This window comes from Curcuma longa, chromosome 21, assembly GCF_044706935.1.
Source record: "Curcuma longa cultivar G26 ecotype Majalengka, Jawa Barat chromosome 21, ITB_CL_G26_1.1, whole genome shotgun sequence".
Taxonomy (NCBI): Eukaryota; Viridiplantae; Streptophyta; class Magnoliopsida; order Zingiberales; family Zingiberaceae; genus Curcuma; species Curcuma longa.
The window spans coordinates 234019-306107 of NC_133881.1; the positions used below are offsets into that span (position 1 = coordinate 234019).

Below are 72089 nucleotides of genomic sequence, written 5' to 3' on the forward strand. Positions count from 1 at the left end.
TCCATGGTACCTAAATATTAACCTTACCAAAAATATTAATCCTAATTATTAACCCTAAACTATCAATATTAATCTTAAATATTAACCATAATAAAAATATTAACCATAAAAATTTAACCAATATTAACCCTAAAAACAAAGACTGAGGACCGTCGGCTTTATTAGAACAGAAGAAATAAATTTTATTGATTATGTTGCATCCCTAAACGATGCAATATATAGAGGTTTACATAAACCAGGTCAATTGACCAATTCTAAATTAATGGACAAAATCTAAAAATAATAATTAAAATTACTTAAAATTACTTAGCTTCTATTACCCCCCGACAAACTTAACGGGAGATCTTTGACGTTGAGTTTGCATCTTAGCTTGCCGAAACGTTGTCCGGATAATGGCTTGGTAAAAATATCGGCAATTTGATCTTCTGCTGAGATGTATGAAACAGATAATTGTTGGCTAGCCACACGCTCTCGAACAAAATGAAAATCAATCTCAACGTGTTTCGTACGAGCGTGAAAAACCGGATTTGCTGTAAGATATGTTGCTCCAATATTATCACACCAAATTTTTGGTGTAGTTTTTGAGGCAAGATGAAGTTCTGAAAGAAGTGATTGAATCCAAATAAGTTCTGAAGTTGCATTAGCTATAGCTTTATATTCAGCTTCAGTGCTTGAACAGGATACAGTGGGTTGCTTTTTCGAATTCCAAGAGATAAGATTCCGGCCAAGAAATATTGCATAGCCACTGGTAGAGCGTCTATCTTCGGGAGAACTTGCCCAATCCGCATCACTATAGGCATGTAAATCTCGTGATGAGTGCGATATAAAAGAAAACCATGTAGAATAGTGCCTTTAAGATAGCGAAGTATTCTTTTCACATTTTCCCAATTTTGATCGGTGGGAGCATGCATAAACTGACAAGCACGATTGACTGCAAATGTGATATCAGGACGTGTAATAGTCACATACTGTAAAGCACCAACGATACTTCGATAGATATGGGGATCAGACATCGCTGAGGTTGAAGATGATGTGACACCTGTATTTGTAGCCATCGGCGTAGAGACCGGTCGTGCTCCATCCATTTTAGCCCTTTGAAGAAGCCCAGTGATATATTTGGTCTGAGAGAGAACATAACCTTCTTCATGCGGAATAAGTTCAATGCCAAGAAAATAATGAGCATTTCCTAAATCTCGAATAGGAAATTCTTGGTTAAGAAGACTTAATAGATTGTTGATGCCCTTCTGATCATTGCCAGTTAATAAGATGTCATCCACATAAATAAGAAAGAATATCATGGATTCATCATTGTGTCTATAGAAAAGAGAGGAGTCAGTTTTTGAACCAGAAAATCCTTGACTCTGCAACCATTTGGATAATCGATGAAACCATGCACGAGGAGCTTGTCGAAGACCATATATGGATTTCTTGAGGTGACATACATGAGACGGAAATTGTGGATGAATAAACCCAGGTGGTTGTTCCATAAACACCGTCTCCTCAAGATTACCATGAAGAAATGCATTAGAAACATCCAATTGTCGGATAGACCAATTAGAACTAATGGCAATTGATAATAATAATCTGACAGATGTAATTTTGACTACTGGGCTAAAAGTGTCATTGAAGTCAATACCTTGTTGTTGACTAAAACCCTTTGCAACAAGCCGAGCCTTATATCTTTCAAGAGAACCATCAGCGCGATGTTTAAGACGGAAGATCCATTTAGAGCCCACAATATTCATAGAGGGAGTGCGTGGAACTAAGCTCCATGTTCCATTGCGAAGAAGTGCATCAAATTCCGTTGCCATTGCATTACGCCAATTCGGATCTTTGTTTGCTTGTGTAAAACAAGTTGGTTCAATGGTTTTCGAGGAAACCACTAGAGCTTGAGGAAGTGGATGCCGAGTAGCCATTGAGCATCGTGCATATATGTCACTCAAGGAACGCATGCGACAAGGAGTATCACCACTTGTTGATGTTGAAGGTGAGTTTGATGAAGGGGTTGTGTTATTTGATGATTCTGAATGAGGAACCATGTTTCCTGTAGTGGGAGATGCCTCCAAAATTGGACATGGAATAGGTTCTAAGGCCTTGTCACCCCTGAAATTATTAGTCCGTCCAGCTCGTACTGGAGAAGACACATGAGGCGATTCAGATGACCCAGATGAATTTTCAACAGAAGCTGGAGCAGGCCCTAGAATGCCATCACCACCTGTATTTGTAGCAGGACTGGTCGGAGCAGCAGTCTGTGAGAACTCAGAAGAAATATTAGGTGGTGGTATTAAGAAAGTTCCATTATTCCCTGAAGATGGAGGTGCAGTTGAGGCTGTAAAAGGAAATAGAGACTCATCAAAAATAACATGTCGAGATATATATATACGCCCTGTCGGAATATGCAGACAACGGTAGCCATGGTGCAAATTACTATAACCAAGAAAAACACATTGTTGAGAACGTGGATTCAGTTTATGTTTAGAATAGGGTCGGAGCCATGGATAACATGCGCAACCAAAGATACGTAAGAAGGTGTAGTTAGGAGTTTGATTGTAGAGTTTTTCCATGGGACTTTTATGCTGAAGCAACGGAGTAGGTAGACGATTAATAAGATAGACTGCAGTTTGAACTGCATCATCCCAAAATTTAAGTGGAACTGATGCATGATTGAGAAGAGCTAATGCAGTTTCTATTATATGACGATGTTTCCGTTCAGCAGAGCCATTTTGTTCGGGAGTGTGAGGACATGAAACTCGATGAAGAATGCCAGAAGAATTTAGATGACGATGAAGGGCTTGATATTCTCCACCCCAATCAGAATGGAGAGAAAGAATCTTACGATTAAAGAAACGCTCCACATGTTTTTGAAACTGACAAAAGATATCAAGCAGGTCAGATTTTCGTTTCATGAGAAAAACCCAAGTAAATCTACTAAAATCATCAATAAAGATTACATAATAGATAAAACCTTGGTTTGACAAAACAGGAGCAGGACCCCAAACATCAGAGTGAATTAATTCTAAAGGAAATTTAGACACATGACAAGAAGAACCAAAAGGTAATTTATGACTCTTTGCTTTCAGACAAGCATCACAAGAATGAGATGAAGAGGATAAATTGGTTGGTAGATCAAACTGACTGATGATGTTCTGAACCAGACGTAAAGATGGATGTCCCAGACGTGCATGCCAAGAGTCTTTATTTGTGCGTTCTCCAATAAGCGCTTTGGTGGAGGTAGGTTGTAAGTGATAAAGACCATCTTTAATTTCTCCTCTGAGCAGGATGGTTTGAGTGATGGGATCCTTCACAAGACAAAAATGAGGATGAAATTCAAAGAACACATTATTATCTAGAGCGAATTGACGAACTGATAGTAGATTTTTAGTAATAGATGGAACATGAAGAGTATTGCGCATGTAAAAGAGACGACCAGATGAGTGAAAAAATGTGTTTCCAAGGTGAGCAATTTGCAAACCTGAACCGTTGCCTATTTGTACCGTGTCAGGACCATGATAGGAGGTGGCCTCTGTAAGAATGTCATAATTTGATGTGACGTGATGAGTCGCGCCAGAGTCTGGATGCCACCCTGATCCTGAGGAATCCGCTGTAGGTGTATAAGAATTACTTGTAAGAGAGAATGCCCCAGGATAAGATGGAGTTGATGATGACGCTCGAGTTGAGGATGCAAAACCACCACTAAAATTTGAATCAAATCTCTTATAACATTGATGAGCAAGGTGACCATTCTTGAGACAGATTTGACAACGGCCTCGACCTCGACCTCGTCCTTGACCTCGTCCTTGATCTTGACCTCGGCCTCGACCTCTATTTCGTCGTCCTGGACTTTCTTGATGATGATGAGTGTTGTCAGATTTATAAGCCGATTGTGCCGAAAGAGCAAAAGAATCCGAAACCCTGTGAGATTGCAATTGAAGAAGTATCTCATGTGAAGATAGTAATCCATGTAGGGTATTAAGAGACACTTGATCAATGCGAGTAGTTATGCTGGGAATAAAGCTGTCATATTGAGGCCCCAATCCTGTAAGAACCTGAACCACCAAATCTGAATCTGAAACAGGATGACCAATCGCAGCTAAATTATTGGCAATTGTCTTTATAGATTGCATGTATTCATTGATAGACTTTTCTCCTCGATGAATTGATTGTAATTGCATGCGCAGTTGAAGAACACGTGCTTGAGAATCTGAGGCAAAAGTTCGAGCAAGAACCTCCCATATTTGCTGAGAGGTAACAAGTCCTACAATCATAGGAAGTATAGATACATCAATTGTCGAAATTAACCATGTCATAATAATTTGATCCTTCTTGCTCCAAATGGCATAATTTGCATCGGCTTCTTGTGGCTTGGGAGAAGAACCATCAACGATGCCAAGTAAGTCATGAACTCGTAATAGAGAAAGAAACTGCATCTTCCAAAGCATATAATTATCATTGGTAAGTTTGATGGGTAAATACGCCATGGCATTTAGAGGCAAAGCAGAAGATTGCATTGAAAAATTTATATCGGCGGTCGATGATGGCGAAGAATTATCTGACATTTTGTAGATGAAGAAAATATGCACTGAATTTGCAGGTAGTGGGCAGAGGAAGAAGAGGGGAGGCGGCTTCCGGTGTCGCAGGCGGCAGAGGGGCGAAGCGCCACCGCAAGATGCTCCGCGACAATATCCAGGGTATCACCAAGCCGGCGATCCGTCGATTGGCAGAGGGGCGGCGTCGGTGTTGGGAAAAAGAGGAGGAGAAGGTGAGGTAGGGGCGGCGAAAGAGGGATTGAGGGTTTAGGAGGAAAGGTGGCGGCGGAAACGCTTTGATACCATATTAGAACAGAAGAAATAAATTTTATTGATTATGTTGCATCCCTAAACGATGCAATATATAGAGGTTTACATAAACCAGGTCAATTGACCAATTCTAAATTAACAGACAAAATCTAAAAACAATATTAAAATTACTTAAAATTACTTAGCTTCTATTAGGCTTACCTTGAGGAGACTGTGCCGGAGAAGAACAACGTCGGAGCTAAAATCACCGAAGGAGAATTTGCCGGTGGATGCCGAAGCAGAAACTGGCGGAGGAGAAAACGCCGGAGAGTCCGCGGTGAGCAGAAATCGCTGGAAGAGGAGAGTGCCGCGTGAGGGACTGCCGGAGGGAGGAGAGAGCCGCGCGAGAGAGTTCTGGAGGGAGGAGACTGGCGCGACGGCAACTTTCGCCGGAGCCGGAGGAGAGAAAGCCGCTGGGAAGGAAGAAACGCGAACGCCGATCGCGAGAAAAGAAACTGAACCGGTGCCCTAAAATGGAAATTAGCAACGGAATATTATTCCGTCGCTAGCCCGTCACTAATTCACGATGGAAAAATAATTCCGTCGTTATATAACGACGGATATAGAGACGGGAATAATATTCCGTCGCTAATTAGCGACGGAAGATAATATTCCATCGCTAATTAGCGATGGAACATAATTTCCGTCGCTATATTATTCGTTAGCGATGGAAAAGAATATTTCTATCGCTATAATTAGAGATGGAAAAATTTTCGTCGCTAATTCCGTCGTTAATCCCAGAGATTTTTGTAGTGTGAGTTGTTTGAAACTTAAAAAAAAAAATTCACATTAGATGTTATTTTGCCACCTTCTCTTCTCTCCTCTGAGTGAGTCGATCTAAGTTTGATTTGGTAATTGACCTATTGGAATTTCTAAAAATAATTTTTGAATTTGAATTTTTAATTGACATGACTCTCTAATATTGTATTCCGACTTTTTTTCTTGGTCAACTTAGTGGATTCAATTATGTTAATATTGATTGATGTTTAATATCAATCAATGACTCTCTAAGTTTTAGGTCACCTAGACTTCAAGATAATTTAATATTTATTTATTTTTTATTTGTTGAGAATTCATTATTTAAGGAGTTTAGATGACCACTAGACACATCATCCATTCTAAAATCTTATTCTTTTTAGTGAATCCCTTTAAAACCTTGTGATTATATTACTTTGTATACGCGCCCTAATCTCAAACTCGTCTATGGTAACACAATATTCTCTTTTAATGTTAACTAAGGTTCGAATTTCTAATGGGACGAAATCTTAGAGGTCGACTTCTAACTGTATACTATGCTAAGACCCGTGCGAGCTAGAGGGGGTGAATAACTTCAATCGCTTCTCATCTTGATCTCGTGGTCGTTGTTTGATTGCGTATGGGACTTCTTGAATCAACTTTGACACCACGTACACAACACCGGAGGTTTATTTGGTATCTGCCTCCTTGAGGTGACTAATCCAATGATCCACTTCTACGATCTCTCTCCATTAAGAAATCCTCCTTTTCAGATAACTTTTGGAGGCGGAGAAGTCTCTTACAATCTTGTTCTTACAAGAACACAATAAGAAAAGAAAACACAAATACAAATGAAATCGAAAATAACTTTACAATGAAAGCTTTACTTTGGATGCTTTCTTGTTACTTGAATATCCTCTTGTTGATCCAAAAATGCACCAACACTTCACTCTGGAATCTATAAGAACCGCTACTTCAAATAACTACGAAACTCCTTTTTTTAGGGTTGTCATCGGGTTGATTTCCACCTACCAATCGATTGGCTTTACTCACCAATCGATTGCCACATCGGTCCGAGCGTTTAAACCTGCAAAATAACTATTTTGCTTGACCAATCGATTACATCAATTAATTAGTAGCTCCCAATTGAATTGGCTAATCGATTCCGAACCCTTCTGTTCGATGGCCAAGGTCGAGCAATCGATTGCTTAACACCAATCGATTGATTAATCCCATCAATCGATTCCAGACCCCTTTTGTTCACTGGCCAGGGTCAAGCAATCAATTACATCAATTGATTGTTTGATATCAATCGATTGGTCACTAGCAAACCCAAAATTAATAGGTTTAGGTTGCTAATCCTAATTTCAGCCTTTTCAAGATTGAATTCATGTCTTATCTAGTATCTGATTGACCTCAACCTATTAGGACTTTTTTTGCTTAACATCCAATCATTCGTGACTTGCTTGAGACTTTTCGTTGTCACATCCAGTCAACCTTGACCTACCAGACTTGCTTTGCCCAACATTCAGTCATCCGTGACTTGTTGAGACTTTCCTCATTACTAAGTGTCCGATCCTCCACAACCCATTTGGATTGTTCTTTTACCAACTTTCCGTTGGCTAATTTTTCGATAACTAAGTGTCCGATTCTCCATGACCCACTTAGATTTTTCATCTTGTGGCTATTAATTGGGGTTGTAATTGGCTTTAGGGTTTTGTTTAATTAGCCTCTTAAATGGGCTTCATTAATCCCTCCTTAAACCTTAACAAATAGGGTTAATTTGCTCGTATTTTACAAGTGTGACCATAAATAAGAAATAGTAATTGTAATTAGTTTAATTTGAATTTCTAATTCATCTTGAATGTATAAATTTAAAACATGATATACATAACGAATATGAAAAATAAACAACCAATAGCAAGTTCATATATAAATTAAGTTTATTAATACTTACAGATTAGAACTAGCATTATCAAATGATATTGAAAATATTTTAGAAGTTAATTCATATTCTTTTAAAATTAAATATAATAATTAAAAGATATTGTGAGTGGTATGTATTTCATCAAAAACTCAACATACTAATAAACATTTTTAAATTGCCTTAAAATTATCAATTCAATGATAAGTTACACTCATACATGAATAAGTTTACTAATGATTACTCCAAATATCAAAATATATAAAAAAACTTTATTATTTAATTTATTAAATTTTCAATTAAAATGTTTTTCCTATCTTATTAATTTTTAATTGGACAAGTGTAATTTAGGGAACATGTTTAATAGATGATAGTGATTAGTAAAAATCTTCAAAAGTGAATTTAGAGTCAAAACTAAAGGGTATTCTATAGACTAGCTACTAATTCTCTTAATTTAATATCAAAATATTTAAATAAATTTGAATCAGTACCTACACTTATCGATAAAAATCTAGATAGTTATATTTGAGAACGTTCGACTCCAAATTCCATCGAGTGTTTCATTTTTTATGTATCGCTTCAATGATCTATAATCGCCGCTTAATTAAAATTTATAGAAAATTTTGCAATACTTACATTTCGCATGTATTTCTTTGAACTATAGTGATTTTTTAAAAATATTTAATGAAAATAGATGATTTTAAAGGGGGAGTATCCCAAACCTTAGAAATTTTGATACTTCCTTTACCTAATGTTAGAAGTTGCTCTGGTTCATCATCGATAAATTGAGTGTCATCAAGATTCACATTCAGAATAACTATTTCATTATTCTTCCGAGATCCGAAATGAACTTCCTTTGAAGATAATGTAAAAACAAAACAATGAAATGAACGACCCATATATAGAATTTGGGATAAAAAATAACAGTCTCATTACTAAATCGTAGCAATTGATAAAAAATTAATCAAATAATTTTATCCATTCAAGAAAACAAAAAAAAATTAAAAAACTTCAAATGGTCAAAATCGTCAATTAACTATCGGTTCCAACAATCGAATAAAAAAATAAAAATCATTTATTCAAGCCGTTGATTCATGATTAATTTGGGATCGAAACCGTAACCAATCAATACCCAAACCTGTTTAACTAGGTGAACGGATAACTAACTTATTGATTAAATGTTCCAATAGCCTCTATCAATTATCCAAGAAAAGTTTTAATTTAAATGCGCCAATTAATAAGCCGTGATAAATTTATCCATTTAATTATAACCATAAATTAAAATTAAAATTGATTTTGGCACTTACACGAGCAAGTGGATTAAATTTGGTCTTCCAAATGACAATTTTGCAGGTCATGCTCCATTTTTTATTTGCTGTAAATTCACGCAAATTACATGCAATAGCAGTCTAACACTAGACCCCACTAACGTGCCAGCATCCACACAGCAAAATATCATATAATACATATATTATATTATATTTAGGATATATAATAAATCAAAAGGCAAAATTTTTTTTAAGATTAAGGAATAATATTAATTAAACACGTTACCATTTTAATACATATTTAAGAAAATGTGTTAATTAAATAGGATTTTATGAAACATATATTGACTTTTTTGCACAAATACTAAGCTTAACCAAAACAAAAGATATGCTAATGAATTTCAAAATGTTCTATAGCGATCAGATCAAATATATGATTAACTTAAGTTCTGGCTAGAATGATCAATCATAGCCGAACTCAATATAATATGTATATGATATTGCTAACCACATGGAACAGATGAATTGGATAATTTACAGGTAAAAAACAAAGCATAATTGTTTCATCCTGTAGATCTATAAGGTTGTTCTCCCTAATTATCACCTGGTTTCCTTTTTGAGCAGTCACTTCTTGGTTGGAAGCAGGAGTAGACAATAAATCACAGTCAAAAATGAAAATCCTGCAAAATAAAAGATCATAATCCTTAGTAAACTTGTTACAAGTTTTCAGTACAACAAAGCATGCCCTAGTACATGGGCAGCTGAAAAAGATTCTGCTAAAGAGAACTCATACCAGGATCTCTAACACTAAAGTCTGAGAATCTTCATGGCCCATATGATACTGGCACCAAAACTTCAGATAAAAAATGGTCTGAATGGTCACCAATTTGACAATAGCAACAAGCAAAAGGCTTCCTTGAAACGTACTTCGATAAAATCAGGGCAGCCTAGGGGTGTATTGACTATTGCCACACTGCATCCTCGTGGAATAAAAGTCATTTTCTGTCATATAGATTCTAGTATTTCACGAAAGCAGGCAAGATGGTATAAAGCTCTGCCAAGCACTGGAAAATCCAGTTTAGGAGTTGTTCTTTAGGAAGATCCAAAAGTAGTTCCGCCTGAATGCCAGTGACAAAGAACCAAAAATGCTAAGGCAAAGAAAACTAGAACCAGCAACCAACAAAACATGCCAAAAATGTAAATATGATTACCATGCAATCAATTCTCAAACAGTACTGGCATCTGACCTTAAATTCGCTAATAAAATGTGTAGATACAACAAACATCTCAAGAAGAAAAAAAAACAGCAATCCAATAATTCTGATCAGTGTGATGAAAAAGAGATGAGTTCAAGTCTACAGTTACATAGGACATACAAAATAAGATGGAACCCAATGGACTGGTGTGACACTACTTTGGGTTCAATGGAGTCAATTTGATGCAGGATCTTTTCAAACAGCAACATTAAGTAATGCTTAAATATTTAACTTAGGACCAATGATAGATTGGTCCTAGACTTAGGATCTGGCTACAAGAATGGAAGATATGAGGAAAAGGAGGAAAACAATTGTAAGCAAAGATCTTTAAGAGCTAAGGAAACTCAATAACCAAGAAATTACAAGCATGACCCAAATGCTATTAACTAAAGACTCTGTTACAAGCATAACTCCAACATAAGGATTTTGTCCCGACTACATATGTATAACAAAAATATTATTGTAGCATTCACAATTGGCCATCTCCTTTTCTGTTATAATATTTTCAAAATCTTCTTGCATCATCCCTCCTCAGCTTGAAAGAAATCAACTCTAATGGGTTTCAGAGATAGACAAAGATATCTCCATTTTGTAATCCCTTTGAAAGAAAGAAAGAAAGAATGAAAGAGGGAAAGAAAGTTTAGATTTATAAAAATTAATTGTTTCAAAAATTGATGGCACCGGTAGCTTATGTGCCAATGGAAGCTAAAGAGTTAAAATCATGAGTACAAAAAAGAGCTCAGGAGATCAGTGTAAACTGTTAATTTTTAATTGCTTCATTTGGTCCTTTTATAGTATTCAATTTCACTTAGCTTCACTTATTGTTCGATTGTTCTATTGCAGAACAGTTAGATCCACCACTACCAGTAAGATGGTTTTCCCGATTTTAATAACTTCCATTCTAACAACGGCAACCTCAGTCGACTTGCTTGTACCATCAGTTGATTGTTTTTCTTGTAGCCCTAAGTTATCTAAGCATTGTTGTTCAACTTTGTTAGATCATCTTTTCTACTATCATTAGTCAATTGGAATTTACCATCAATTGATTGACTTTAGATCAGACTCGACGATGGTTCGGAATTCCTGAAAGGTCAACCCTTAACCTTAACCATCCAAAACGGTTACGATTCACGATTCGGAAACACCGATTGTGGTTCGGTTCACGGTTCGCAACGATGCAAGACGGTTCATGGTTCGCGACGGAAACAAAATCCCAAAGAAAAATGATGGAAAAGAAATCCCCCATTCCCGATCGATCTATCCTCGTCGATCAGATGGCAAAAGACCAAACAATGACGAAGCCCGCCGGTGGCGATCCTCTCGCTATTAAAGGCAACGAAGCCTCCGCTTTGTCGTCTCCTTCTCCGGCCACTAGATTCTCCTCCCTTTCCCATCACATCTGGCCTCCATCGCACCAGACGCAAGATGCCGTGATCCATCACTTGATCAACATCCTCTTCACCCCTTCCATCCTCTTTAAACGGTATGGAGCCCTCCCTCAGGAGGAAGTCTCCTCCACAACTCACCTCATTGAGGAGGAAGCCTTCTCCGTTGCCGCCATTGCGGACGGTGGACTTGTTGCGCAAGGTCGTTGCCTGCGGCAAGCAACCGCGCGGGACCATCGCCCGCTGCAAGAGGCCATGCAATACTTTAAAAATAAAAAATAAAACACACACCATAAAATCAACATTTTGAACTGCCAGTTCAATGGTTTTTTTGGGCCTAAACTGGAACCGGGTCAGTTCCGGTTCAGGCCAATGTAACCGGGTCAATGGATAACCGCTCGTTACCCGGTTACGGGTCTAGGCAGAGTTTGGGCCAAGTCCGGTTTGTACCCGGCCCAAGGTCGGGTCTACTCTAAATCAATCGGTACTCCAATCGACTCAGCCACCAATAGAAATAGTCGACAACTTTGTCAACTCAACCACCAATCAATTGAATTCGATGATCTTAATGGTCGAGTCTTTGTCTAAGTTGAAATTACCCTCTTTCCAAGTACAAGTCTTAAAAGTTATCTTGCAGTCAATCAACTTGAGTCAATAACTTAGTTGACTCAACCACCAATCAATTGAAAATTGCCATCAGTCCATTAGATTGTCATCTACAACCATCTCCATGGTCAAATCTTCGCGTAAGTTAAAGAAAACTCTCTCCTAATTACAAGTCTCTCAACTCACTTAAGAGTTACCTCAGCTCATTTTTTCCATGAGATCATCTCCCGCCAAGTTTCTTGTCCCTCAGATGCACCTAACCCTCAGCTCGCTTCATATGTCATCATTTATACTTCACCTATCTTTGCCTCCTCTAGCTCAACTACACCCTGATGCTCCTCATCTTGTGGTCCCATAACATTCTTCTTTGATTTCTTTCTACTCTTAAGCCATCGAGTCATCATCAACCTTAACCATGCCAAGTCTCCATGTGTACTTCAATTAAATCCCTGCATGACTTCATACACATATTAGATACAAATATAATCCTATCTAAATTTTGCCCAAACATCAAAACCATAATCGATCATGCTCATAAAGGAAACAACTACACTAACAAAGGATATATGGGTAATCCTTTACCCAAGCACCATTCCTTCCGCACTTCTTTCATAGGAAACTAGACTCGAATAAAGAATGGGCGTATATTTGTTGAAATTTGAGCAATTTATTCCGTATAGAAGTGGGTGGGAGAACTTTGAAGGAGTCCAAGGTTGATTCACATTTATATTAATCTATCTTGGTTAACTCATGGAAATTGAACTTGCATCGGAGATGTATCAATTACAAGGCACAAGTAGGATATAGACATGCAGTAGGCCTAGAGCTACAGATCATTATAAGATGTGTTGGATTCATAGTAGCAGGAAGGCTGAGTGCAATAAACTTCAATATGGATTTAAATGAGTTTTCATGGGTTTGTTAACTTATATCTGATATTGATATATGTAGTTACATATATTATGCAGTATACTTTATACAATATAGTTATTGTAATATCTATTCTTCAATTAACCCAAATGGTATGTTTGATGAATTAATAATTAGAATTGGGTCTAAATTACATTACATTTTGGGTTTAAATGACTTAAATTAACATGATCAACTATGAAGATGACAATGAGGCAAATACTTGCTCCTCTTAAAGACATTCACTTTTAAATCTATAGGAATCAAGTTCTTTTTGGTGCTGGAGAATGTGGCAAACAAATATATTTGTCTAAAAAAATTTAGGGGTGTGAAACATAATGTTATTTTATTTTTAATGTCACAACTTTTTGTACACTTGCATCAAATCATGTCCCAACTATTCAATACACTATATATATTTTGTCATACTTTTTATGAGACGGGATTATTGTGAAAATCTATCAAAGATATCTTCATCGAAATGCTATAAATCTGAGTAATGCAAACAAATCAATCTCGTGTTGCAGCGTAACATTTCTATTAAATCTTGACATAATTCAACACATTTCAGAGCATGTGAGATTGACTCAAATATGTTTTACTTCTACACTAGTCTTCCACCTTACCTTGTTTCCCTCTAAATATATGCCTATAACCATTAGAATGTTAATTGAATTAGAGTAAAGAGAAAAAAATATACCAAGCATCTCTACTAATAATTACACCTTACTAATACCAAAATGAATTCCATACATTAGATGACAACATTGATTCATATAACTTCCTCAACCATAATTTTATAAGATCTATATTAAATGGCGTTCTTAGGGCATTTGGCATTGAAGCTATTTTCTTTTACGTCCATAGATATTAGAATTGAACTTCTGCTAACATAATTGGAATTGAAATACACAGTATAGACACAATAGAAGTGACGTTCTTAGGGCATTTGGCATTGAAACTATTTTCTTTTACGTCTATAGATATTAGAATTGAACTGCTGCTAACATAATTGGAATTGAAATACGCACAGTAGAGACACAATAGAGGATTCTAATATCACTCATCCTCTTTGTTACAATTAATACTCTGGTTGGTGCTTTCTGTCTCCTTATAGTGTTCCATCTTAAGATGGAATCAAATGATGAGTCATAAGAAGGGATTCTTCTTGTCTCTATCAATACAATTGAAATTGTGTGCATTGACGACACCATGACATCTACTAATGCCTACACAATGTCGGTATCGATCAATAATTGGAATTATATGTTATGACTCCATTAGCCAATACCAATTGACACTTGAAACCGTGGTTGGTTCTTAATATGTATTGTGCTAGTATTTAGATATGATCAAAATTCTTCAGAACTTTCTCAAAAATCTCATATCTTAAGATCATATGTTTAAATTTGATGCCTAGTAATTTAGATATGATGGCATTATTTTCTAACACTTGTATGATCTACATGATGTTTGGAATGAAATCAAAGGAGGTGGCAAGTGATCTGGTCCGTTACAGTATCCAGGGCCTAACAAAGATGGGCATGGCACTTGATAACATGCCAATCCTAGCAATCAAGATCCACCTCAGGCCAATATTTTAAACACTGCATCAATTTACAAAAATGATATGAAAATGCACCTTTATTTCATTATGAGTGAACGAAAGAGAATTCCGATATATATCAGATGTCATCGACTCTGTCATAAGCCTGAAGACCTTCTTGCTCATGTTTGTGATCATAACAACTGTCTTTCCACTTGTATATATCCTTTTGATACCAAGGTCTGCTGCCATTCGCCTCACATAAAGTTTTTTTAGCAATATCTGCATACAACAAAGTAAAGCGGGAAGTGTTAGACTTGAACAGATTGATCTTTAGCATTAAAGTTCAATAGTGATTAACACCTCCATTGAATGAGGTTCTTTTCCATATTGTCGACGGAACTGTTCAGTGAATTGCATTAATTGCCATATATCATTTGCTGCAGCTCTCTCTACTTCCTTGATAAGTTCAAGAGGGTTATCAAGATAATTTATGTAGTCAGAGGAGAGGTGCGGTGTTAAATTTATATCAAGCTGGGCAAACAAGGGGGAAAAAAGGCATACATTAAGATATGATCTCAAAAGATTAACAAAAATATTTACATTGGGGGAAAATGTTAGCACCTGCACGCTGTTATAAGGTACTGGCAGAAGTCTATTTTCATCAACCTAATAGAAAACTTAGCAATTTCAGTGTTTTCTTGAATTATACTAACATTGTATTGAATATTGATTTCAATTGGTACAATTCAATGACATGATCAAAGAAAGTGTCCGCATACCAACTAAAAACTTGAAAGATCCTATAACACAAGGAAATACCTTAGATAAGCTTTCAAAAAGCATCTCAAAGAAGAGATCAATCCCAACATTTCCAATATCACCTGTCTGTTGTTCACCAAATATATTACCAAACCCCCTTATTCCCATGTCTCTCTCTGCAAGATGAAATCCTTTGCCTAGGTCTCCGAAATCCTCGATTGCAGCAAGTCTTTCCTGTGACGAAACAACCACCAGTCGTAATGGTAAGTGAAATCAGGATTTAAAATTTCGTTCTGAGACAATTTACTATTTGGCCACCATCCGACATCGGCACCGTGTGCTGCCGTGGTGTCGCGGAGGCCGCCCTACCCACGGCGACCTCCGCAAGGTCATGGAGGCCCACGACCGGGCTGCCCACGATGATATAGCAAGGAAATTAATAATTAACTTTAGGTTAGTAATTTCAATCAATTTTTAGTTATAATAGGATAATCTAAACCGACTTAATCAAAAGATAATAAAACTATTCCATTAATTTAATATTTACTTACCATATAGCCCGTATTTTTTGTCCTTTTTTAAAAAAATATTTTATTTTTTGTATTTTTATTTTTTTTAATATTTAAATTAAATTTTTTATATTTTATATTTAAAAAATACCAAGCCATATCGGTACGGCATTATACGGCACTAAAACTATATCATTCCAGTCATAAACCGAAACTCCAATACAGTTCAAAATTTTAAACCATGAGTGAAATAGAGACCTTAAATTACATTCTTTAAGAAACAGAAACAAACATTATAGGGAGTTACATTACTGAACCAATTATAACATAGAATCAAACTAAAGTTTCAAGCCAACTGAGATCTAAAATTTCAGGGAAAGAAATCAGGTGACATAGTAGTAGAATACTCACTGCAGCTTGATCAGAGAGCAATGACTTGTCAGGATAGAACAAGTATGCATAAGCTTCTTTATCTGATCTCCCGACCCTTCCTCGAAGCTAATTAAGAGATATTATAATGGCATATTTAGTACATTAAACAATAGATTGAAAGGCAAAATGAAACAAATCATAATAATTTAAAGAATTCTAGAATGGACATCCAACAAAATCTTCTAAATGTACAAGATGAATTCCAATGTTGTTGGAACTGTCATCATAACTAAACAGTCGAGTAGCACATCACCATTGACTAAAATAAATGTAATACGCTTACAGCAAAGTTTTTTCTCAAGAGGATGATAATAGCAGACTTCTTGTCTTTTGCTTGTATGAGACCTCATGCTAATGGAAATAGAGCACAGATGTCAAAGTGCATTTAGAGAATGTACTTTGTGCTACAGTGCACTGTGTGAAAGTACTCTAGTGTTGGGTAACACAAATTTAAAAATTGTTTTGCAAAGCAATTTTCACAATTAGGTAAAGGATGATGGTATAATAAATAATTAGAATCAAATATTGTTAACCAAAATTTAAAATAAATTATAAATGTATATCTCATATTCAGTGTTTTGTTAAAATGAAAACATGATACACTATTTTGTGTAATTACTATTTTAAAATATAAATATTCCTGTGATTGATTGTTCTTTTTTCATCATATTCATTATAATATGTTAAAACACTGGTTTGTTGATCAACGTAGTGTTTGGTTTTATGCCATAATTTGTGGTACAAATATTCATATAGAATATAGGGAAACTATACAAAATAACCTATACACGGGCATATAAAACCCTAAATATAGAAGTACCAACATGAGACTCAACACTCCACAAGCTGAAAATAGATACTATCCATGTCCAAGTTGTCATATAAAAATTTCTCATGAGAATATAAATTAGACACAACAATAATAAAGTGAGAAATATACTAGTATTGTATGCAGGCAAAACATACTTAATGAAGTATGAAGCCAAGAATCCCTTTGACCTTAGATCAGCAAAGCTCTAAAAATAGTTATGCAAGCACATAGGCAATGTTGTCAATCACCTTAGACTAGCTAACACATGGATAAGATAGAAAAATGAAGAAAAAGATAAAATGAAACTAACGATAAAGAGGGTATTTCAGAAACTGAACTCTTTAGTGAGTTCTCTCTAAAGCAGCTTATCTTACCCAATGCAACAAGCTGAGACTAATTGGAAAAGGAAAGCACTTAAAAGGTTCTGGAGGAAAGAAGGCATAACAGAGTCTTTTGTTGGATATAGCAAAACGATAACAGAGCATTTTCTTTACTAAACACTTTGTTGGAGATAGATAACACATCTTGGCCCTTTATGGGTCATAGAATGAGAATCAGACATAGGTTTTCACTAGAGATGATTACCAAGAACAAGGAACACGAGAAAGAAAAAACACGAGGAAAAAGACAGATAGAAGATGAATGCTCAAGGACTTCCCTTCACAACATGCACCTATGAAGAAGACAAGTATGAAGGAGGCTGAACTGCTTGATCTATTGGGGAGAAAGAGAAGGAAACGTACAGAGAAAAGCAGAAAACAAAATGATGGAAAGGAAGCATCGAGAGCAGAGCTACACAATTAATGTAGAGGAAGAAAACATGGTTACTTACTGTGGGAAGTAGAATAGCAGGTTTGGTGACTGGCACCAAATGAAAGAGATCTGGGAAGCAAAGCAAGACATACATGTTGAGTGTGGATGAAAGAGAAGAAAAACAAATCTAGGAAGAATATGAGAAGAAGCTGAATAACTACACCACATCAACAGGAAGAAGAAATAGGATAGTGCGGTCACCACATATTTGGGAATCTCAAATATGGAAGACGAGGAAGGGAAATAGAATTGAGAGGAAAATAGCAAAAAAAAAAAAAGAGCGAGAGAAACATGATGGAATCTCAGGCGGCATTTTAGACACAAATGAGAGAAAAAAAAGGACCAGACTAGCAAGTGCTGCAGATGATGACCCGATGTCATCCTTGTAGGGAACAAACATTAGATGGTGTCTGAGGTACAAACCAAGAGACAAACAGACTACACAGGCAAGTGGCTTTTGCTGTGGCCCATCATTGACGATGCCAACACCTTCCGTGAGTTGGCCAGCAAAAGCAGTGTGGCAGAAGCAGAAAAAACCACTTACATCTCTAGGATCGATGAGGCGGCTAGAGACGTATGAATAGCCAAAAATCTGAAAATCAAAATAACTCAACTACTTTTATACAAATTCCAAGGATCAAATAAAGTTATAGTTAAGCAATGGAATCACATAAGAACAAAAGCAATGCCAACAAATTATTTAACATGGTTCGGACCTCGAGTTCTATTCCACAGCCTATTGACCTGTTAGGTGGGTCAATCTTCAAAAATCCCATAAAATGTTGTCCTACAAGAGACGAAGAAACTTCATAAAAATAAAATGCTTTCCTTTTACAATGATAAAAATAAATACGTGGGGAAAATTTTTTTAAAAAATATTTTGCAAGAGCTTAAAGATGGAAATCTCAAGCTCTGAGTTTCAACAAGAATAAAAAAGATTATAAAACAAATAAGAGAGTGTGGAATTTGAGCTGAGCAATAGAATTCTTGTTGTGGTCAAGCTACCCTACCTCTCTATTTATTCAAACCAAACTTGATAAGCTTCACACAGCTGCTCTATTTAATTTCAATCGACTCAAATCTCCTCCATTTGACTAAAACATCAATCAAGAAAGTCTTACCTATTGACTATTACTCTTCAATCGACTCAACATCTATTCAATCGAAACAAATCCATTGTAGTCAGTTCAACTCGTGTCAATTGACTCAGTTGGAAGATTGCAGTTTCATTTTCCAGCAAATAGTATCCTAGTCAACTAAAACCAGATTCAATTGAATAAAAGCAAGTTTAGTCAACACAAATCCAAGTCAAACAACTCAAGCTCTTTCAGATGACTATTGCTACAACATTTTCCTGTTAGTAAACTTAATTCAAATAAAGAGCAACCTATTTCAGGTTGTCGATTTAAACCACTTTAATTGACTGAAACTTAAGTTGAAATAAAACCCTTCTATCCCGGAGCAAAAAGTCAATAGTTGACTATCGAATCAACTTGATTGTTCAATTGACTAAAACAAAACTTAAGTTTACTAAATCTTCTTGAGGATCTCGACTTGACTCGAGATCAAGCTTATTGCCAACTATGAACCAAAACACATGTTCCTTGGTCGAGTGAATGCATGGGTAAACATTTATCCAAAATGCAAGATTATAGTCACTTGTAATCTCTTAAGACTCATTTGTCCTCATTTGCAGACTGGGCTTGCCTTTGGATCTTCCTCATCTACCAAGAGGCCTCGCATTTGAGTCTTCCTTTACCAAGACACCTAGCCTTTGGATCTTTCTAAACTGCTTAGAAGTCTTACCTCCGAGTCTTCCTCATGGAACATGTCACACTCCTAGCCAACCTTAATCTTTCATGTATCCAACACCTATTGGTCTTCTTTATCTATTAAGTATTTGATACCTTGACCAACTTGAACTTGTCCAAGCTCAAGATTTGTAGTCATAATTGCACCTATAGTTACCTGTCAAATCTGTGCAGTTACACATTTTACAAATATATCAGAAAATAAGCTATACCTAACTCAAACCCTTTACCAACTATTTCAAAATAAGCTAGTCGAACTCAACCATCTAGGGCATGATATTACCAACAATCTCCTATTTTTGATATTTAAAAAACCATTTAAATTCGAGTAATATATAAAAAAATAGTCCCTAATTTTATTTCACAATTTTCAATTATTTAGTGTAATTAAAGAAAAAAATCCTTAACCATTTTCTGATGCACTAATTTAAATGTCACATTTTATCCAAATTTAACAAAACAAAAAATTAAAATTAAAATATAAAAAAAATTATACATGCAAGTTTAATAAAAAATATAAAAAATAAGCAACTAATCAGAGAATGTAAATTTGTCTCCCTCTTAAGGTAAGATCTTTTTCTAAGGTATAATAGTTTTCCTCCTCTTATTTGTATGCATCTCACTCTAAAAATGTCACTATTGCACCAATAATATTGTATAAACAATATAATATTCAAAAAAATCCACCACATCAAAACAAGCTGATCGGACTTAGCGATTTGGCAAAAGTATAGTAGCCTTGCTTGTGGAATAATTAAGTGGCATACATATTTGGGTCCAAGAAACTCTTTTTGACAAAGTCACAATAGAGATGATGCAAATTAACTCATGTTAAGAGGAAGTTGGAGAAGATGAGTTTGCTAGACAATTGGTAGAGTAGATCTAGATAACAATGGACAACACGATGGTTGCATGGGCGGCAATGATAGCTCACATGGCATAGGTGACAAGTGAAATTTTAGTGACCCTCCCGCCTTATCTAAGATGTAATAAGGCACAAGAAGGCATAGAGCAACAAGAGATTGGCATGTGATCAGATGCATACATGGAGTCATAGGTCCAGCAATAGAAAGGAATCATGAGAATTTTGCATTACTTGTGCTCATGGAGGAAGAAGCTACAGGTGGACAATGATAACCTACAACACTTGTTCCTTGCCAGATTTCATATGGACCAAATAATTAGTAGAACAATTTGGAGATCAATTGGTGGCAACAAAGTAGGTGCAGCTTATGGCAAGAAGAGAAGAGGTGGATGAGGGAAGGCTACTACCACCAAGAGTTTGCTCCATGTTGGATCTAATATGAACCAAATAAGAAGTAGAACATTTAGAGAACAATTGGTGTTAGCATAGTACATGGAATTTATAGTGAGAAGAGAAGAGGTGGATGAGGGGAGGATGGCACATAGCCTCTTCCTTAGGGGAATGCCTCTTTCCTAGATACTAATGAGCTCTAAATCCAGGTAGAATTGAGGAAAAAATATTATATTATATCACATAAATAATCAATACGGGGGTACCAATACACCTAATGAATTTAATATCTTCAACAATTAATACATTATTTTATGTTTTTCTTAATATATAAACAATAATGTTCATTCAATATAATGATGATTGTAATATATTTATATTGTTTTATTGTTAATATTAAACTAATCATAATGATATCATTTAATTATTTAAAATATTATTTTGATGATTAATTATTATACTAGTAAATACTAAATAATATTTTAAAATAATTTTCTATTTTTCTAATATCATTTATCCTATTATTAACATATAAATAATAGCTTAATATTGTTTTATTTTTGTAAATAAAATTATATTTGAGCATTCAGTTTAAATGTTAAATATTATTTCATAGTTATTTAGTAAATTATATTTATAATATTTTAATATTCAATTTAAATTTTTACAATATTTGGCATTGATATTTTACTAACTATTCAGTTTTTAAAGTAAATGTTTGATATCTAAAAACTGCATTCTAAAAGCAACTTGAGGAAGCACTTTGGCAGCAACATAAGAAAAGTAGCTTAGGAGCTACGGTGCTTCTAGTAAAAGCAATTTGAACATGAAATTACAAAACACCTTAATTAACTTCCAAATGTTTTGACCTTAGAGTGATTTGGCAAAGCACTTCTAAACCCAGCCTTAAAACTAGTTAATGTGTAGCATGATTATGTATTAGAAACATCAACAACTACAATCCATGAACACCAATTATATGAGCTTAGCTACATTGACTTATCCTGCCATTGGACATGATTGCTTCTGAACCAGAGAAAGAAAAATAAGAACCTGATATATTTGTGCCAAACCAAATTTGTGAACATCCTGAACTATTATGGTGTTAGCATTCTGAATATCAAGCCCACTTTCTACTATATTGGTGCAAATAAGCATCTGGATTTCTCCAAGGCAAAACTTCTCCATTGTATCTTCAAGATGCTTTGAGTTTTGCTGAAAAGAAATGATAAAAGTGTTCTTCAGGATACAAGGCAATAAAAAACAAACAGAATATTATGACAGTTAATATTTAAGAAGCTAATAGCTTACGCTAAGTTACCAAGATTTTTTTTTCTTGTAAAATAAATTGCTCATAATACGATGTAGATTGGTTATGAGTATCCATGGGGCTTGAGATTGGCATCTGTGGGAAATGGGCCTGCTTAATGAAAGTCCCTTTGGGACACTTATATACCCCTCAATCACTAATGGCGCTTGAGGGGATATCTCCGTCCCAATTCAGAAGGGGTTTCAGGCCATAACCCCCCTCCCTCAAAATGACTTGGAGAAGGATTCAATGCCCTTATAACTCTCAATTTCTTATGGAGCATGAGCGGATTAATGAAATCGTGAATTGGTTATGGATCTGCTTCCCTATTCAGGAACGCTCATTGGCCATAACACACCCACCCATCAAAATGACAAGGAAAAAGATTCGCACTACAGAAAAAAAAAAATTGATTAGCTGAAGGCAAGAATTGGTTGCATCATCTACCAGTACGCTTGCAAACTATTTTTTTTTCTAATTTTCATTTTTTAGAAAACAAAAATTATTATAGAGATCTTGTTTGGCATGACTGTAACCACCAAAATAAATTTTAATTTTTCTGAACTAGTAAAAATTCTTTACTTTTAAGAAATTGTTTATCACAACAATTTTTGAATGTTTTTCAAATAAATATTAATGACAAAGTAGTAATTATTATGAAATATATAGAATTATATCTATTTTTCAAAGTTGCTCTGTTTTTCCTTACATTTTTATAATGCTCATCTTCATTTGTAAAATTTCGTTTCACTACCACATGAAAAATTATATTATCATCTCCTATTTTTTTTAAATTTACACTTATCTTCCTAATTTTTTACACAAACATATTTGTGGTTTAGACACGTATCACCAACAATATTGTATTTTAGTCCATACATTCATAATTTTTTTAGTCATCACTAAAAAGTTTATTTTCATTGGAATAGCATTAAGATCCTCTATTTTTTTTTTTTAATTTACAAATTTCTGTCAACATGTCTAACAATCATCACATGCCATAATATATCTTACAGCCTTTATCCTTCTCAATTTTTAAATTTAGTCCCCATATTTGACACCTTTGTTTTCATAGTTCTATAACAACTCAACTGATTGAATTATACATTACATCTAAACATGGTAAGTTTGATGAAATAAAATATGGATGAAAGAATTAATGCCCTTGTTTGTTTACTATATTAGCTTTTATCAGGTTAATTAGTATTCTCTAATAGATAGATCCCCTCTTCTCCGCTGTGATCTGTATGCACTTTTCATGGACAGCTATAGGACCAGATGTCTTCCCTGTTTAGTTAGACAAAGACCCTTTTTCAGCAAGTAACCCCCATGAACATGTCTTGAACCTTATGTCTTTCATCTTCCTTGATCCTATCATTGTTGCAACAATTGATATGATCATGACCCACAACATCTCCTCTAAGAGTCCCTAGAAGCTTTCATGAATTCATGCACAATGACAAGCACACTTTTCAATAAAGAAGTGATGCCGTGTGTTTTTCTATCGCATCAACAATCAGTAGGGAATCCACATAATAAATAATTATATTTAGTCTTGATAGTATTTTGATCAAGGGTTAAAACATCGAGCCGTTCCGCCCAATACTCACGGTTTTTACAGTTCCGACATGGGACTGGCATCGGCACGGACCGACATTCGACGGTAGCGCCAGAAAGGTCGTGCGACCCCTCTGGCCATGCCGAAAGGTCACGCGACCCTGGCAGTCGCGCCGAAAGGGTTGCTTAACCATGGCGACAACTTCGGAGGGCTCGCGCGACCTTGACGGCCATGTCAGAGGGGTCGCGGGATTGGTGTGCAGGAGTTTAATTAAAACTTTAATTAATAATTTCAATTAACTCCCAGTTATAGTTGAGATAATTTAAATAGACTTTATTAAATCTTAATATAACTATCATATTAATTATATATACATATATATATTATTTATTTTAATTCTAAAAATATATAATAAAATTTATTTATTTATATATTTTTTAATTTTTTCAGATTTTTTTGTTTTTTAAATATTTAAGTTAATTTTTTATTTTTAATAATATATTTTATAATTAAAAAATATTGAAACCATATTGGCACAGCATAATACGATACCGAAACGGTATTGTTCTAATCTGAAATCGAAACCTTGATATGGGTTGAGATTTTAATCCTTGATTTTGATTATACAATAAAATATAAATTGTTTAGTTTTAATATAGAGTTGATTTACTATAGACTAAAGAATTATAAAAGGTTTATTTTAGAATAAGTTTAACATTATTAGAATGGACCAAATAAAGTCTATCCTAGACCAAGTTAAAAGGACATAAACCAAGATGTTCCTGGTCACAGTTTGGACCTGTTCAACCGTTCGAAACCACCGGTTCAATAGTTAAAAAAATCTCAACCCTTAATCTTAACCTTCACAATCGGTTATGGTTCACGGTTCAAAACCACCGATTACAGTTTAGATCATGGTTCACCGTTGGTTTGGCGGTTCATTGTTATTGTAAAATAATATGGAATCTTTACTTTATTACAAGAGATAAGCCTCTATTTATTCACGAATATAAAGACCTATTCTAGGAGAATTATTCTATAAAAAAGAAAAACAGAATATTTATCCCTAACAAAATATTTATCCCTAAATATTCTAGCACTCCCCCTCAAGCTGAAGAATATAAATCATATGTACCCAGCTTGTTACATATGTAGTCAATTCGAGGACCTCTCAGTGACTTGATAAATATATCTACTAGTTGATCCTGTGAATTAATAAAGCTAGTAGATATTTCACCAGATATGACTTTCTCTCTGACAAAGTGACAATCGACTTCAATATGCTTTGTCCTCTGATGAAAAACTGGATTCGAGGCGATATGCATAGCGGCTAGGTTGTCACATATAAGTGACATTTGTGTAACCTCTCCAAATCTTAGCTTTTGAAGCAACTGTTAAGTGGAAACTGAAGGAGCAACAGAATTTTGGACGATCTGTGCAGCACGGGGAGGTAGGACGAGGAAGACGTGTTGCTCGTCGCGTCAAGGAAGACGCGCGACGAGGAAGCCGCTGCGATTGTTGCGTCGCGACGAGGAAAACACGCGACGAGGAAAGCGTGCTACTCGTCGAGTTCGAGGAAGACGCACGACGAGGAAGCCGCTGCGATTACTGCATCACGACGAGGAAAACGCGCGACGAGGAAGGTGTGCTGCTCGTCGCGTCGAGGAAGACGCGCGATGAGGAAGCCGCTGCGATTGCTGCGTCGCGACGAGGAAAACGTGCGACGAGGAAGGCGTGCTGCTCGTCGCGTCGAGGAAGACGCGCAACGAGGAAGCTACTGCGATTGCTGCGTCGCAACGAGGAAAACGCACGACGAGGAAGGCGTGCTGCTCGTCGCGTCGAGGAAGACGCGCGACGAGGAAGCCGCTGCAATTGCTGCGTCGCGACGAGGAAGGTGTGCTGCTCGTCACGTCGAGGAAGACGCGCGACGAGAAAGTCGTTGCAATTGCTGCGTCGCGACGAGGAAAACGTACGACGAGGAAGGCGGCGGATAGATGTGTCGCCTGAACGATCACCTCTGTTGATTCTGAACTGACAGCCGGAAGCAGTGAGCCGAGAGGAGAAGAAGTCGTCAGCAGAAGAGGGATCGCGAGAGAAGAAGTCGCGATCCAATCAGTAAAAACGACGAACAAAAACGCACGCGAGGAAAACACATGGCGAACAGAGAGAGAAGGAAGAGGATGGGTTCAGGCGGATAACCCTAAACCCAACCTTGCTCTGATACCATGTAAAATAATATGGAATCTTTACTTTATTACAAGAGATAAACCCCTATTTATACACGAATATAGGGACCTATTCTAGGAGAATTATTCTATAAAAAAGAAAAATAAAATATTTATCCCTAACAGAATATTTATCCCTAAATATTCTAATAGTTATTATTTATATTATATTTTATTTTAAATATTAGCTTCAGTAGACAAATGGGTTGGTTAATGAATGGAAAATTGATTCCAATGTAAAGGTGAAACAACTACACATTAAAAAATTCAAGGCAATTAGATTGATTTATATCGAATCATGCCATTAAAATATTAAATATTATTGAATAAGATAAATTTGTTTTAAGGAAAGTCTCGATTCGTTCTTCACCATTAAAATATTATAAATATTATTGAATACGGTAAATTAGTTTTAAGGAAAGCCTCAATTCATTCTTCACAAAGTTGCTTTGTTAACATTCGGGAGTTTATATTATGTAAGTTTATTTATGTGTTTTTCCCTATAAAAGGAGAGACGAAGGAATTCATTCTTTAGTTTTTCTCTCCATTTATCCACTCAAGTAAAACATTTCTATCTCTCTTCCTAGGCTTTCTCTAGTATTGAATTTTTATCCTCTATGTCGTCACGCCCTCCCCTTATCTTCATTGTTACTATAATAATGTATTATAGATCAATTGACCTTGCACTCGATACCACTGATTTTTTTTAATCTAATATTAACATTGTTATATTTTAATGTGGTGAGGCATATATATCACACAAGTTATATCTTTTGATTAATTTTATATGTTCAGTGATAGTCTTCACTATATATATAATTTTATAGTTGAATAAATTATATCCTTTAGCAAATTATTGTTGAACATATCATACAAGTCAAACAGTCTCTATAAACTCAATAAGTTAGATGTTGGATGGATAAAATAAAATAAAATAAGACCAATGAATGACCAACTAAGATATTTAAATGGAATGAACAAATGAAATGAGTTTAAAATGGAATATTCAACATTGAAAAAGTCAAGACATTTGGAATAGTCCTACATTGACAAATACAAGGCAAATGGCTTGGTTTATATTGAATCACACCATTAAGACTATTAAAATATTATGAATATTATTGAACGAGAGGCTATCTCTTCATTTAAAAAAAATTGGACCATTTAAAAAATTCACCTAATAGTTTTTAAAAAATACCCCATGAATTGCCAGTTAACCATTGGTTTGAATCGGCTCGCAGATGATTTTAGGCCAAAACTCTAAAAGTGGACAAGTTATGATTTAAGCCCATCAAACGAGGCCTCGTTGACCTAGTTATGGTTCTGAGCTGGGGTCCGACTCGAACCCAGCTGGGTAGGCATGTCTAATTAGCCATATGCACATATTACGTTCTATCTATCAGTGATTTTCCTCAAGCAAGTTTAATCCGAAAAAATTTTCCTTGGTATTGACTCTTCTTTTATCATCTATTCTAAGAAACTAGGCATTCTCTTCTTCCCTTGAAGATGCTAGTTATCCTCGCATGTAATCCAATCCTCCTATTTCTAACAAAATCCCATTGCAGTAAAAGCTTCAAAAATTATAGAACTAGGTAAACTTGTCCTTAAAAGGGATAAAGAATAAAAGCAAAAAATTAAAAGTACTGGAAGTTACTATGCTATCCAAAAAAAGTCATATCAAGTTTCCTGAAATGCTAGTGAAAGAGAAGCAGGCTCCTATTACAAATCTTTGTCAATAAATAAACCAACAAACCTTTCCATGAGCAATTGCAATTGTAGCACAGGGGAATGAATCTTCAAGAAAATCTCTTACTTCTTCTAACCCTGTATCACAAACAGATTGCAGATAATCGGACCAATCCCAACATGTGGATTGACAGAGGTATGTTTTCTTTTAATTAACAAAACCTGGCACATTGATTTTGGTTCCTGATGTAAAAACAACTAAACAAATATTATAAATGAAAACTTTTAAAACCACTCCAGAAAAATAAATTGATTCATGATCTGAAGTTTTATCTTAAATACTTTTGTTATTACTTCTACAATCTCTGGTAAACCATGCTATTGTGTTATTAATTCAGGCATGATAGAATTTCTACTCTCTCGTGAGTGCATCAACTGAGGCACATGGACCAATAAGATCATTGGTTGAGACCCACAGGTTTCCCCATCATGTCAAGACTGAGATTATTAGCTGCTCATGAGGAGTCACTGTCATCTTAAATTTGATTCACTAAGACATCCAAATTGCGTGGTTTGTTTTAAAGACCCAATCTAACCATTTTAAGACATTGCAGTTTAGTTGCAGCTCCAAATCAAACTGGATTAAATTGATTATGTTAAATTAAGATTTGACTAACCCATTAAGACTGAGACTATTGTGAGCAAATAAGGCTCAATTTCATACAAAGATCACTTGCATCAATATTATCAAGAAGTTGTCATCTTAATAGCATGATACTAGCTTTCTTAGCGCTGATGTCATAAAACCATATCTAACATTCGTCTAGTGGTAATGAAGCAATGATACATAAAACAAATAATCAAATGGATTTTGGTTGAAAACAAGCAAAAATTGAACTCTATCCCCTCTAGTACATCCTTCCCATCTTTCTTGTTCATGCAACACTTCTAAAATATCTAAAATCCCTTACGCTCACAAGGTGTCAAAGAAAAGTTTGGTTGCAAAGTGAAAGCTAGTAAAAAGCTTCATATAGTTCATAATGTTTAAGCTATTCATACAAAGTTAATTAGTATCAATATTGTCCATCATCGGGTAAAAAAATCACATTATCCTTTGCTAGCCAAGTTTTTAAGACAAGTCATATCTCATACTTATTGAAGTGGGAAAATTATTAGAGTTATTTACTTAGGTAGTCTCCACTCTCCACTACATTGATATATATTACAATTATTGGTCTTTTATATTTACCACTTTCAATTGAGTTTTATTCTATTTACAATTTGGTTCTCAATTCCGTCTCAAACTAGTTAAAACATATTGTATACAAGATTTAAAATCTTGGGATGTCACTGAGTTTTGGTTTTGACCATAACGATACATTTTCAGTGACGATCATACAATTTCGATATGATTTTGATATTTATTTAATTAAATTATTAATAATAACATAATTAATTTACTTAAGTAATTTTTAATTAATTGTTTGTTATAATTAATTGCTTAATTATAATTAATTATATTATTAATATATATTTGTTTATTTTATGATTAATTCGATTGTCTCAATTTTTATAGTTAAAATGTTTTATAATCTTTAATTTTAATGACAAAACTTATTATTCACCCCACTAAGTAGCACACAAAATAGCGCCCCACTACGTGGCACACAAAGTTTGAGACCTCAATACAAATAGAGGGTCAAGATTTCACAATAAATTTTTTGCTAGCAACCCAACAAAGACAATGCAAGTGACCACAAGGGACAGGCTTCCAAGAGTGACTGTGATAAAACTTCCACAAGTGATAACAAAAGCAAGGTTGATGGAGCTTTCACAAGCATTTGTGAGGGCCAGGTTTCTACAAGCACAAGGCTAGGATGTCACTATTTTGTGACAAGACTTCTGAGGTGGGACTTGTGTGTCAAGGTAAGGCACAATAAGGAATTTTCTTTTGCATATATGATTTCTTTCTCTTCTTCCCTTTTCCACCTTTTGATCTCCTTTCGCTTCTTCTCTTCCTTCTCCCCAATTCCTTCATCCTCAATACCTCGGATACCACATGTTGGCACATCGAACATGACAATGGCTTTGACACCATTCGTTCTAGCCAAAAAAACAGAATCCTCAACCTAGGAAGATATTTTCTTTACCTCCTACACCTTCCACACTAATCAATTTAGCCAATATACTATAGAATATTGGTCATTGTTAAACATGTCCATACCATCTCGACTTATTTTCTTTCATTTTATCATATATTTTATCTACACCTAAGTGTACTTTAACTAATGGGAAAATTTTATATAATTACATACAATCCTTTATAAATATTGTCTTAGGCCTGTAGGAAGAATTGAAGGCAATTATTCCATGATAACTCTATGAATAAGGAATATTACAAGTAGGCCTTTACACCTTACATTTTGTAGAATCTCAGCTTGTTGTTATAGATGTATTCAACCTAATGGCATCAAGGTGCTACTTCATTGATCAAATGTTTTTTGAAAAATAAACTTGGATTATGCATGATCAATTGATCATGTATCTAGGAGAACTTTGACATATCCATATTTGGCTTTATTTTGGACAAAAATAAAAGTGGAAATGAAGTTTGATAATTGAAGAATAGAAAACATAAATACAAGCAACCATCATAATGATGCCTTCACCATCTAGCTAGAGCCTTTAACTCATCCTCAGCTCTTTCTTTTCATTCTAAGCAAGAAACCATCCTAAACAAACATAGTTTTACTTTTATTTGTCAAATCCCAAATAAATTTTTATTTGAGTTTATAAATTTGTAATGTGTTTCTTCAACCTTGCCAGGATCACAATCATTTACTTGTAAGGTTTTACTCATAGTAACTATTTTTTAAATAAATTTTAAACAATAAACTAACAAGTATGTTATTAATTTTCTAATTGATCTCAATAATCAGTCAATATACCTTTCAAAAAATTGACAAATTAAATTGAAAAGTTAGTTTTTTATTTCACAAGAATAAAAATATTTTTATTTTTATTTTTTTAACCTTTGCAGCGCGCAAGTTAAAATCTAATTCTATTAATGATATCTTTACCAATTTCTCATTCTTATTGAGTAGTATATCTAGGATATCCATAAGTTTACTCACAAAAATCTCATGTTCACCCTTCTTAACTATTCACCAGAATTTATCATATTATTCAAACATCTCATATAAACAAATGCAAATAAAACAACCCAATTTTGGGGGTTTGGAATTTTTTATTTTTTATTTTAATTAATCTCAATATATATTGCATGAGTGTCAATGAAATTTGGATTATTGTACAAGCAAATAAAAGAGGCTTCATGTCGCTGTTAAACTAATCCATTCTAGAATATAGTTTCCCTTATTCTTACTCTGCTCTCTCATCGCGAGACTGTTGCTATGGCATGAGACTCGTACTTGCAATGTTGCTTATGACTCATTTTTACTATCAAGTAAGGTTCCTATCAATAAGTTTACAGTAACAGATAAATAGAAGTAAAGAGGCAACCTTTGATTCGTGGAAGGACATAGAAAACTTGACCACCTCGATCTAGCTCAAACTTTATGGCTGATAAAACCTTTTCTTTACTAAAAGATGATAGTTGAGTCTTTATACGAACTCTTTCAGGAGGCGGTGTGGAAATTAAACTGTAATGTAAAAAATGATCAATCAATTGAATGTAAATATTAAACATTCATACAAGTTAGTTTAGAAACCAAGAAAAGGTTGAAAATTCTCTATCCTTGAAACTCTACAAAACCCTTGTTACTTCCTATTACTAAAATATAATAATGGAAGTGTCTAACATAATCACAGTGAAAAATGATATTTGGACAATCTCAACAATAAATTCATAATTGCTATGAGGTTCAGCATGTCATAAATGATGAATCACAAACTTTATCAACCAAGATTCTATGACTGATGGTACTAGATGTTAGACAAAAGACTGCAGAAAGGGAAAAATGGATATACCTATCAAATTAATTCTACATAATTGATCGCTAATTTAGGCTTTTCCTGCCCCACAGTGCTTTTGACAACTCTAAAGTTAAGAATGACACTAAATGTTATTAAATACTTCAGAATTCAGTTGTCTCGACCAAAATTTGTAAGTATATCAAGGTTGAGGCTAGGCAGCCATGATAATGCATGAATGAAACCAAGTTACTAACTCAACACCAAAATATAACTATTAAATTCAGATATAATTTCAATATATATTCATAATAGGCCAATGCGAAAGATACTGTTAAAATACTGTAAAGTCTCTTACTATACAATTTGCCTTCAACTATACCGGTACCAGAGCTATAAAATCTGGTATATTTATATTTGTGTTGATCACCACATGCAAGTTTCTTAAAGCTTATTTTAGCTGATAACTACATATTAAATGTTTCCTCAGCACTTGGTTTTATTGTTGAATTTTAATATTTGATCTCATTATGTTGAGATTTCCAACAATAGGAGCAAATCCCAAAGAGAAGCATGTAATTTTTTACAGTGATGGCATGTCCACATGAAGAGAGGTGGAATTTGATCTCATCCTTAACTAATTATTGCAACAAAATTGGGTTAGTTAATCTAAAATCTATACAAAGGTTTTCAGGATACAGCTGGATGCCTGATTTTCATAAGGTATATATAGAAAAAATACCATGTTAATAAGCATACACATACTACGCTATTTGCAATATCTACTACCTAGCATCACGGAATCCAGTTAATGCCAAGTAAAGAGTGCGTGGAATAGGTGTTGCAGAAAGTGTGAGAACGTCAACTGCAGTCTTGAATGATGCTATCTTCTCCTTCTGTTTGACGCCGAATCTCTGAGAAATTAGACAATAAAAAAAATCCAAGTTAATGAGTCAATAATTATTATAGAACAATCTCTCTCTTCCTTTTTCTTTTGCAGAATGTGGGAGCCATATTTAACAATTTTTTTTTGAGCTGAAGAACAACTGATTTGCACAAAACATCAAGTTCAGGACTTCATTAAGATTTAACATTTTTTCCTCAAGTCCAGCACTGAAGCTCAATACATTACGGCCATGAACTTGCATAGTTAGATCTATGAGCAACTTACATGGTTCTTACTAAAACAATTCATCAGTGAAGGTGGACAAAAAGAAGACATGCATTCATAACTGGATTGTTCGGCAAAATTGCTTGTTTGATTGAAACAATAAAGTACATAACCTAGTGAAACATAGAACAATTAGGTATGAAAAAGAAAGAAAACATACACAAAAGCCAAGTGTTTATTATGAAAAATGTGTAAGAGAATAATCAAATGTATCACTATGGACATTTACCAACTTGAACAATTAGAACAAGTTTGTCCGATGACAATTCAATGGTCAAGTATGTCTTATCAATTAGAGTTATCAATTAGGAAATACCTTAACAAGAAATTTAGCAAACTCAAGATGAAATAAACAAATGGATTCTGTATAAAGAAAAACATGGAAATGCCATTACAAGTAGAGGTGTAATTGCACTTTGGATAACTAGTGATATTGACCTAGTGAATCCACTGGTGACTAAGCATCCAATGCAACAAGACAAAAGCCAGCATAAGGCTTCAGAACTTTGGTGTCTCAAAATTTTATTTTTATGATTACAAAGTTATAACATCTATGTTGAGTGTTCTCCTAGTCTTACGTTTAGTCATCTACTTTTGTCAAACAAAAATACTCAAAATGAAGATTCATATCAAGCATACAATAGTTAATAACAGGTTCTTGGATCAAATAATTGCTGATGCATCTTACTTCGACCTATCATGGGCAAAAAAGACCTTTCAATCAAAATGCATTTAAATATTTGATTAGTTAATATTTTGGTTTTTAGATCACAAATTAAATGATTTGCCTGTAGGCAATAGAAAGCTTAAAACAAGGTTCAAAGTCCCTCGCTGTACCAGGATTTAAATAGTTCCAGTGTCAACTGTGCATGTATGTTGGCACAAGGTGTTGCCTTTAGGCACCAACAGAGAGGAGAGCGGTGAAGTCCATAGGCACCCTCACCAAAGCTCAATTTTTTCACTAGAGTTGCCAGTTTAGTTTGCTTGCAATAGCTCGGTGGTTTTGTCGCTGCAGCTCGAAGGTGTTGCTATGTTGAAGAGGAAGATATCAGAGATTTTCAGATGACTGGAACATTTCCAAGCCATTTGGATGGATCCATATCCCTTTATACTAGCTTTGAATGGCCTAAAACCTAGTCATAAACTATACATGCATATATACGTAAACCATTGTAAAAGCCTATTATTACAACATATGATAAAAAAATATAAGAAAATGAAAAATAGTGGGTCAATGCAACGAAAGATTGCCTGCCTAAATCAGCAATCTTGAGCCATGAAAAAAAAAAGGAATTAAACCAGACGTGATATCAAATACTAATTTTATTCACATTTCCTGATATGTTGGAAATCCAAAAGTTATGCTTGTGAATAGACATTTATTCCCAAGGTAAAATGAACAATAATACATTATCATCTTAATTAAACAACTCAACTATATTGTTATAATAAGTGAAATATAACGCAATCAAAGGATGCTGGGCATCTGGATTGGCCACCGTATGCGCTTTCCGATTTACCCTGGTGGTCGGTGGGAAACTTCCGTGGGACCGGGCCGGCCACCTCCAGGGATTGAGTCCATGAGACTGACTGGAATTTATTATTTTTTTTATAATAAGTGAAATACAAAATAAGAAAAATTTGAGTCCTGCATCGTTTTTCTCCAATAAGGAAAACTCATCTCCAATGTATTGAACGGATCTAGTATCTTCATTCTACTATTGTTACTGCTAGAGTTGATGACAAATAGATCAAGTAGTCAGCAAAGGGCTTGCAGTGGTAAAGTGTTATAATGAGAGTGAAGCAATGACAATAAAGGTGAAAGATAAGAGGCAAGATATGATGAGTAGCATGTGGATAATGCAAGGATAAATAAAGCTCTCGTGATGATTCATGTAGGAATGTGCCTCAATGAATCTCATATAAGGGCATGTGCCTCTTGATTTATCTCATTCCTTCCTCCCTAACCATCATCCAAAAGCGTCAATGTGGCTTTTATATCATTTGATGTTGCACATAGTAGTGTATCTCAATCAACAATCTGATAACAAGAAAAGAAAAGAAAGTAGGGGAAGTATCATGAGAAGATAACAAACAATAATTTAATTCATTTTTGGATGGCTACCTCATACATACAAATAATGGCTCTAATATCATTGAATGCAACACATAGTCATTTATTTGAATCAATGATATCATAACAAGAAATAAAAAGAGTGGAGACAGAGTATCATAAGAAGACACCAAACAAGAATTTAATTCATTTTCCATGATAGAATGGCTACCTCACACAAAGAGAAAGACAGCCTTTTTGGTTCCCAGATAACATAAAGTTTGCATTTAACATCTACCCTAAAATAAAATAATGTTAAATAAACTTAGCTAGTAACCTCCTATCTCAATTATGACAACTAAAAAAATTATACCCAGACAAATTTAATCATAAAATGCATCACTTCTGACCATGACATGTAATCACATGATATTAGCATCTAAGCTATGAAGGGGTATCATAGTCCAAGTTCTTTTGCTTTGCCTAACATCTTCCCTCCATCGTGTTCCTTAACCTCTCACTATGCTGTTATTCGTTCATCTCAGTATTCACTCAACCCTAATCCTGTCCACCACCGCTACCAACAACTAAAGAACGTGCTCCTCAATTGTTAAAAATAAATAAAATAAATACAAAAATAAAAATGAAAGCTAGTAGAAGAGATTTAAGATAAAATGAAACGCATTACAAAAAATACGGTGTGAACATCAAAATCAAAGGAGAGTGAGTTGTAATATAATCAATAGATAGATGAAAGCTCAGATATTCCACGATAAAGTAGCAAATTAACTGAAAATTAAGCTAATATTTAATTCAGATAACAAGTCAAGAAAATAAGCATTAGAAGCACTTGATTTTCAACATAATAAAGGGACCTATGGAGCAAACACAAAGCTTTAAAGGATATTTGGCAAAGGTGTTCAGAGCACATTAGTACAAGAACATAATTTCCGATAATTTACTCTTTTTCATGATATGCATCAACATGTATTTTATAGTTTTCATAACTAAGCATAAATTTTCTCCTAAAATTGGTGTATCTCTCAAATACTCTATACAATTATCAAAACAAACTCAAATTTAGAAGCAGCAAAAAACGAAAATCAGCATACTAACTAACAAGCTAGATATCCAAACAACTTCAAATGAACATTGACAATAGATTGATTTGCAAAAGTGTTATAAGCACAAAATAAAGTACATAAATCAACATGTATAATTCCAACTTTTACAAAATAAAAAATGCATGTCAATCATACAATGTAATATTCATGAAATATACCAATTAATATTGATCAACAATTTAGAATAGACTTTATGCATAAGTAACGCAATAAATATTATCTTGTGTTTATCACTTACAAACAAGTATTTAAGTTAATACTTATAAGCAAGTGTTTAAGCTAATACTTACAAATTGCAAGCTACCAAATAGAGTGACTAATGGATTTAAGTCAATTCGATTAAAATTATTCAAATGATTATGCAAGCCCCTATATGGTTCCCTTCCAGATCTATTTATTTAAAATGTTATTTTATTGGATCAATTTATTTTTAAAAAAACTCTATTTTTGTTGAATCATTGGAAAAACACTCTCTAGCAAGGAGCTTAGGAAGTCAATACATAATAATTAGGTGGTTGGACCAATATAAATATCTTGTTATTTTTCTAATTATGTCTACTTACATGGTGTTTTGGCTGGCAATGCCTTTCCATACAAGAATTAAGCACATTATATACAAGATTTACTATGCATTGTGTCTACTCACTTGACACTCACATTAGCATATCATATTGCACATTACTTAAGAAGAATACTTGTGCAACTCAGGACAAATATCATAGTTTCTAGGCAAAGATGCGAAGAGTGGTATTGGAAGACCTGAAGCAACTAGGTGATTCTAGTCCTGCTACGCAAATTTCTTTTGCCATTAATTCATGTTCCATTGCAAGAGTTAAACATATCATTTCAATTTTAAGAGACCACATCAGAATAAAAATATTGAAATGCAGAAATAGGAATTTCACTTGTTCTTCATCAACGACAAGCAAGCCCAGGTTGTTGTACACCACCCGGTTCCCAAGAAGTGCATGGGTTCCAACAATGATGTCCAGATGTCCACTTTTGATCATTGACAGGTACCCTTCCTTTTCTGACTTGGTCTGCATAATTTACTGAAATTTAGTAATAGTGAAACAACAATCAAGCAGGCAAATGTCTAATGCCAGAAGCATGCATTTGAAACTAGGAACCTCAAAATATTACAATTTACACCATCAAAACTGATGTTTCCTCCAAAAAATAAGAGAACACGTGAAAGCATTTTGATAATCAACGTTTTCTGGTGTACCAATGATAATCCCCATGTAACACTCTGTTTGGATAGAGTGAGAGAAAGTTCATTAACGGAAGAGGAAGGGAGGGAAGTAAAGTATTTATGTTCCCCTTCTTTGGAAGGGATGGAAGGTTCATTAACGTTACATGTGTTACCTTGTTTGGAAGGAAAAGAAGGGGAATAAAGATTAAATATATAAAGTTACAAAAATACTCTCATTTCTTAAAAAAGACAATGCATGTAGAGGACAGATTGGAAATTGTAAAATTTTATTAATATTGCATGTAAAAGTTGGGATATGGAAAGTCCTAAAATAGACAACGTGCTCTTTGGATAAGTCTTTGTCCTTGGAGGAGAAGAAGATTAGGGTTATCTATCTCAGTCCTATTGAATCTTATCCTCAAAGATATTTACGACGAGGATCGACGCCGACGTCGTGGAGTGCGAGCGGTTGAACACTAGGCAGTGACGGCGCGCGTTGTGTGAGAAGCGACGGATCAAAGACGAGATATTTAAATAGATTAATTAGTTTAGTAATTAATATTTTAAAATAAGAATAAAATTGAAATAAAATATTTTGAGTTCCCTTTCCCCTTCCTTACATCCCAAATGGGAATGTAAGAAATTCTTACGATTCATGAGCATGCAAAGGTAAAACTTACCCTTCTCTCGGCTTCCCCTTCTTAACTCACTTCATCCCAAACAAGGATCAAAAATCTCCTTCCCCTTATTTACCCTTCCCTCACCTCCTCCCAAACAAAGCGTAAAGGGCCATCAACGGTTAAAGGTGGAGATTCTGTGACGAAAAAAGTTAATAGCATAATGTAGATGAATGGGTTTCTCTTTAATTTACCGTTCATCTGGATGTGACACAAGGGTCTTTTATTTTATGAAGGATTTTTATTTACTTGTGGAGTTTTATATTAGCCACCAACATACTGAATCACCTAAATTTTAACTTTTGGAGAAATGAGATTGATGTAGCGAACTCAAAAATAGTTAAAACAATCACAATTTAATGAGGAGCTCATATCATAAGAACAGTATCATCTTAGTCCAAACAAACAACTTTTAGGTAATCTTCAAACAAGCACATAAAATGAGACAAAAAACAATTTAGTAGGAAACAAAGATCTATACAAGTGTAAGCTTGAACAGAAAAACATTATATCCTTTTGAAAACCATGTAAACCTGGAATCTGCTTAGTAGCCCAATCTTTATATGAGGATACTGAGAAAATCTCTGAGATATAACAACAAAATGTTGTTTGGCCAGAACAATTGTTGGTGTGAGAACCATAGCTTGTTTTCCAGCAGAAACAACACAGAAGATAGCACGCATTGCTACTTCAGTTTTGCCAAAGCCAACATCTCCACAGATCAACCTGTCCATGGGTGTTTCTCTTTCTGTCAAATCTTTTTCGACATCAATAAATGCCTGTTAAGCAAAATCAAATACACAGTTATCAAGCCAGACAAATAGGTATGCTCATGCAACATTAACCACACAATAACAATAACAACCACCAAGTCATATCATGGATCCTTCTACGACATTAGGCTCTATCACCTATTATATCATCATTTATATTTAAATAAATTTTATCTTGTTTTATTGTTGTTAACCAAATCTTTTTTAGTCTTCCTCTTTCTCGTTTGATGTGCACATTTGTCATAGTTTTACATCACCTAACTGAAGCATCTATTAGTCATCTACGTACATGTCTGTATCATCTTAAACGTGTCTCCCTGAGTTTTCCCTTAGTAGGTGAAACCTTGACTTTCTCTCTAAAATTTTCATTTCTTATCTTGTCCATCCTTATATGTCTGCACATCCACATTAACATCTTCATCTCTGCAACTTTCATCTTCTGCTCATGCACTCGAGTCATAACCCAACATTGAGTTTCATATAACATAGTAGATCTAACCGTCATTTTGTAAAATTTTCCTTTAAGAGGTACTTTACGATCACAAAAACACCTGACGCTCTCTTCGATTTCAACTATCTTGCTTGTATTCTATATAAGACATCTCTCTCAATCCCTCTATCCTTTTGTAGAAATGATCCTAAATACTTAAAACTCTCAATTACAAATAACTCATCATCTCTGATTTTAACAATTATTTCATTACGTCTAATATTACGAAATTTAAATTTCTTATATTCTGTCTTTACTGTACTAAGTCTAAAACCTTTCACTTTTAGCATTTTCCACCAAAATTTGAATTTATTATTTATTTGCAAATAACATGCACTGTGATACTATATCTTGGATGTGTCCTGTGAGTTCATCTATGATTAGTGTTGGGACTTAGAGTTTGTTATGGTCGTGAGGGATGGGTCTCGGTTAATCCACCCAGCAAGCCCGAATCGAGTCGAACGCCTTCGAACACCCGAACCGAGTCGGTGGAGCCGAGTGGGAGCTTTTCGCAATATAAGCCTGAGTCCTCAGAGATACGGACTCCTAAAAACTCGATCCGAATCCTCGAAGCGGACTCCTCAATCTGAACCGAACTGACTCTCCCTATATACCCGAGCCGAATCCTCTCGGATATTCCGATCGGAGCAGCCGAGTCGATTCGGAGACCGAGTCGGATTCGCGAGACTATAGACCCCCCGAACCGAACTGATCCCGCAGGAATGCCAACTTTGGAGGCCGGTCCGAATCCTTGAAGTGAACTCTACCCCCCGATCCGAGTCAACCCATTCAGATTTAAGCCGTGCCAACCCTTCGACTCTGCCCTGACCCGACCCTGATACTCTTCAATTCTCATTGCCCTTCCCTATCAAAGACCACTCCTCCCATCATGTGGTATGAGTAATGTCTCCTGATACCCCTGCTACTAATCACGGTAATACTCTGACAGGCGTACGTGAAATGACCCTTCAATTGCAAGTCAACGATGGGATATAAGCTCTGAATATCCCATTCCTTCTGACAACATCTTACTGATGATGGGACAGCCACCTTACTTACGACGTGATACAACACTTATCACCAATATATAAGGTCAGTCCTTCTGCAGAGGGAGATATGCATTCTCACCTCCTCTACTTTCTCTTCACTCTCTATTTGTCATCTTCCTCCCTCACGGACTGACTTAAGCATCGGAGTGGTCGAGCTAGGACAACCCCTGGCCTTCCTTCTCACGATTGCTGTGATTGCAGGTTCGAGCTACTTCACGGCCTCCTCTTCACCAGATCTTATTCGACCGTGGTGCTGAGAAAGCGTCGGCGCATCCAGGAGCGGATCTCAACAGGAACAGAGTTGATCCTTGATGTAACTCTATCTTTATGGGGAACGTTTCGATTAATCCGCCTGAAGTCTTCACTCTTGTTATTACATTCTCATACATATCCTTAATTAGTTCAATATACGCTATACTAAAACCTCTCTTTTCTAGAATTCTCCATATAATTTCCCTTGGGACTCTATCATAAACTTTTTTTAGGTTAACGAATACCATATGTAAATCTTATTTCTGTTCTCGATATTTTTCAATTATTCGTTTGAGAAAATGTATAGCTTCTATTGTTGACCTTCCAAATATAAATCCAAATTAATTTTCAATCACCATAATCTCCTTTCTTAATCTTTTTCTATTACTTTTTTTCAAAATTTCATAGTATGACTCATTAGTTTAATACTCCTATAATTTACGCAATTTTATATATCTCAAACTATAGAGGTATTAAACTAATGAGTTATACCATCAAGATTTGAGAAAGAGTAATAGAAAAAAGACTAAAAAATGAGACTACGTTGACTGAAAATTAATTTGGATTTATGCTTGGAAGGTCGACATCTCCTTTATTCTTATATAAGGGAAATAAAGTACTTAACCTCCATAGATTGAGCATTTTTTTAGTTTTTAATATCAAGTTAAATAACTTTGTAAGTCATTCAATACATTGTTTCCCTATGCACTTCTATACCTCTATTGAAACATTATCTAGTCCAATTGTTTTTCATTTTGCATCCCATTTAAAACTTATTTTACTTTTGAAGTTGAATTCTACGATAAAAATTTAAATTTCTATACTTATTTGACCTACTTAAATTACGTAAACTAAATTGGTCACCTAAAATGTCATTAAAAAGTTAATGAAAATACATCTTCCATCGCTCTTTTATTTTTTTATCATTTATTATTATCCTATTGCATTCATCGTTAATACATCTTATTTGAATAAGATCTTTTGTCTTCCTCTCTCTCACTTTAGTTATTCTGTAAATGTCTCTTTCCCCTTCTTCTGTATCTAATTTTCAGTATAAATTTTAAAAAATTCATTCTTAGCTTCATTCACTACTTTCTTGGTCTCTTTCCTAGCTACTATATATTTTTTTAAAATTTTTCTCGTTCTTACAAGTATATAATACTTTATAGGCTCTTCGTTTTTCTTTCACTTTCTTTTGTACATTCTTATTCCACCATCAAGATTCTTTATTTAGTGATGCATGTCTCTTTGACTCACCGAATATACTCTTAACTACTATTTTCAACTTTGATACCATCTTATCCCATGTCGTATTCGAATTGCAGTATATTTCTCCTAATACTTGTACTACTATCCTCTCTTTAAATATGTTTTACTTCCCATCTTTTAATTTTTACTATTTAATTTTAGGAGTCGTGCATATTTTTCTTCTATTGATACTATGTTTAAAGCGTATATCCAACACTACTAACTTTTGTGGGTAGTTAAGTTTTCTCCAAGGATGATCTTGCAATCTTTACAAATATTTCTATCATTCTTCCTAACCATAAGAAAGTCAACTTGCAATTTATTATTCCCACTTTTAAATGTAATTAAATGTTGTTCTCTTTTCTTAAAAACATATTAGTTAGTATAAGATCATATGCTATCGTAAAATTTAATATAATTTTTTCTTTTTCATTTCTTGTTCCAAATTCATAACCCTGATACACCCTATCATATTCCTTATTTTCCACTCCTACATGTCCATTTAGATCTTCTCCTATTAAAATCATTTCAGTTGGCCGAATGTTTTATAATACCTCATCTAGGTTGTCCCAACATATAGATTTGGTGTGTTCATCTAATCCTACTTGAAATGCATATATGTTAATTACATTAATAGTTTCTTTCACCACCACTATCTTAAGAGTTATAATTTTATCCCCTTTTTAACTACTTCTACTGCTTATCTTTTAGCAAATTATTGATAACAATACTTACTCCATTTCTTGTTTTACTCCATCCTGTATACCATAACTGAACCTGAATTTTCTATTATCTTTGCCTTCTCTCGTACCTATTTTATCTCTTGTACATATAAAATATTAATTCATCTCCTAATTATCGTATATACTACTTCCATTATTTTACCAGTAAGTATTCCTAGATTCCATATTCCAAACCTTAAACAATTAGATTTTCTATAATATTTATTCTTACCTAACTTATGGCATGAAAACTCTTACATATTTACTACCGAGTTCTCATGGAGATGTAGCAGTCGTTGCTAAGACATTGCAGTCGAACCCTGCAACGCATTCCTTATGGGGAGCATTCTAGCATTAGCACAATAATTTGATAGATCCATTTATTGAATATTTGCCAACCGGGCTTGGAACCGACTTTGGCGGGGTTAGCATCAACCACACAACATATTAGAAAAACATACCAGATTCCTAGTAACCGAAAGTTATTGATTGTTAAACGTATACAACAATTAAGTGAAATAACATCCGCTCTTCCACATTATGAATATAGTTAAATGAAGATTGAAGAATGCAGAAGCATGGTTGTCAACATCGGCTACTAATGACTTAGATCCTAGAGTTGGATTAGAATAGACAAAGGTCAATATAAGCATTCCAAGCAAATTGATCATTGCACAAAGACCAATAGAAAATTTTAACTAGAAATTTGAAAAAACACCTTCAAGTGAGTTATATTTCACTAGAAAATAAGAAATTAATTAAATTTGATCAAAAAAAAGAGTGATAATAAAACGATGAGAATGGTTGAAATTTAGTATCTTGGACAATTTAGAAACTTCCATCACACTTGAGGGAAGTGAGTCATCATAATTCCATCTTAAATCACTCAGCCTCGACAAAGTTTGAGATTCGAAAAAAGATTGTTGTTCAACCTTGTTGAGGCTCAAGATCCGCTACTAAGTAGACCAAACACCAAATCATCTCTCCCCTCAACAAGGGAGGTCATTTTGGATCAAGAATATATTAATAATTTGTTATTTATATGTTTTATAATAAAAATGATCTCATTTATAATATATTTGATGAATTGATATTATTAAATATGAATTTTTATTTATTATTAATCTGATAGATATATTTTTTTAATAACTAAACACTATTTAATATGTACCAAAATATGATTTTAACCAAAAATAACTATAACCTGATCAAAAAATAACAAAGAGACAGCAATTACAGTCAAATATCTCCTAGTAGATCATCAAATTCTCAAAACAAAACATGTATCAAGTGTTTGTTTTTCACACCTTGAATCATGGATGGAACGTGATCTACAAACTAGAGAATGTTCCCTAGTTTCAAGAGTAATTCAAGTGATCCAAGTCAATCGTTGTTTTATTATCAATTACTTTGTGTATTCTAGCTGCTTCTTAAACAGAAATCAACATGTCAGAGCAGGCAATCCTCCTTAGCATGGTTTCCACTTGCAAGTGACCAGTATTAAACACTGCTACCACAAAACACTAGAATGCCACCACATAGATATGAGCTCATCATTGTTTTTTGAATTAGTTATTCTAACCATATGCTTTCTGTGTCATCTTCAACTTGTAGATTTATATTATGACATTGTTCACATGTGATAAAAAATGTTGACTAATTACCCATTTGTTACTATATTACTTGCTTAGAGGCAAATTCTAAATATCTCCTGGACATTATATTCCCTATTGATAACCTCATACACATGTGGTTGGCACTGAGGTCAAAATTTTCCATGTTGATGGCAGTGCTACAAAGTAATATAACACAAACTCTGGATAAATAGGAAAAAATGGAAGAAAAAAAACATGTGAAATGAGTTCAATAAGCCTAGTGAAGAGACGAGCCTGTTTTTGGTCAGGGGTAGGCTCATAAGGAAATTGAGCTGCGAAGTTGCCTGCTGATGAACTCTTAGGATATGGTGGCCTTTTCTGTTTCAACCTGTGAAGGTATAATTCCATCAGGTCAACAACCATTTTCTGAACTGCAATCTTCCCTTTTATCCTTCTCCTCTGCCATGTTGTAGGGTCACTAAGCTTGCTCAATGCCCTTGGTTTTTTTGTTTCATTTGGTCTGCAAGAAAAGGTAAACTGAATACCTGGTTAACACAAAAATTACAGCACAATATAATCAGTTTGTATTAAGGTATTGTTCACAACTGATCAAACCACTGAGCAATTATATCCTTCAACATGACAAAGCAAGTAGAACTAGATCTAGTGACATCAGAAATGTTACCTAATGAAGGAACATACGGCAGGAAAGAGTAGGATTGAAAGCTATAATTTATAACTGGTGAGTTCAATATATATTAAAAGTATTAAACTAAAACTAATCATGTACACAATACAGTAATACCATATGTTGAGAGCACTTTCTGCTGTATAGAGAAAATTATTCCCTAGAACAAATTGATGGTTAGAAGGCAGCAGATATTTCTTATCAGAAAACTTCCATCGTGAGAACTAATTAAATATCCAAGTCCAGTTTACAGGGGGGAAAATGTACTCCATATTATTACAAGTAGAAACTGTCTTTCTAAAAAATAAGTAAAAGATAACTGAATTAGGCTAGAGGCGTTTTGCAGATAAGGGTAGATGAAGAACTCTCACAGATTATAGCGGTACAGCAACCGGCTTGCCTGCTTAACAGGAAGTTTGGCCATCCCATCAGCATATTCGATGAATACATACTCAATGGGTCCTGAGGACGAGTCCTTTGGGGCGTCAAACTTGATGGCCACAAACTTCCCGATCCCAACTTTCTTGTGCACCACATAATCACCAGGGTGAAGCGTGTAGGGATCCACCTGGTACCCGAACCCGCCTACATTGCTGATTTTATCCCCTTTTAGCTTCTGCAGCCCCCTTTGCTGCTGCTCCTTCACCACTCTAATGTATTTGTCCACCTCGATGGAGTCCATCGTGCTACCGTTCTTAGGGGCTTCCCTATGCTTGTGCTCCCTTCGTATCCGCTGATTGAGGACAGTAATGTCATCGGGCTCAGTCTCCGGCCGCTCTATCCGGGGAGCAACGGAGCCCTCAGTGTAGAACGTGGTGTATCTGGAGGAGATGATCAGAAAACGCGGTGCTCTTCGTATTGAGCGAATGGAGAGAGGAAGCCGTCGAATGCCGGAAAGAGAAGGGAAGCGCAGGAAGGGCGACTTGGGCTTGGAGGTGGGTAGCAGAGACGCCCTCGCTGCCGCCATGAGGCAACGGATGAGGAGAGAGGAGTAGGAAGGGTTTAATGACGTTGTAAATGGTGGGATGGGTGGATGGAATTAGGATCATCTCGTGGCGGAGAGAAGGAATGAGAGATATTTATCAAGCCTGGACGAGAAGTTCCGGATTTATTTGGACACTCAGGATTTATCTATTTCAGTTAGTGTGCTATCAATCGAACGGCAGAAAGAGTTACTCAAAAGGGCTATCAATCGAAAAGTTACTCAAAGGGTGAAAGTCGTTTAACTGGGTAATCATTCACAACTTAAATTATCATCATGATTAAGAAATACTTGACTTGATTTAATCGATCGACTAATAAAGTTAAAACATTAAAAGGATATAAGAAGGCATTGGTTTTATATTCTCAAACATTAATCTCCAAAATTTAATTGTTCATCTTGTAAAAAATATTAAAAGAATCTAAGTCACAGCTGAGTGGAGATAATTCATCAAAATAGTTATACATCGTGAAATAGACATAAGAATATTTGAATCATATTATGTAATGTGATAGCATTGGTATTTTATTTTTATTATACTAATCAATTGCATTTAGCCTTATTAATTATTAGTTATTGGTGCAGACAATATCAAAGAATCGAATTTATATTTTAATGTATGACAAATAATTTAAAGTTAAGGATTGGGAAATCTAATTTGGATGTTGAGTGTGCAAGTCACTTAATAAGAAAAATCATGTAGGATTAGGAGGACCATACTCTAGGTAGATGAAAGAGTTAGTGGATCAAGTGAATCAAACATCTCACAAAGTAAGATCAATTGGGTTAACGAATTAGACATCTAGTAGGAAAGACTTTATAGATCAAAAGGATATGACATCAAGTAGAAATAAGTTTTGTGAATTTTATGATAAAATAAATCAAAAAGTAATCACTACAAAAAAATTATAATTAATACCCATGTTCTATTTAATCGAGAACTATAGAAGGACATTACCCCAGTACAACTGAAGGGTGGATGGTTGTCAATGTGGAGCTCTATTTAATCACCAATGTCCATAGGAAGGGAGGAAACACACATATTCACTAAGTCCTGGCTGGTTATTTTGAAAATTTAACCAGATGCAATTTTCTTTCCAGTTATTATTATTATTTTTCAATTAAGAAATAGGTGTCCTGAACGTACTTTTTCGAATATCAACCTGTTCAAAGCTTTTTTTTGTCCCCTATTTATTTTTTAATTAAAATTAATCTGCTAAATTGGAAATTAGTACCAAGACCAGAGGTTACTTTTTTATGGGTAGGAAAGCTTGTAATACCAATGGATTTGTCTTCTTCTTTATTTTATTATTTATTATACTATTATTCTATTAGCAACCAGCCTCCGCAACCTGCTCACTGCTCAGGCAATCTCCCTTCCTTTCCTCATCCAAATCGATCGCTTGATCGATGCGAAATCCGGAGGCTTTTGCGATCATCTCCTTGTCCTGGCTTTGTTTTCGTCTATAAGCTTCGGTAAAATTCGACTCCGGTGAGCTCGATCCCGCGGCTTCTGTTTCTTCTGGGATCTCGTTTGGTGTCCTTGTAAAGATCCTTTTTTTTTTCTGTTCTGATTTCTTTGTTCTCCCTAAATACGTGGGGCAAAAAAGTCTGTTGAATCTTAGCTTTCGACGTCGTTGCGGTTGCTTCCGCGCTGTTTATTTTGTTGGATCTTGAACTTGCTTCGATCTCTATTTGCTTAACTTTTTCTCTCCGTCTCTCGATTTTTAGCTGTGTTTAGGATTTTTCTTCTTCAATTTGGGGTAGATGGCAGGGGAAAGCTGCAACCTTAATAAGGATGAAGCTGAAATCCTCAAACCCTCTTCCCCTTCTCCGAGTTCCTCCTCGCCGCAACCACCACCGTCGCCGTCTGCTCATTGCCTGCAGCCTCTGCAAGAGCTCTCAGCTCCAAATACACCTGAGAATTTGGGAAACCCGGCGGTCATGAATCTTGCTCCCAAGGAGAAGCACAACGACAAGGCTCCGCCACCGTTTCAATCCATCAACCGCTGCTCGAGTTGCTACAAAAGGGTAGGACTTACTGGCTTCCGGTGCCGATGCGGGGATCTCTTCTGTGGCCGCCACCGTTACTCCGACACCCATGATTGCTCTTTTGATTACAAGGCTGCTGGTCGAGAGCAGATTGCAAAGGCCAACCCTCTCATAAGAGCTGCTAAGATTATTAAAATTTGATGTTTTGTTGTCCACCATGATTTATTTTGCTTGGTAGTTTATACTTGCTTTGCTTCGCCTTTTCCAAGTCTGCTAGATTGGAATTAAAATGGTATGTCGTCGTCAACCTTGAACAGCAATATGGCTGCATTATGATTTGCTTCTACACCATTTTCTCAAGTCATTGGACTGCAAGTTTGCATTAGAGATTAATTTTTTTTTCTTTCGTTCACTGCAATTTGATATGATTCTTCTCTCTGGTTGGCGTAGTAAGAAACGTTGGTTTAGGCTTTTTTTTTTAATTAGCTTAGCTTCTTGAAGCTAGGAGATTATTTATGAGGTCTTGTTATGCTCAGTTGAGAGCAAATTGCCATGTGCCGAGGCAAACCTTCTCATCAGAGCTGCTAAGTTTACTTGGTTTATCCTCCATGATTATCTATGTTTGGCAGTTGATTATAACCCATGTAATTTAGACAGATCCAGCAGTAAGCTTATTAAATCATTACATGTGGTGTATGCGGTGTTGAAATCTGACTGAGTGTTGGTGTTAGAGTAATCATGCAATTGAATCAGATGTCGAATCTAAATATAGAGATTGTAATTGTGCTTCCTCTGTTCTAAATGTATTGCAATGAATAGTGTGCTTCTTTTTAACCTTCAACAGATATATGACAGCGAGATGCATTATTTTCAAATACCATTCTTTAGTCATGCACAGCAAGTTTGCTCTTCATATTTAGTCACATTGTTTTGGCTTTCCTTCATGTCATTCGATTATGATATTTGCTCACTTTGGTCATAATAATGAGAAAGGGTGTGGCAGGCAACTGTGTATCAGCTTAGCCAGTGAAGGATGATTTTGCCAGATAAGGATCTCCAAAGGCTTTTTTTTTTTTTTTAATTTTGTTTGGTGATATGAACTTGGAGACTTTTCCTGTTTTGAATAGTTCAGCATGGTGTTAGAGTATCATGCTGCATGTTATAGAATGCTTATCTAATGACATATTGGAATACTCAGAATGATGAATAGTCTCTTTTTACACGGAAATACGGATTCAAAAGCTGGTTTTTGTCTCCCTTATTCCACATCTCATAATTCTAGACTAAACTATGTTCTAGTCGAGACAATGATTAAATTTCTACCTTTTCTTTCTTGCAGTATTAAGCTTTAATTTTCTCTAGAATGGACCACTGAATGCTTTATCCTACTTTTATGGAATCTTGTGATTATCTCAATTTTACAACTTTTGGTTTCCTCCATTTTACCAAAGAAAATAATTCATGTGAGGCATTATTTGTAGGAGCTGTCCCCTTTCCTGTTTGACCCTTCTATAGAGCCACTGTGACAACAAAAAATATCAATTGTGAATTTTTTCTCTTCTATCTTGGCTAACAAACAGAATGATGCCCTAAATTACCTGAGTTTAATATTCCTAATGATCCATATTTTTCATGGTCATCATGTCTGTGTTGTCATAATCTGTTTACAAGGGAACAAAGTCCATGTGAACTATTTGTCAATTACCTCTCAGCAAAAGCAATCAGCTCAGATGCGTGATGTGCTGGTTCAGAACTTTTTTCATCTAATAATACAAAAGATGCTAAATTTTGTTTGCCAGGTCCCTTTGTTCCACCATGGCTCCGCCTTTGAGCTATCCGCTAACTGTGAATGATTTTTTAGTAATCACTTGCTTTCACCTTTATTGGATGCTTTGCACTCATCCAATCATACTAAATGATTCTGACATGTGATTGGGCCTTCCCTTGCATTCTTTTTTTTTTTTTTCACAAGGAAAATATGGATTTTGTAATATATATTTACATTCATGGTGGTGTGTCATTTTGCTGTGATTCCCTTGGCTTGGCTTTGAGTCATGATTCATGGCCTGGGTGGTGGGGGTAACAAGGGAAGTGGAAAGCAAGCAGTAGGGTCTCAAGTGTTTCTGATAATATATGCTTCGGCATTTACAAGGGGGCATCTTAATGGTCTAAATTGGAGGCCACTCAATCAAAATTGAACAGGTTTGCTATAACATCACAATAAATTTTGGCGGTTTGCTAGCAGCATCTGTGTGAGAAAATACATCCTTCAGCTGAAAATGTTGCAAGAACTGAAGCAACTCATTTTATAGCATAAATTTTATGATAGTCAAATATTGAAGAGAGTTATTATAAAGAAAATGCAGAAATGCAAGCCTGTTTATTTTGATATTTGATAATTCTAGCACATTTTTCTTTGGTATTTAGGAATTTTATTGTAGAGACATGATTACTTGAGTTGTATGGACATAAACCTGCTAGATCATTTATTTATTTTTCCCTGGGGCAATGGTGCAACGGTAGGACATCCGAGTTGTGACTCAGGGACTCGCGGTTCGATCTCAATTACGGCGTATTTGTAAGAATTTTCTTCTAAATGGGGAACGCAATCAAAGGATGCTGGGCATCTGGATTGGCCCAAACTGAAAGCCGGTGGCGAGGATAGGGAAAGGCAGCGGAGAATACATAAAAGTATATTGGATCGGACCTTTCGTCAATAGTGAATAGCTCCATTCGCAGGGATCGCGAAGAACCTCTCACGCAGATACTTATCTCGTACAAGAAAGATGCTACTTAATAGAAGACGTATAGAGAATCATGCACGCGAACCTAAGCCAGAGAGTGAATGTTGTAACATTCACACGACCAAAAGAGAAAGAGTGAGCTTCCAGTTGCACGCCCCTTTGGTAGCATCCCCCCTCTTCCCTTGACAGTAACAGTCGGGCAAGGAATGAAATGAGCTGAGGACAGGAAAGTGGAATAGCAAGGGGCAGATAGAGGGAGCCCCCTTTCGCTTCCATCCGGTCGGAAAAGCAAGCATCAACAGTCGACTACTTGAATGCACAACTTCTTGGTCCGCCCCCCCCAAAAAAAAACCTTCACCCACGACCGAACTTGGAAGAAAGATTCCCGTCGCGTCGGAGTCAAGCATAGAATCGCAGGCACGCTAAAGGGCTTCTTTGACTGAATTCCACGTACGAAAGTGGGAATTCCAACCGTTCAGAGGATTGATCGTCCGCTAATAGGTGAGTAGAGGTAGGGAAGACTTGACTCTTGCTATGGGAGCTAGACCGTCATGGGGAAGAGGCTTATCCTTAGAGTGTGGCGCGAGGCTCACTAGGTCAATCCGTACGCCCTGTCCTGCCCTTCATGCATGCCTTCTTGTCATCTGAATTATACTAAAAATTATAACTTCGGAGCCTGGATGCCATCTAAGCATTCACCAAAAGTCCACCGGGCCTCATTTAGCTTCTCCTTCTTTCTGCGCTCAGTTCTGCTTGAATGGACCTGGGTCGGAAAGAGCTATGCGCTACATTCATTCATTTCATTAAACTATAATTGATAAAAATAGAAGAATATATTATATATGAGGGGCCTCGTTAGGCGATTCTCTACTAGTTCAGAGACTAAGTCAGCGCACGGAACCTGGCTTCACTAGCTTTCCAAGAGTGGGAAGTTGGGCATGAGCAGTCTTTGATCTACTCCCTCTTACTCTTTTGACTGACTTGGAACGATCTGATTCTGACTCTACCCCATAGGAATTATACGAGTAGAATGGAGAGGGCTCTCTCGCGGCTAGGCTCTGACGCCGAAGACCCCGTAGAGTTTCTTAAGTAATGTAATGCCATGTATTATAGTAAGTTAGGATAAATTATCTTTCTACTCTCCTGGCCTCCCGAACTCAAGGATAAGAGGGAAAGGCTGTCTTAACTATAAAGAAAGAAAGTCTTCCCGGGAAAAGGAAGCGCAGGTCTGCCCCTTCTTTGATTGAGTTCCATCATCCTTTCGTCGTATAAGAGCAGTGCTCAGATTCTTAGGGCACTGGGAACCGAGGACTCAACATCTCGCCATGACGATTACGTTGCCGAGCGCAGCACTCACTAAGAGATATGTTTGGTGTTCAGGTTGAGACCGGGAGAGCAGATCCCATCTTTATATTTTGACTCCCCGACTCCTATTCAGAGGTACGCTAGCTTGTCCACTCCTCATCCAGCGCTGGTGGGATGGCCCCTAGGACTGAGTTCAGGCTTTGATTCTCCGCTTCTAACCTCGCTGCTTTTCAAGAAAGAGAAGGGGAGATCAAGAGCCGCCCGGGCCAACTCATCTTATAAATGGTATGCGATAAGCCCAGTGGTCAGCGGATGATTCCGCTTGAGTCTCATCCACTACTGGCACATATTAGATCAAGCCTTAGACCACCTACTGGACTCGTCCGGGGTATCGTACCTTCCGGGCTTATCCTTGCTAATTGTATATAGAGACGAGTACGCTATCAAAGTTCGCAGGGCAGTGAGTATGGGAAACCTGATCTGAACTATGAATCTCTCGGAACACACATGCATTGAGTATCTAAATTCATACATATCATCGAAGCGAAGTCGAAAGGTGCAGAGCGGACTGATAGTACAGTACACGCATACCTAGCCCAATCCTAACTATCAGAAGTAGCACCAGCCTCAGCCCGAATCCCTCTAGCTCTAGCCAGAGACTTTAATGAAAGTCGTTTACTGGAGTTGAGGATGAATGAAGAGTCCTCAAGTCCAATTCTGATTCTCCCATTCTCAGTTCTTCCTCCTACTGGCTACCTCTGATAAGCTTCCCAAGGGACTAGACGACAGAGTGGAGTGTTGAGCGTGCCAGTTCAAAAGAATGGAAGTCTAGAAGTGCCTTTACGAGTTTATAGACAAGGATTCCTCTTATTGAGTTGGAGAAGAATCAGTTCATGTTCCATTCACGACACAAGGAGACTCATTTAGCTAAGCCTATTGAAAAGAGCTCTACCGATAGGGGCTCAGACTCAGTGCACTATGGCTTGGTCGGACCCGATGCCCTAAAATAAATATAAATATGGTCAAAGAATCCCTTTTTTTCAGAGCGCATAAGCGTATGTGAGCACACCCTCCTCGGTGAAGCTGGCCCTTCCGGATTCCTATCCTCATGCTCTTGTCAATTCAATTCGAGAGGACAAAAGAGGAAGGAAGTCTAACTCCCGCTCCGATTCCCTTTCCTAGTCCGAGAATTGGGTAGCAGAGAGGAGCGTGCGCGCAATGAGCCTGCCTGTCCTAGCGACCTTTAATTAAAGCATGTCACACTAATGGTAGGTCTCTCTCACCATGCTGAAGCTGCTCCTCTGGTCCGCTAGACTCTGCATCACTCTCGTTCGAATTTATATTTCTTTCTGGCCCACACCCAATGTCCGAATAGCTTTCCCGGATTTCTTTGGTTCGCCCGGCTCCCTATATCCTCCGACCTCTTCATACTGATTCTAATTCACTAAGCACTCAAGGGTAGGTAATGGCATTCTCCACCTTGGAAGAATCCCGTACTCAAAACTCTGATTGAAGACTTCCAGAAAGAAATATAAATTGGGGGGCTGAGCTACTATCAAGAAAAGAGAGTTGCTCGGGCTCTGCCTAAGTTCTTTTGGGTGCAGCTCCTTCTTCACGTCTTATCGGCTCCTCCAAAAATATAGTAAAGGCTTTACTATATTTTTGGGCTGGAGTCGAAAATAGACCCAAAGGCTATTTCTCTTCTCTGCATAGCAGAGGTATTTATATTATAGTAAGGCGATTTATTCTACTTAGTCGTAAATAGCCCCAAAGGCTATTTATATGCTCTGCATAGCAGAGGTACTTATCTTATATTATATACAGTTAGTCTACGCCTTTGGGGCTATTTATCTTCTTGGGGCTATTTATCTCCTTTGGGGCTATTTACGACTAACTAAAATAAATATAAATTCCGAGGGAATTCCCAGAGGGGACTAGAACTGCTATAGATTCATAAGTAGAGGATAGAGGCTCGTATCCCTATACTCAGTATACCATGCATGTACTGATGAATTAGCCGGTTCGCTAACTTACTAACGAGAGAAAAGAATGAGACTTATTCTGACCTCAACATCTACTTCTCAATCAACTGAGACAGCAGATGAAGCAGGAGCTTGAAACTCACTTTTTTCTTGTTTACTATATAAGTTCAACACTGAAATTTCAAACTCTACTGTTAGTACTCAACCCTAGATGCCCGCGAAGTTAAGTGCAGCTAGAAAGCAATGTGGTACACTCATGCACATGAGATCACCCCCTAAGAGCAGTAGATATTGATTGATCCACTCGCGCCCACCTAAGTGGGCCGGAGACCTTCGCAGATGCAAGTATTGCTATTATCGTCATGAGTTCCCAGGCACCATAGCTGACCCGGATCCAGAGACGAGGAAGACAGCTATCTATCTTAGTAGTCCACTGCAAAGAAGGAGTCAAGTTCTATGCTCCGGGGTCTATCTAGTTCTTTCTTCTGGTTCCTACTCTGAGTGGAATTGGATCAATTTATTGAAAGTCTCTCGGTCCAGGGGCTAGTCCTGTCTTCCAGAATGCTCTCGGTCCTCATTCAGTCCGTCCTCCCTTCCTAGGCTTAAGTTGAATAGGCGGAATTTATATTTATTTTAGGCCCTCTCTTTATCTTTGAATGAGAGTATGAGACTATGCGACCGCTACTAGCTAACTCACTCTGGCCCATTCACTCTTGAAAGGATAAAGAAGTTGAACGGAGAGCTCACCCTATTCTTTCTTGCCCCTATTGCTGGAGCAGTTGGGATCAAACTACCTATTGCTCTTGCGAATGGGCCGACTGATAGAGGGCTGCCATCCGTCCTATGATTCTCGGTCCATTGGGGAAAAGTCCCCGCTTCATGCTAACTCTTCCCTGACCTATTCTATAATTGCCAGAAAAGGAAGGGCTTGCCCAAGGCTGGGAGAAAGAGGGGACTGACTCTGACGCTGACTATCTTCGACTTCGCTTCTCCCTTTTCTCTGGTGGTCTGGTCTCGGTCCTTCCACTGGTCTTGTCCTATTCTATTGTATACTGAGTATGTGGGTGATCAGACATTCCTTCTCTCTACGAAGGGCAGAACCCCGAGCTCTTCAATTGTACTCCGAGGTAGTTCACAGTGTCCAACCATCTAATATCTTCCTTGGGGCGTCCCTGAGCGTCACATCATCTTTTGCTTTGCAAGAAAGAATATAGACACCTTCCCCCTTCGAGTGCCCCGCCTTCTTAAGCTCGAGTGGACTGACTTCCTAACCACGTACTGTCTGTCTCGGCTCTAGTCAAGAGAAAAAGGCTGTTGATCTTATATGCGCTGATGAGCAATATCTCCCGGACGAAAGACTGAGACCTTCTATCAGGCGACTTCCCCTCTTAGTTAAGTTAGGAGGACACTCTCTCTAGAGCAATATGACTTGTTGAGTTCCCGCTTGAACCTCAAAGGGTAAATAGGAGGCGTCACTGGCGTTCGCTCCGACTTCGCTTCTAACTCTGGTTAGGGCTGGTCCTTATCTAGTCTTTCAATCACCTAGCTTCGGGCATCCTTCCGGGCTTAGAGCAGTGGTGGGCAAGGAGCCGAGTCCGGCGTGCAGAGGTCTCATCCACTGGTCCCCAGTCACTCTCAGGATAGACTGAGAAGATGGAAAGAAAGAATCAATATCCGCACTCGAAGCTAAAGCGGTGAGCCAGAACTATATAGTAATTCCTAAGCCTAGCCTATAACTAGGGATAACTCCTTCACCGGCTGCTACTCCTACCTCAGAAAGAGAACTGGATAGGGCGAGTACTCTTTCGACGTCCTCCTATCTCTCCTTACTGTAGAGTCTAGTTTCGGATCCGAATGAGCAACCTATTATTGAACTGACTTTGAAGGATATCCGAGAGCTGGGATAGGAAGCACTACCTTTCCTTCACTCTCTCTGCATGATAGGATCTTCCATTATTTTAAAATACTGAATGAGAGGGACGAGTGCAACGACGTGAAGCCATTCCTTTCGTTCCCAGTGTCCTTGATTTCATACGAGAGCGCCTTACAAAAGTGAGTCTCTGAATTTATATTGATTTTAGGCATCTGCAAGTCCAATATAGAAGGGATGAATGAAAGCAAGATGATGTGAGCCTGCAGCGGAGAAGAGACATTCGTGAAATGGCATTGCGCTTAGAAGATTAACAAAGGGAAAGCTTAGGAAGTATTTTAGCAGGGGAATAAAACACAACTCTCAGTCCTATAGAACGCCGAAATGTAGAGACTCAGTCCTATAGAATGCTTAAGTAGGTTGTACTTATCGCCCTAAAATAAATATAAATTCCGAGAAAGGAGATAAATAGCCCCAAAGGCCCTGCATTCATAATATAAGTTCTAATCCGCCTGTATATAATATAAGTTCCTCTGCTACCCCTGATTAGTCGTAAATAGCCCCAAAGGCTACGCAGAGTAGAGAAATAGCCTTTGGGGCTATTTACGACTAATCCGAATTTACCTAAAAGATCCCTAAAATAAATATAAATTCCGTAAGGCAATATTCCAGTACTACTGTACACCCGAGCATTCTCTAATACTTCGGGCATGGATGAGCCGAACTAAAGTAAGTACACCTACAGTAGTGGGTAAAAATAGTAGTAGGCTGCCCTAACATCTGCTATTCTACTTCAAAGATCTACCCTAAAGATGTGCAACCTTTTGTAGTGCATTTTTTCTCTTCAAATATAGTAAATGAATTACTAATTTTTGGCTCAATTTACTTTTATATTAGGCCCCAAAAATATAGTAAATTGTGGTTCAAGGTAGCTACAGGGCACTTAGTTGTTGATAGCTTATTCGGGACTCCAACCAAAGACCAAACAGCTGCTACTTACTCGTACGTCATATCTTTATACGCAGGTGCCATTATGAGTGAAGGAGAATCACGTTAATACGAATACGCTGAAGTCTCTACTTATAATAAAAAGTGGAAGTTATAAAATACACTCGACCAGTGGGAGATAAGATATTCGTTCATGGTCCGAGTTCTGGTTCAGCAGGTGCCCTCTTTAACCGGATATGAAGCTGCCGGGAGAGGAGAGAAACTTTGACTTCTTCTTTATTTTATGGCACCATCCGGGGGTTTCATTTCCCGGTTGGGGGAGCGGCCGTCCTCCCAAGCGCAATGAGGCAGAGCAATCTGTCTCCTAGCGTTTGCCAGGAGCACATTGGTTGGTTGATTGCATTTACATTATTGCCAACACGGTAATGTGAAGACAACAATAAAACCAATACAACTCTAATCTACTCTCTGGTGAAATATCCAAAGAGTATGGGATCTGGTTGGTAACCAGACGCCGTCCCTCGACCGCTTAGTGGCGGTCGTTTAGGAGAGAAGTGGTCGGGTAGGTGGGCAGTAGGGAGATTCAGCTAGTCTACAAAGATGAAGCTATTTACGAATTGTTTCGAAAGCCTGCCTCAGGGCACTTGGCGCCGCGTGTTTGAACACGTGGGACGATTAAAGAGTTTCCTTATTAGGATTCACTTAGTCGTCACTGGGCATTACACCTTTGAAGGAGCTGTGCTCTCCCGCTATATTGCAGCAAAAGTAATACGACTTAGTCGTAAGTCAGGGTTGCTATTCACAGCATTATACCTAAAACAGTGCTCAGTGGCACTGCAGCAGTATTATGCTGCGTCTATCTTAAAGGATAGTAATCCTTCGGTTATAGTAGAGCTCAGTCGGGCAGGTTTGCCAACAATTATTCCTGTTCATCATCGCCATTTAATTTCACAGCGAAATGACAGGTCTAATTATTTGGTAAAAATGTACCTATCTTGGAGACTTGACTTTCTATGTAGAATCGTTAAATTGGCACGCTGTGTTGACTTCATTTATTTATTCTTAATTGTTTAATTCTTTTATTCTAATGATCTTGAGGGTGTTGATTTTAGGTGCACTATGACTTTGTCGTGGCTTGTCTATATTGGAGAGGTGCACGAAAGTGTAGGGAATTGCACTGAGTCCCTAGGATCACTTTCATCTATTTTGTTTGGATTAGTCTGCAGAGTTGAGAACCCAGGGCGATCAGGAATCAAGGGACTCCTCTAGCGACAATCCAACTTCCCGGTGAAAGGGAAGTAATCTATATCTTTTCTTGTTTTTCTTTCTTTTTTGTGTATATACCTGTTTATTTTCTTTTGATTCTTTAAATAGGATGTGTATAAATAGGATGTGAATAGCTTATTTTTTCTGTAATTAGGATGTGTATAGCTATTCTTTATTGTTTGTTTCCTTTCTTTGTACATATCACATGCCTTAGTTAGTTTAGGATGTACATAACGATTTATTATTCTTGCTTAGCCTAGGTTGTATATAAATAACTTAGCTTAGGGTGTGTAAATAAATAACTTAGTTTAGGATTTGTTTATTCATTTATTCATGATTCTTTCACAATAAATTTTCCTCCCCTGCATGACTTAATCATCTTAGGAATTGCGATAACTTAGTTATCTAAGTTTGTCGAATTTTAGAGGTTTATAGACATGAAGGAGTTCCTGGATTATGTGAGGATACAACTTAGTGATGGATTTTACCTTAAATAGTTGAGATGATGACTATTTCTTTTACCTAGTGAGGATTGAGCCTGATTTCCTTGTTGTGGGGCACTTATGGTAAATGTAACTCTAGAACTTGCTCTGATTCTGTCGAGACCACATTACCATAGGGTTGCATAATTTCATGAAGATCATTCTTTCATTCCTTTATTTTTCATTCTTTTCTATTAGTGTAGGGTATCGAATAATCCATCTCTTGTGTACCATATTTTTCCTTACCATCTCTTTCATTTCTTTCCCTTGGATTTGGGAACCTTACTTGCTGAGATGATATTTTGTCCGGGACGGACAAAAATTTAAGTGTGGGGGTGTGTGTAGAGAGTTCACCATCGACAGACTTTAGTTTTGTAGATAGGTTTTTTTTTATTTTTTTGTTTTATTTTTTTTTATTTTATTTATTTGTAGATAGGTTCAAAAAAAAAGAAAAAAAAAAAAAAGTGAAAAAAGAAAAAAAAAGAAAAAGAAAAAAAGAAAAAAAAAAAGTGAAAAAAAAGAAAAAAAAAATACAAAAATAGAAGAAAAAAAAAAGAAAAAAAAGTTTAGTTCTTTTTGGTTGAAATAAAATAAAAATAAAGGTTTGAGTTGGTGATATTATTTGGGATAGTTGGTAGTGAGTTTTTAGCGATTTTTTATTTCTCCTATTAAGAGCTTTATTGTTGATATTTTAGAGTCTAGTAGGAGATAGGAGTTGTTATCTTGCTACTAGCTCCCACACTAGCTTGGTTTGAGTTTTATCGGACATGATTCCATTGATTCATCTATGAAGCATGTAAATTTTCCCATTTCTTCCACTTGTATTCTATTATCCTCATTTTCTCTTTACACACATTTTTTTCCTTATTCCATTATTTTCTTTATTCTTATTCTTTTGTTCATTCTTTATTCATTATTCTTTTGCAATAAATCTTCATGGATTATGTGACTTTATGCATATGATAGTGGTGGAGATTAGAAGAAGAGCAAGCATATGGTAGTGCATGAACCATAGGTAGCTTGAGAGAGATCCACTTTTCACATGATTATGAGGATGAGCGCCACACATTATTTATCCTGTGAGGTTTTTTTTATAGTCATCATTCTCAATTTATTTAGGGTGAATTGAAATTGCTATTTTGTTGATCCATGTATGAATTGAATTCTGGATTGCTTGGATTTCTAGGATTTGACATTCTTATTTAACTTGTTGTTGTAATTTTCTGATTTGATTGATATTGTTAGGGTGGAAAATAATGTATATTAGTTTACTTTCACGGGACGTGAAAGAATAAGTGTGGGGGATTTGATAACTGACATTTTTACCTGTTTAATTGGGGTTAGATTGGACTGAATTGAACTGCATTTCATATCATATATAGGGTTTTTGGGCTATTTCTTTATTTTAGATGGATTATTATGATGTTATTGATCTTTTATTAATTTATGACATTTATGGATATTAATTTGCGTGTAATTCATTTTGCAGGAAATCAAATTTGGAGAAAATCAATTCTGGTTCGAGTTGGACTCAAATCGGATTCATATGTGGACTCAATCAGATTGAAGAAAATCAAGTTCAATTGGGATCAAATTGGTCAAGCCATCTCAAGGAACAAGCTCAGCCCAAATCTAAATGAGTTCAGCTCAATTCATTAAACAACCCAGTCCAAATCCAATTAAAACCAACCCACTTCACCTCAATTGGCCCAATCAACTATTGAATCCGGTTCAATTCTTTAATCGGCCGGTTCAATTGCAATTGAAATCAGATCCACCCAAACCAGCTTAATCCCGGTTCAAATCTAACTCAAATCAGATCAGATTGGAGCTTGGATTCAAAGTTTGACTCAACCGATTCAAACTCGCTTAAAAAGGAAATTAGGGTTCGGCAGTCGGGGAGCTCGCGCGATTAGGTTTGTTTCTCCCGTCTTCTTCTTCCTTTCTCGCGACGGCGTCCACCGAGCTCCCGCCGTCGCGAGCTTCCGTCCGCCTCGCCGCCGCCTCGCTTCTCCGAACAACTCCGGAGCAGCTAGAGGATGAACGCCGACCGCCTCTCCTCACGGACGTGCCGAAGGGGGTTCCGTCTGTGACTTCAGCGGAGCATTCACCTAGGGATCCTGTCTGTGACTTCAGCAGGGCACCGCCGGCCGTCGTTCGTCTCCATTGTCACCGGAGGGGCAAGGTAAAGGGTTTTCCGTTCTCTGTTCTGACTTTCTGTCTGTGATTTCAGCAGGGACGAAGACGGAGGTTGAGGATCTTCGCCTGTGCTTCCTCCGTTCGCGTCTCGCTGTGAGTGACTTCTCCGGCGAGATCCATCTTCACCGGCGCGATTTCCCCTTTTGGTGCATTGGTTCTGTTCGGTTCTGAAAAGGGGCGGTGCTAGGGTTACACGGTTTCCCCTCTTCCTCCTCTGATCAGCACAAAGAAAGGCCGGCAGCTACCTCCGATTGCAGCATCAACGTCGTCCTTCTTTCCTCTGTCGCCGGCTCCGTTGTGGGCGATTTGCTCCAACGGTGGCAGCCGGAGACAGCCCACTTCATCCATCTCCTCAGAAGCGCCGGAGGTTTGTCGGAGCCCTGTCTGTGATTTGCAGCAGGGAAAGCATCCGGACTTCGTCTGTGGTTCAGCGGAGGTCGCCGGTCGTCTTCGTCGCCGCCGTCACCGGAAATGGGGCCAGGTAAGGGTTGGTTTCCAGATTCCTGTTACTAATATTCTGTCTGCGATTTGCAGCAGGGTGTTAGACCAGCGGCTGAAGGATCCGCCTGCGTCTTCTCCGACTACGCCGTGCTGTGAGCGATTGTTCCAGTAAGCGCCGCCGTCCCGTGGTGTTAGCGACCAGAATGGTTGCTGTTCCTTGTTCTGTGCCGAATTGGAGAGGGAAGAAAACACTATCATCTTCATTTTTTTTTCCACTTCTGTTCTGTTGTTTTTCCTTGTTCACTTTGCTTTGTTCTGTTAGCTTTGAACCTGAAAACCTCCCCTCTAAATACTGTAAATACACTGTAAACTTTTACCCTAATTGCTAATTGCTAATTTTGTATTCACCTAACTTTGTTTTAATTCTAATCCTAATTGCTAACACTAATTCTAACTTGTTGTTGTATGTTGTATGTTAGCATTGATGTATAATGTAGATGTAGATTTATATATTGTATGTTTTTGTAGTATGATGTGAAGTGTAATTTGTATATCTTTGTAAGTTAAGTGATTAATGTTGTAAATTCTTGTTGTAGGTTATGTAATTGAAAGCATGTGTATGTTGTAGGTTGTTTGAATAAAACTCATGTAATAAATTATCACTATTGTCAATGAAGTTGTTGAATAATTGTATGTTTATGAATAAATGGTTGTGAACATATTCTGTATTATATGTAATATAGGATAGCTGTTGTATGTATAATGTGTGATAGGATACATGATTAGATTTAATTTGTACATAATGTAAATTTAGGAGTCTTTTCTTTATTGTATGAGTAAAACATAAAAAAACCCTACACTATGAGTCTAGGATATAACATCCGGTCATTGAGTCCGAGAGAGACGACCCGGACCTCTTTATACCACTTAAGACGACAATAAAGAGGTTTGGTAATAAATAAATAAATAATTTTGATGGGTGTAAGTGACAAAATAATAAATAAGGGAAAATAGAGACTTGTTGGTTGGTGAACTCTAAATGAGTTGTAAGAGTCTACGAGTGACATGTATTTTGAATTTTTGATAGACTTCAATTTAAGTGAGGATTCAATTATAAGTTGATTGTAGTCAATGATCCAAACATTTTGTTAGATGAGGACGATCTAGCAGTGAGACTTGTTGGCTAATGAACTCTAAATGAGTTGTGAGAGTCTAAGAGTGACATGTATTTTGAATTTTGGATAGACTTCAATTTAAGTGAGGCTTCAATTAGAAGTTGATTGTAGTCAATGATCAAAATGATTGAGGGTTAATGCTATTGATATGATAAGTCATTTATGGAGTTGACTTGACTAAAGATGTTCTACTCACAAATAGAAGATTTCTATTTAGAGCGGAGTCAACTAAATATAACTTTAGTCGATTGAGGTAGACTTAGTCAACTTTATAATCGACTAAAAATCTACCTTGTGCAAATCAATTGTTCTATGTTTGGAGTCGACTAAACATTCGATTGACAAGAGTTCATTCAATTGAGGTAGCTGGATGAATTGAATCCCCATTAGAAGTCAAAAGAAGATCATTAACTGGATTGAGGAAGGCAACAATTATCAGTTGGCTTACGCAATCAAACAATTCAATTTGAGTTGATGGATTTATCTATTATCCGGTAGAAGCTTACACGATTAACAATTTAGTCGATTAAAAAAGACATAAGCTTGCAAGCAAACAACGAATTGAAGTCTCATTGAAATCAACTTAAAGGGTATAAATAAAAAGATAAGAGGAGCTCGTCAAGTAGGTGGAAAGACTTGGATAGGCTAGAGAAAGTATCCGCGTCCATATTGCTCTCAATATTTTAGTTTTGTTTACATTGTAACATTTACTTCTAGAGGAGAGTAATACACTCATTGTACTCCTAACAATTCGATTAAAGTTGGTAAGTTTTAAGGAGAACTAGTTGTTGGCAATTACTACAACTGCAGTGCAGTTACTGCACGTAGTGCAGTTTCCCAATGCAACATATAGCTGCGTCCAAGTGAGGAAGTGAATTTGATTTGTGACCTACAAAGGTTGTTCATAGTAATAGTCTTTTCGATGACAAAGACAAACAAGAATCGTAAGTTAATGGAGATATTGTAAGTGTTTAATGTGTGATTTGTAAGTGTTCATACAATCGTTCTTAATGAATTGATTTGTTCATACAATCGTTCATATATTGTTAATGAATCAACAATGGTATCGAGCAGACCTTGAATTTTTTTTGCATTTCTGTTAATTCTTCTGTGGAATATGAATTTGGATTGAATTCTGCATTTACATCACTACAAAAATTTCAGCGATTAGCGACGGAATTATTCCGTCACTAATCGATAATAACGATCGATTAGCGACGGAAATCGCCCGTCGCTTTATTTTCGGTTGCTGACGTCATCTTAGCGACGAAATACATATTTCCGTCGCTAATTAGCGACGGAAATATTTATTCCGTCGCTAATTTTTAGCAACGACGGAAATATTTCCGTCTCTAAATATTAGCGACGGAATAAATATTTCCGTCGCTATTTAGCGACGGAAATATGTATTCCGTCGCTAATTTCGAAAATGGGCACGTTGAAATATGACGGCAAATAGCGACGGAATTTTTAATTCCGTCGCTAATTAGCGACGGAATAGAAAATTTCCATCGCTAAATTTTTTTAAAAAAATATAAAAAATTCGTTTATTAGCGACGGAATTATAAATTCCATCACTAATAATTAAAATTTTTTTAAATAAATTTTTTTATTTTCCGAAATTCCCTGTTTACATATCAATCAATTGTAAACCAACAATGGTATAACATAACAATAATATACTGATAAATAAAAAATGATACAACAACATAAATACAATCTGAATACAACATACATGTCAAAATATCTGATACACTCCAATACAATCTTAATACAATAACATAAATACAAATATCTGCATACATTGATACTGTAACAATGTCAAAATACATATCTGAATTATATCTAAACGAGCCCAGCCAAAATAAAAGATTCTACAAAAAGATAATAAGATAGGTTAGTAATAACTTAATTATAACAATGTATTTGAAAAAAGCATGCTTACAAGTAATAACTTTAAAAAAAATAAAAGAAATAGAAATGTTAACATACCTTGCAGACAGCTACTGATCAGGAGCATTAGGGTCCTGAGTCTCCGTATCAGGGTCCACACCTCGCATCGCATGATAAGTAGGCAAGGGTGGCGTCGGACCGAAGGCCTCCATGAAGGTCGTCATCTGCCGCGCAAACTGATCGTACCTCTGTTGCTGCGTCTCATCTGCGACGTGCTGCTGCGCCTCTAATGCGGAGAGTCGATCCTTTAATTCTTGATTTTCTTTCTGTAGGGCTTCTATCGCAGAAGATGATCCGCTGGGACGACCCCTGGCTCTAGGGGCCATCACACGATCATATACGACTCTCGCCTGAGACCCTAGACCGTAGAGGGTGGAGCTCTTCTTCCTCCCACCGACCACATCATAGTAGATCTCATTCAACTGGTCGGTTGAGAGCTCTTGCCTCTCTCCTCCCACAACTACAGGCGCAGACGCCTGTGCAACTCTGGCAGAATATTCAGCCTGTTTAAAATTAAATTATTATAAAATTAAGATTAGAAAAAATAATTACATAGTGGTAATATAATGTGAATTAAAATTAAAAATTATTTTCTTACGTCTAATGCCTGCGAGCAAGGATCGATAAATGTATCATCCTTAAACTTGTGTGTCTTCGTAAAAATCTCTCAACAAATAGGAGGACGTTGTAACTCGTGCTCTTGAAAAATCAAAAATACAATTAAATAACAATCACTATATTACTAATTAATTAAAAATATATTAATTGTAAACTTACTAAGTCCAAGGTATGCTCCACAATGGAGCGGGATCCAGCTGTATGTTTTATGGATCCGGTGTTAGGGCCAGCTAGCTTGGTGTTTCTGTTGGATCGAGCTGTCGCTGCATTTGTCTGTCATCTTTCTGCTTGCCATATGGCTTGCAATGCAGCTCAGACGTCCTCTGGGATCCAAGATGGTCTGGTGCCCTTTCTTCTGCATTTATATAACATATCTTTATATAATTTGCCAGCAGCAGCATTCCAGGTGTCTTGAAATTCCCGCTCATGCCCTGGCTCAAAAGTATACTTTTTCTGCAAGAAAAAAAACCAATTAGTAGAAACAAAAAAAAACTTAATTATAAGGTGTTTAAAATGACTTACCACAAACTCATCATAGTAGAAGGTTCGCATGCCCTCGTCGACATGCATCCAAGTATGCCCTGAACGACATACTCGCTTGCGAAACTTACTAGAAATATAGGCTGCAACTTTATGACCTTCTGGCGTAAAACTGCATTATAAAACATATAAATGTTATACATATGACATGCAATTATTTATGAAATAAAAATTACTAATAACACCATTACTTACCACCTGCCAACAACTCTCAATACAGTCCGGCGACCTGGTGGTGCTGCTGTCTGATCAGACATATCTGTGTCTGCAAAATCATAAATGAAGAAGAAAAAAAATATCTATATCTGCCTCATCTACTTTTCTAGCTAAAACAGGTAACTATCATTATCTTATTATCTAAATGATAAGGTCATTTAGAACCAGTGCACGACAGAGATTTTAAAAATCTTGGTAATACTTTTTTTAATATGCATATAAAGAATACATGCGATGCAAAAAATTTTATGCATATAAAGAATACAGAGATTTTAAAAATCTTGGTTTGTTTGTAGTAATTGCTTAAGTTGGTTACTTGGTTTTGTTCATAGATAATAATTCCACACTTAATATGTTCTGATTTTTTTTTAGGACTCTGAAGGTGTGTATGCTGTCCACAAGAGCTTGGAGCTTGAATGGTAGTTGGTGTATCTTTCATGAAATCACACCTGATTTTTGTCAGAATGCAAAATCCAGTCGACTGACTTTTCTCATCAGTCGACTAATTTTGCCCTTAGTCGACTAATTTTGCCCTTAGTCGACTTTTCGATCAGTCGACTAATTTTGCCCTTAGTCGACTAATCTTATCTTCTGTTTGCTCAAAGTTGATGACAGTCGACTGATGAATACATCCAGTCGAGTCCATCACCTTCAGTCGACTGACGTGAAGCTCCAGTCGAGTCGTTATACCTTCTGATTGACATCAATCGACTGGCCTTCAAGGTCAGTCGACTAATCTCCAAAAATGACTCGACTGGAGTTAAATCCAGTCGACTGATGAGGCGTATCAGGTGTAATAACTTAGTACCAGTCGACTGATATTACCATTTTAGTCGACTGATCAGATATAATAACTTACCGAATAAGAACTTTAAAAACCGAACCCAAACAGATTAAATCGAAAAACCTGATTTTTTTTATTAAATTAAACTGAAATTTTGAAAAAACCGAACCGAATTAAAAATTCAGTTCGATTTGATCGATTTATTCGGTTTAATCGAAATTTTGCTTAACCCTACTCGTGATAATATATGTAACATGCTGCACCTTTTTTTATACTTGTGAATTTTGGTATCATGGATGATCTAACTGATTAATATTTATGCTCAATCAATTCCAACTAAGATTTGTAACAACCGATTGTCTCAAATGGTTCAGGATAGAAATCCCATCAGGAATTCTATTGGATGACTGCTTTTAGATATCAATCATGTGATTATGCCCATGTTTATTCATATTGCCAGTATATTAAAAAAAGCATGTTAGATAGTAACTATGCTGTCTGGAAACTTGGAGACGAGAAACGGGAAACGCGGAAACGGAAACGGGAAACGGCAATAGTTGAAGTTTTCAACTTTTGGAAACGGCGAAAACCTACACAGTTTTTAGCCTCCAACCCGATAGGCATCGCGGCCAAGGGATTTGATATATAACTTGAAATTAAGAATTATTGAACATGAAATTAAAAAGTGTTTTTCCTATTCATTAACTACACTTTAAGATTTAATAATAAACCTTAGATATTAAAAGAGGACAACTTCCAATTTACTTAGTTATCTACTCTTATCACTGTCCAAATGAAAGATATATATTAATTAGCAAGTGATGTATTATTATTAATTTATTATTATATCAAGTTGTTTATAATCCTGACAATAAATATCCCTTGACCTACACAGTTTTTAGCCTCCAACTCCACCCTCCGCCTCCCGCGGTAACCGGCTTCTCCGCCGCCATCTCCCCGCTTCTCCCTCCCCTTGCTCTCGCCCATCCAGCGGCTGCAAAAAATCTTGGGTCTGAAGACAAAAATCATACAAAAAAAGAAGGGGTGGCCGAACAGCTCCGCCCGGTCGACGTCGACGCCGATCTCGTGCACCTGGCGCGCCGCCGCGTGGTCAGGCGCGTGGCGGATGCAGGATACGGCGGCGCAGGCCACGCAAGCGCACAACCGGGCACCCCCAACTCGGCAGGCGCCGCAGCGGGGCACCTCCCGTGGGTCGCGGCGGACCTCAGGCCGACCGAGCGGAGGCCGCCGGCGGAGGCAGCGGTGGAGCGATCGGAGCCCTGAACCGCCGTCGCCTGAGAGGTAGGCGGCGAGATGAGGGCAAGGCGGCGGGAGGCGGAGGGTGGAGTTGGAAGCTGCGCGCTGATTCGTGTGCCGCAACGGGGAGATAAAATCCCGATTTCGACGCCGGCCGTTTCAGGTAAGTTTCCATCCGTGGAAACGTTTCCATCCGTTTCGGAAACGGGGACGGCAGTGAAAATGCCGTTTCCAGACAGCACAGAAGCATGGTTTGGCTCAGAACATGGTTTGGCTCAGAACAGAACAAAACGAGCTACAATTACAAGTTTGCTACAAATAAATTCCCCAAAAGTGTCACGTGATAAAATATAATACATAAAAGTTTACTGGCAGATATCAATCATCAACATTAACATTTTCTTGATCCTCTTCACTAGACTCAGTTAGCTCAACTACCTCCTCACTGCTCGACATCTCTCCATCATCTATCTCCTGGTAAGCTACATTAGGATCTACAAGTAAAACAGATGAATTTTGAATCTGAGAATCTATTAAATGTATCTCTAATTCTTCATTTTGAATCTGAGAATCTACTAAGTGCTTGCCAAACATTATTAGGCAGAAGGTCATGAAAAGCTATTGACATAAGTCTTTGCATGAACACATGACAGTCATGACTCTTCATTCCAAACATTTTTAACCTATTCATATCCACGCATCGTGCCATATTGGAAGCATACCCATTAGGGAATTTTATCTGTTTCAACCAACTACATAAAGCTTGTTTACCTTCTCTGTATAATGTATAACAAGCCTTTGGATATTGATTTGTTGTTTCATTCTAATGTAATTCAGGTCTGTTAACCAATCCTTTCAATTCCTCTCGTGATTTTGCAGTGTCTTTAGTTCTTCCAGGAACATTCATCACTGTATTAAATATATTATCGAAAAAAAATTTCTCGACATGCATCACATCTAAATTATGTCGAATCAATAAAAACTTCCAGTACGGCAGGTCCCAGAAAATGCTTCTTTTCTTCCAACTACATTTGCACATCCTGACAATGTATTTATTTATCTCCTCAGAATTTTGATCATATACTAGTAGAAAACCATAACTGTCTATTTGATCAATAATTTATGCACCTGACTTCATTCTTGATTGCAATTTTGTGACTACAACATTCTTTAGGAAATTTTTCTTATTTCTCCTGAAAGGGTGTTCAAGTGGCAAAAATTTACGGTGATTATCAAACCAAGAGACCTTTCCACTGCATGGTAATGAAAATGCATCAGACTCTGTCATGCAATGTGAACATGCTAATTTACCAGTTGTGCTCCATTCTGATAACATTGAGTATGCTGGAAAATCACTAATTGTCCATAATAAAGTAGCATGCAAGGTAAAATTGGTTTTACTTGCAACATCATAAGTCTCGGATCCTACATTCCATAAATCATTCAACTCGGCAATCAGAGGTTGCAAGAAAATATCTATCTTCTCTTTCGGGTTTGTTGGACCTGGAATCAGTACAGTCAGAAACATAAATTCGTCTTTCATGCACATCCATGGTGGTAAATTATAAGGTGTTAAAATAACTGGCCAAGATGAATATTGTTGTCCTGACTGACCAAATGATTGAAATCCATCTGCAGAAAGTCTCAATCTAACATTACGTGGTTCCATCGCAAATGTAGGAAATATTATATCAAGATGTTTCCATGCAGGGGAATCACAAAGATGACACATTATACCTCCTTCGTGCATATGCTGATGATGTCACCTCATGTGGGAAGCTGTGGCGGCAGATGCATACAAGCGTTGAAGTCTAGCAATTAAGGGAAAATAATACATAACCTTTCATGCAATATTTTTCTTTTTTTTCCCTACAATGCGACTACGATGCTTGTAGTGAGGGTGGCCACAAATTTTACAATTAATCAGTTCACTGTCTTCATTTCAATATATCATGCAATTGTTTACACAACAATCGATCTTTTCTACGGGCAACCCTAAACCCCTTACTAATTTCTTTGTATTGTAGAAACTATCCGTCATTTGATGATCAGCAGGAAGCAACTCTGACATCAATTGACAAATGTCATCGTAACATCGTTTTGAGAAATGATGTTCAACTTTGATGTTCAATAATCTTACAGTAGCTGATAGTTGGGAATGACCAGATGGAATACCTTCCCACACTTCTCTTTCACTAGCCTTTAACATGTCATATAGTTGCTGAACTGCAGGTGTTGGTACTTTATCTACATTAGATGGATCAACTGCATTAATTGCGTCAAAAACCATTGATTGCATCATCTGATCATTAGATGTTGATTCATCTAAAACAGTTGTGTCAGATGAAGAAGCAGCCGAAGTTTCAATTCGTTCTGAGACATAAGGCTCCCCGTGACAGTACCAATTGTAGTAGTTTAGAACAAAACCATTTTTACAGATATGCACTTTCACGGTATCCTCATCACGGAAAGCTTTATTTCGACATTTGCAATGATTGCACGGACAACGTAACTCTGCGCCATTCATGCATTCTGGATAACTCTTAGCAAAGTTTACAAACTCTTCAACTCCAGCATAAAATTTGGGTCGGATATATCCATCGTCTAATCTATTGTACATCCACGCTTTATTCATATACATTGTAACCTTCTGCGCAGACAAATTTTAATTGAATATCAATGATATATTAAATTGCATACATGTGATCTCTATCCATCCTCTTGTTTGTATAATCATGTTTGAGACAAGCTATTTTAATTTTCATTTATTAAGTAATTATGCATAAAAAATTTATGTATTCAAATAAAGATTTACTTACGAGGTAAAATAATTAGCCAAGATTAGTATACAATTGTTTATATCTCATTCAAAGTACTATTGGTACATTATTGAATCGAAATAAGGAATGTCAAATTTAATCCTAATCCGTACAGTAATCAATTTAAATCCCGATTCATGTAGACTTTCCAATAAGAAACCCTAAATTTTCTACACACTGCAAAGTACTTTCAAGTTACAAACGCTAAATTTTCTACATATTGTTCCAAGTACTTTCCAATTGACTTAAATCAAGCCCTAAATTTGAACTAAACCACGTACAAGCCCTAAATTTGAACTAAATCAAGCTTAACTCAAATATGTAAACCATATTTATGCAAAAAAGTAGACCAAATTTAAATAAACATATATGGTAATATACACTGATTCAGAGGTTTGAAATACAAAAACGTTTAATCTATTTCACCTAAGTTTAGCTAGACCGCATTACCATACATTCAAATAATAATAGAAGGTTCCATATTCTCATACTCTCATCTCTCTCGTCATCAGACCACCAACTAAGGCACACAACTCATGCTTCATCACATACATGTATGCGACTGACAATTACTACCAAGTTCCATTTGAAATTTGATGGCATGAAATACTAGTCATATGCATGAACTAAATCAAGCCCTAAATTTGAACTAAATCAAGCCCTAATTTTTAACTAAACCACGTACAAACCCTAAAATTGAACTAAATCAAACTTATTAATTCTAAAAGTTAATTACTATCTGCCGGAGGAGACTGTGCCGGCAGTCAAAAATGGCCAGAGGGGTTACCTTTGGGGAGAAAGTCGGGAGTATCTGCTGGAGGAGACTGTGCCGGAGCAAAAATGGCGACCGAGCGTTTAGGGAGAGCCGAAGGAGACTGTGATGGAGCAAAAATTTTGCCGGAGGAGACTCTGCCGCGAGGATCTGCCGGAGCGACCGAGTGTTCGAACGCCGGAGGGAGAGCCGAAGGGAGAGCCGGAGGGAGAGGCGGAGGGAGAGCGCCGGAGGGAGAGCGCCGGAGGGAGAGCCGGAGGGAGAGCGCCGGAGGGAGAGCCGGAGACCGCGATTTCGTTGAGAGAAAGAACGTCGGACGGAGATCGCAGAGAGAAAGAACGCGTGGAGAAGAATCAATCCTAAATCGTGATTATAGCGACGGAAGTAAATTTCCGTCGCTAACTAGCTAGCGACGGAATTAAACTCTCCGTCGCTAATTCATAATGGAAATATTTATCCGTCGCAGATTTTATTATTAGCGACGTAAATTTATATTCCGTCGCTAATTATAGCGATGAAATAAAATTCCATCGCTAATTTTATTCCATCGCTATTTCCATCGCTAGTTTATGATTTTTTTTGTTGTGCATGCAATGATTCTATAATTTTTCTAACATTAAATGTCCTTCACCATGTTCGGATTCTACAAATAAATGCAATGATTCTACATAATCATGATTTGTTAGTTGGAATCTCTTTGATTTAGACCATGTGCAAGATATCTAATTACATATATGATCTTTGAAGTTAGTGTGTTTACGATGATGAACAGTATGGTATTCCTCATAATGAAATGTTGCACTTGCTCTAAAATACACATGGTAATTAGACCATGCATGCATGGTCTACTTGATTAAGGCACCTTATGTGTTTATGTATGCATGCATGGTTGAATAATTCATATTCGAATTGCATGTTACATAACAATGCACTACCAAAAAAAGAAAACTCACAAATAACAATGAATTTAACGATCGATTAAATATCGATCGCTAATTTAGCGACCAAATTTACATTTCGATCGCTATTTAACGACCGAATTACTATCGATCACTAAATTAACGATCGAAGTTTAATCAGTCGCTATTCTAGCGACGGAAATTTAATCGGTCGTAAATTTACGACCTGAATTAAAACTT

At 36.6% G+C, this 72089-nt stretch overlaps 2 protein-coding genes across 2 annotated transcripts; one reads left to right on the top strand and one right to left on the bottom strand.

Annotated features, from left to right (window-relative positions):
• Positions 1-9151: 9151 nt before the first annotated feature.
• Positions 9152-45619, bottom strand: LOC141814692 (ATP-dependent DNA helicase At3g02060, chloroplastic). Its single transcript, XM_074702632.1, has 15 exons — positions 44977-45619; positions 44212-44437; positions 38322-38567; positions 36822-36956; positions 32358-32482; positions 31158-31297; positions 27703-27773; positions 21911-22072; positions 16147-16233; positions 15287-15460; positions 15089-15133; positions 14828-14998; positions 14561-14746; positions 9556-9880; positions 9152-9442 (listed from the first exon to the last, which is right to left on the bottom strand). The coding sequence occupies exons 1-14, from the start codon at positions 45570-45572 to the stop codon at positions 9779-9781; spliced, it is 2466 nt and encodes an 821-aa protein (XP_074558733.1). The 5' UTR covers positions 45573-45619; the 3' UTR covers positions 9152-9442; positions 9556-9778.
• Positions 45620-46948: 1329 nt separating this feature from the next.
• LOC141814870 (zinc finger AN1 domain-containing stress-associated protein 15-like) lies at positions 46949-47983 on the top strand. Its single transcript, XM_074702827.1, has 2 exons — positions 46949-47079; positions 47319-47983. Exon 2 carries the CDS (start codon positions 47355-47357, stop codon positions 47778-47780), a length of 426 nt encoding a protein of 141 aa, XP_074558928.1. The 5' UTR covers positions 46949-47079; positions 47319-47354; the 3' UTR covers positions 47781-47983.
• Positions 47984-72089: the final 24106 nt, after the last annotated feature.

Bases quoted from the DNA above. Each gene is read 5' to 3' on its own strand.
- LOC141814692 (XM_074702632.1), bottom strand. From the start codon at position 45,572: ATGGCGGCAGCGAGGGCGTCTCTGCTACCCACCTCCAAGCCCAAGTCG. The intron at 36,957-38,321 runs GTTTACATGGTT...TAAATTATGCAG, and splicing joins GGCTACTAAGCAGATTCCAG to ACCAAGTCAGAAAAGGAAGG. The intron at 14,999-15,088 runs GTGCTAACATTT...TTGTTTGCCCAG, and splicing joins TACCTTATAACAGCGTGCAG to CTTGATATAAATTTAACACC.
- LOC141814870 (XM_074702827.1), top strand. From the start codon at position 47,355: ATGGCAGGGGAAAGCTGCAACCTTAATAAGGATGAAGCTGAAATCCTC.